The sequence below is a fragment of the Macrobrachium nipponense genome, chromosome 46 (genome assembly GCF_015104395.2).
Source record: "Macrobrachium nipponense isolate FS-2020 chromosome 46, ASM1510439v2, whole genome shotgun sequence".
In the NCBI taxonomy this organism is placed as follows: Eukaryota; Metazoa; Arthropoda; class Malacostraca; order Decapoda; family Palaemonidae; genus Macrobrachium; species Macrobrachium nipponense.
In genome coordinates, this window is record NC_061106.1 from 17,054,360 (window position 1) to 17,126,448 (window position 72,089).

Genomic DNA, 72,089 nt, shown 5'->3' on the forward strand with positions numbered 1-72,089 from the left:
CATGAATATGCATGGAACGCCCAGAAATGAAAATGTCAGCCCCATTTCAAAGTTGCTTAAGGTTAGCCAGATATTTTTATCGGCCCCTTATGCAATCTTGGCATTTACACCGCGGACGAACGAGATCTCCGTACGCAACCGGCGACGAAGGGAGAAATGAAATAACATCGTCCTTACATGCTATACCTCAACGCCTTAGTTGAATGGTATGCAAATAGCCGTCAATGAATGATTTTTCCCCTTCCCCCACTGGTGGTGTTTTTGCGTCACGGTTTTCATTTCATTTGCGAAGCATCTCAATCCGGCGCGTGAATCTTGCAGTCAGTCGAGGCTCATTTGCAGAAGATGTGGTCATTACACCATTGTCGTCCGTCATGAATTGAAAAACAAGCTTGAGGTGATCTTGTCAATGCACAGTCGTATTATGTGATTTGATTGGGTGGCGCCATAAGCCTGAAGAGGAGGTTTTCATTCGACACTCCAGTCTATGGATCGTTCCTCCACCTCCGTTAAAAACCAGGTGTTGAACCACTTCCATTGCGCTTTGTCCCCTGATGTCTCCTTTATTGATTACCCAAAGTACCTGATGTGTAGAGACTTCATCGAAAATTCATTCCCGAGTCAGTCCCAGAGGCTGGGACTTCACAGTCAAAACACTTTACGAATGTTATCTATAAATGCAAGCGGCATATTCGAACCATTTGACGATTCTGTCCCTCGACTGTCAGGTACTACCCCCCCAACCCCCTCCCTTGTTTCTAAGTTGCCTTTGTGCAACTCTGGATAAGATATCTCTCAAGTGCTCCAGTTGCAGAGAAATCGTCTTTTCTTCATCTTGATCCCTTGCTCCGCGGATTGTTAATTTCTTTTATATGTCAGATACTTCAGTATTGGTTTTTGTTTTACTTTTAAAATCCTTTTATCCGTACTTTCTTTTTTTTAATTTTAAATTAATTTTTACCCGCACTTTCTCTTTGAGCAATTTTGCTTTCTAGTTACTTTCAGCAGAAACTGGTTGGTTACGTCAACAGAATGCCTCGTAAGATTTTTGCCACACTGTGAGCCGTAATTTTATTATTACTGTTCAGTGTTATCAAATAAATATCTAAATGCTCATGAAAACTCTTAATGTTCCGGGCTTCTAAGATATTGTTATCCCTCTTCTCGAAGATTCATTAATTATTCCTAAGGAAAGTCCTTCTTCATGAACGAAAAAAAAATTCAACTACATGGTAGGTGACCAGTTGTGAAGGAAGATGGATTCGGTCATTCATTTTCGCAAACGTAAGCGAATTCTATGTAAATAAAATAACTATAAGTAATGATGCAATATGGAAGGGCCATGATTTGCATTGTGAGAAAGGCTTTCTGACGAACCACAAGCAATGTTTAGCAAAATCTGTAAAAGGAAAGCGGTATTCAATCCATTAGACAAAATTCAAAGAAACAACTAAACAGCAGGATTGCATCAAACTTCCAGGAGGAGCAAAAGAATTACTAATAAAAAATATTCTTATTTGTTTTCCTTTTTACTTCTCTTTCCCACAAGCGTTCCATCTTGACGTGCACTCCACGACTTGATGACAGCCAAAGGCATATCATCAGTTTCCCGAAGACTTCTTTAACGACGTAACAAGAAGCCAATACAAGGTCGAAATTACCCTCTTAATGGATTGTAATTCTGAGTGGATTAAAGTTCCGCTTTTAATGGCAGGAAGTCATAACGTCATTAGTTTGATAAAGCTGGTTTAAGCAGATCATAACTCCTTTTAATACGGCGAAGTTGGAGTCCTTTTCTTAGATTTAGAATAATATAAATTTAAAGAGATGTGTCGCGCGCGCTGCCATAGAATGGAATGGAATTTAAAGTCAAAGCCAAAGGCCAAGCACTGGGACCTATGAGGTCACTCAGCGCTGGAAACGAAATTGGGAGTGAAAGGGTTTAAAAGGTGTAACAGGAGGAAAACCTCAAAGCAGATGCACTACGAAGTAATAGTTGGGAGAGGGTGGATAGCAAGATGGAAGAAAGACGATAATATGAATAAAGGTACAGTAAAATGAATGAAAGGGGCTGCAGCTAGGGGCCGAAAGGACGCTGCAAAGAACCTTTAGTAATGTCTACAGTGCACCCCATGATGTGCACCGACGGCACTAACCCCTGCCCCCCACCCAAACAAAAACAAAAAAAAATTCCTCCCACTAACTAGTCAATATTGGTGTACAAGTTTCATTGTTTGGGAATGAACATTATCCTGATGCTTTTAAAAGACTGACAGTATTTTGCGGAAATTTACGACTTTCAGAATGGGCGAGTAGCTTATAATTTTCAAGCCTGCACTGCGTGTTTGAACGCCATTCCAAGGGGCGCGTTCCACCCGAACGCGATACGTTTTTAAAAACACGTTATAATTTTCTTCTCCAGCGTTCAAATCTACTTCACGTCTGTTAAGTTATATTTCGTTGTTTCGTTATTAATTTCCGTGAAATGTTTATGAAACTGCTTTAAACGATCGTGAAACAAATCTCATACATCGATACTGAACGCAGAATGTTGTTTATGAATTATTTACGCGCGTCCTTTTTTATTTAATTGTTTGTTTATATATTTATCAATTTATATTAGCGAGTGAATTTTTATCAAGTACACTTCTTTCGACGTGTATGACTTGCAGCGTTGTCCAGCTATTTCAAGAAAATACTAAATCAACAATAACAGCTTCATATACTTTTAGAGAAAAGTTCATTTGGGGAAAAAAATGGGGACTTTCTTATTCATGGAAATTTGACAACATTTTTAACCGATTTAATGTTAGCATTTTTTTTCTCTATTTGTACCTTTTGTTCCTAATAACCATTTGTATTTGCTTGAAGGGCTTTATCACATGACTCCTAAGTTTATGTGCAGTTTTAATATATACATAACAATAACAATAATAATAACAAGGCGTGATACTACCTCCAACTTACTCGGTACGAGTGCAATATTTTTTCCCCTCACACAGTTGTAAACATTATATTCCTAGCTCTTAACGTAAATCAAAACTTGCTTAAATCAAGAGTCAAATAGAGCCTTGTTTCACCGACTAAAATTAAAATAAATGCGCCATATTTTATTAGAAATAATTTTTCTGCACCTTTTAACACGCGCATTATTCATTTTTTACATTTACATCCTAATAAATGAACCATAAATATTCTATATCTTTAACTCAACGCAAAGCACCGTTTTCAGATCTTTTTAGGCTCTTCCATAGACCTTTCCTACCCTCAAACAACAACAACAACAACAACAGACAGTAGTTTGAAGGCTTACTCCCCGAGAAAGAGAAAATAAATAACTCATCTTTCATCTGGCTCCATAGATACAATTCCCTATCTTGTTATTGTTATAATTAAGATTAAGAAATCTTCGAAAAAAATTAACAACCTGGCAACACATTCTAGTCTGAAATAGACTTACAATTTTCTCCCACATTCCTGAGTTTAATTCCCAATCGAAAATGAACATTATTATTATTTCATATGATATTTTTACAACTTTTCATCTCTGTAAAATTCCTGACATTTCGTGGTCACTCTGTACCTAACATATATTTTTTATTCGTTTTCATTCTATTCTCGTCAGGAAGATTATTCAGTTTCTCATCTAAGGTCTGATTTATTCTTTTTAGCCTTTCGTCCGCCTCCACCCTGAACGTAGTATATTGTGCTCTGTGTCACTATGTTAGTTATCTAAAAAATATATGTTTGTGTGTTACTATCTTTTTATTTAAAAACGTGCTGTGTGTGTCACTGTTACTTATATAAAAATATGTGCCTTAGTTCATTATCTTTGTGATTTAAAAATATGTACTTTGTGTCACTAACTTTGTGATTTAAAAACATGTGCTTAGTGCGTCAATATCTCTGTGAATTAAAATATGCGCTTCGTGTCACTATCTTTGTGATGTAAAAATATGTGCTTTGTGTCACTATCTTTGTGATTCAAAGACATGTGCTTTGTGTGTCACTATCTTTGTGATTTAAAAACGTGCTTTGTGTGTCACTATCTCTGCATAAAAAATCGTGTGCCCCGTGTCACTATCTTTGTGATGTAAAAATATGTGCTTTATGTCACTATCTTTGTGATTTGAAAAACATGTACTTTGTGTGTCATAAACAGGTATACTACTGTGGATATAATTCCCCATTTCATTGACTCATGTGATTGTGAGGTTTCTTTAAACTAATTTTTGTGATGTAAAATATGTGCTTTGTGTACCACTAACTTTGTGATTTAAAAATATGCGCTTTGCAAGTCACTATTTTTTTTTAAATGTAGAAATAAGTGCATTGTGTGTCACTATCTTCGTGATTTACTAACGTGCTTTCTGTCACTATTTTTGTGATGTAAAAATATGTGCTTTGGGTCAGTATCTTTGTGATGTAAAAATGTGCTTTGTGTGTCACTATTTTTGTTATGCAAAAATATGTGCTTTGGGTCAGTATCGGTATGATTTAGAAATATGTGTTTTGTGTCACTATTTTTGTGATGTAAGAATGTGCTTTGCGTGTCTATTTTTGTGATGTAAAAATGTGATTTGCGTGTCACTATTTTTGTGATGAAGTATTTTTGTTTATTAACAAAATATACCTAAAAGTTAATGGGAATGGAGCGAAAAGCTTCTTTTCCAATCTAATTTTATGTCTATCTTCAAAGTTGCATTCCTAACCATATCTAATGTACAGTTTTGTTTTATAGTGACATCGGGAGTTTCTCTTTGCATTTCCATCAATTTTTACAGTGAATTACGCCTCAATCCGAATCCAGTTTTTTCATGGCTTACTGTTCGTGAAATGCTTTCCCAAGTTTTAACAATTCCCTTTCCAAAGTAGGTGACCTTAAACCCCTATTGACAACTGAAAAACTAAAAAGTTAATAAAAGCATTTAATTTTAAAAGTTTTATTATTCATTAATCAACAGAAAAACGGCTATATATACTTCCTTCATTCGGTTTTGCATAAATCAATTTACATTAGCAGTCTGTTCTTTTTTTTTATCAAGGAAAATGATAAATTTTCCACAATGCGTAATTATGGGAAATTACTAGATACTCCAGTCCACTGGCTTTATATTAAAAGCGCAAATGATTGACACAACACCCTTACATAAAAAGGAAAACGCAAAATAATCTTAAAATCGCAATCTCGTTATCAGAACCTGCCAATTTTCAAAATTCACAGCCGTAATGGCGAAGAATTCCGTAATTCCCGAGTCATGCAATCTTTTCTTTAAAAGTACAGGAGTGGTGGGACAAAACCCGTCACACGGCCTATGTCGTTGGTGAAGATATATTTCGCGGAATAAAGCACTTTGGAAAATATCGATTCTCCGATCAATTAGTATATAGTCGATTTTCATCTGTTTCTTCGTCTATTTTCCAGCGAATTTCATCTCACACGATTCCAGGGAACCTGGAGTGACTATGTTTTACATTTTCTGTCTTTATTTTTAATTCTGTACGATAGTCTCGTCAGTATTTTCTATCAATTTCCTCTCTTCATTCAGTTGTTGTTTTTGTCCTATCTTATTTCTTCTTGTTCTTCCCTTTGTATTTTCTTTTCCTGACAGCTGATAATCGACAAGTAACTGTCTTCGATTTTTTATACATTCTTTTCTATCTCCTCTACGACGCAGATGATTCTCGCCTCGCACTCTTTCGCGCCCTCCTCTTTCCTTTCCCCGTTTCTTTTCATTTCCCTTCGTTCCTCCTATCGGTATCTCCTCTTCCCTTCTTCCTCTTCCTTCACCCCGCCCCTCTTCCTTCGGCACCGCCATGAGTGACAGGTAGTTTTTTTGGGAGCCACGCGACTCTGTCATTACGAGCCCGGTTATCAAACATGCATGAGACACCCCTCGGAAATGTGGGGCGTGGGGGTGTGGGGGGAGAGGAGGGCGGGGGGATGGTGGGGGGGGGGGGGGGGGGGGAAGGTGAAGGAAGGGGTAGGGTAGACCCCCCCACACTGTTTGACTATTCTTAATATTAAAATATTCTTTTCACTCATTTTAATTATGGCCACCTAGACCTACACTGAATAATTCTGTTTGTTTTGTCCCTTCATCTTGATGCATGATGGTTCAATCTCTCCTCTTCTCTCTCTCTCTCTCTCTCTCTCTCTCTCTCTCTCTCTACTATATATATATATATATATATATATATATATATATATATATATATATATATATATATATATCACATACATACATATATATATGTATGTATATATATATATATATATATATATATATACTATATATATATATATGTATATATATATATATATATATATATATATATATATATATATATATATATATATGTCAATTGCATTTCACAATCCCTCCTTGGCCTCCTCTCGTCTCTTCCCCTCTCTCTTCCTCTCTCTCTCTCTTCTCTCTCTCTCGTCTCTAATAATAATTATATAATATATTTAATAATATAATATATATTATATATATAAAATATATAATAATATTATATTATATATATTCACTACATACATAATATTATTTATTATTATTAATATATATAATATATATATATAATATATATATATATAATATAATATTTTATATAATATAAGAAATATATAATATATATATAATTATATAATATATAATATATATATATATATAATTATATTAATATCAATTTGCATTTCACAATCCCCTCCGGCCCCTCTCTCCTTCTCTCCTCTCTCTCTCTCTCACTCTCTCTCTCTCTTCTTCTTCTTCTTCCTCTTCTCCTTCCATTCTGTTTAGGTGAAGCCCAGCCCTAATTCTTTTATTCCCATTTTCTTCTTTTTTACAGGTTGCAGTAAATATGTAAATGTTCCCGTTCTCATTTACATGTCAGGTGAGCTGAAACGTGTATGATTAATTGCCGTACCTAGAATACGTAATTACAGTTCTTTACTTATTGCTTTCTTTGTTCTCTCTCTCTCTCTCTCTCTCTCTCTCTCTCTCTCATACAATAGAATACACACACATCTAGAGGCTATCTATCTAACAATGTATCTATCTTTCATTCAATGAATAAGTTTATCATTATATCTACGTATCCAATCATCTACAAGGTTCTTTATCGGTCTCTCCAGCCATCTGTCATTCAGTGTACCAGTTTGCTTATCTAAATAATATCCGCATATCCTTCTGTGAGATAAAATAGTGTTCCGTCACACCCCGAACTTGAAAGTTTTAAAGTTTCGGACTATTTATGCTTAGTGTTAAAAGCGGATTTTCTGACTTCAACGTGAACAACTGAACAACGAATATCGTTCAGCACCTTGGACCGGCGTAAAAGCGAAGCAAGTTTAATATGAGAAAGATTCCTCCCATTTGCACGAAAATCACGAAAAGAAATGTTATTGAATCGATAATTCCATCGGGATGGAATTATATTTGAAGTAACTCCACTGCTTTGTGTTGGCGTTGAAATCAGTATTCGTTTGCTATATATATATTCTGTCTGGTTTTGATCTTCCTAACAGTACCGATCAAGGATAACTTTTCTCCTCTCTTCTTCTTCTCTTCTCTCTCGTCTCTCTCTCTCCTCCTTCCCCTTCCTCTCCCTTCTCCTCTCTCTCTCTCTCTCTCTATCTTTACTGTTTATGATTAGGTCTGGTTCGCTTAAATTGTATATATATATATATATATATATATATATATAATATATATATATATATATATATATATATATATATATATTATATATCATACATACATACTACATACATCATACATACATACATACATACATACATACATAAAAATATAACATATATATACATATTATATATATATATATATATATATATATATATATAATCATATATGTGTTTGTGTGTATGTATGTCTGTGTTATATGTATATGTGTGTGCTTGTGTGTGTACGCGTTTGCTGCCTAGGACCAATCCGCCTAACAAATAAACGAGGATTCCAGTCATAAACCTGTTCATTTCCATTTTATATATTTGTCTGCCACTGTGCTGTAAAAATGTAGCATATATTCCATAATTCTTACTACAATACCTGATTATCGTTCGCAGGATTTTCACATTAATCCTTCCAGCAGATTAGCAATGGGACTCGTCATTATCAAGAATCGAGTTTTGGGTATCATCCCGAGCAACAGGTCAAAATCCTACCCGACCACGATCGAGAAATGCTGCCAGTTTGTAAAGGTCATCAAGAGATGTAGGAAAGAGAAGAATAAGCCACATCTAACATGTAAACTCATCAAGAAATATAAGGGAAAGAGAGTAAGATACATCTAATATGCAACATAATAAAACACCTAAAAAAAAAAAAACTGACTTTACATGACTTGATCGTATGATTTTAACTTTTTTCTGACGTCACATTTCACGACTGGATACGGACGATTTACAATCTGTACCATACATCTCGTGAATCCACGTCTTAAGAACGATTTAAGAGGAGATAAATCCTTCGAACGTAATTTAATGAAACGTGAAATTAGCAAGAGTTCCTCTCATTCCTAAACGAGATATGCATTTTCATATCAGTAACCGAGTATTTCGAGTAAAAATTTCCTTAATCCGTTCAAGTATAAAGATGAACAATATTTGACTATCGTACTGTATAAACAATTTTCGGAAATTTAGAGGTAGCTTTTAATGAAAGCACTGGTTCGCGATCATCTTTATACACACACACACACATTATATATAATATATATATATATTATATATATATATATATATATATAATATATATATAATATATATAGATTATGATATTATATATATATATATATATATATATATATATATGATCTATATATTATATAATAAGTATGTATATGTGTGTATATATTATATAAACGTATAAATATATTGTCATTGAAAAATTGTGCACAATTACATGATCACAAACTTTCTGGTCAGCTGTATATAGATATATATATATATACTATATATATTTAATATATATATATATATATATATATATATATATATATATAAATCTCTAATCGAAGATTCATTTGTTATGGATTCAGAGCTGAATGTCATGTTTCACTGACATTTTTTTTACAATATATTCCTTTATGTGGCTTCAACGAGATCGCCTAGCCTGAAAGTCCTCCTTTATATATCCCTCGTTTTCTGATCTCGGTTAACTTAAAAAAGAAGGATCAGTTCCTTGTTTACGATTTTACCTAGTCTGGAGGCAAGAGTCCGTGCTTAGCTTAATCCTAAATGACACTTCGCCTAGAAACTTAACAGAAAAACGAAAATGGCGTGAGGATTCTCTTTTCAATTTTCTTTTCTTTTTTAAATCGTACATTAAAAAAAGGAAAAAAAGAGAGAGGCGAGGAAGTAGGAAATTGATTGCTTTCCTTCCTTTTCTCTAATTCTAAAGATTTCACATAGAATATTTCCCCTTTTGCTCCCCTTTTACTTTTTCATAAAAGTACGAGATTTCCATAAATGCACAAGACTTAATGGGGAAAACTATGGACCCGTCTTCCCGGTGTAATTAAAAAAAAAAAAAAAAAAAAAGAAGAAGAAGAAGAAGAAGAGAGAGAAAGAAAGCATGGCAGGGCGCTTCCTTCCTTAACTTCAAATGACTTAGACTGCACACACACAAAAAAAAAAGCGATGAAAGTGCCTTCAAATTACGATAAAAAGCACTAACAGGGAAGGCTTGAAAAAAAAAGGTTATGGGAAGTATTTTATTCTTCATGGTTTTAAAGCGTTGGAAGAGTTTACTAAAGAGGAAAATAAAAAAAGTGTCATTAATTAACCTTCTTCTTCCGTCTATAGTTTTTTTTTTTTTTTTTTACAACATGAGGCTCTCCCTTAAAAATCGCTCCCGAATACCGGAAACTAAAAAAGGAAAAGAAAACAGTGCGTTTCTTATCCTTTCCTCACATTTTCTTTCATCTTACAACCTCTGGGCCCTTTAAAAAAGGAGTAGGACCCTTTTTACCTCATTTTTCCCCTCTCCTAACTCACAAAAAAGTAAAAAAAACTGAATAAAAATGCAATAAAAACAACGGCAAAGGACGAGCCGCGTTTCTCCGCATCACATGTAAACGTCCAGTCCAAATTAAAAGCGACTTGTAATTGGACGGGCGTTGATTATGGACAATTATGAGTGATTATCGCCTTCGTAAAAACTGTATTTGGAAGTTGTATCACTCACGTGATATGAAGTGTCCGCCACTGCCACCGCCGCCGCCGCGCAGGGGAAGTGTGTTGCGGGAGAGGCCTTTCCACTGGAAAATCACTTCTCTGCGGATGGCGGCTTAAGCCGCGGCGCCGTTCTTCGCATATCAACGAATTGCCAGGGAAAGGAGCGGCGATTTGCCGCCCTGGTATTATGCTCGCGCTAAAAGGCCGCAGCGGATTTGCAGGGGGCGATTATGGAATGACACGGACTAGAGAACTTGCCGCGGGTTTAATGATGATTAGCAGAGCGGAGGTTTTGCGTATGATAATGGAAATAAACCCTCCAGTACAAATAATTAAATGGTGGTTATTCGTGCCGTGTTTATTTGGCTACAAGGTAAGAAGATAATTATGTACCTGAACTGCTTCAGGAAATCATTGCCGAAAGGACAGAAAAAAATAACAACAAATAAATCGTTGCTCATAGGGTTAACCTTTTCCTACCTTTTTGGATGGGTCCTACAGACACGACTGTGTTGATTCATTGTTTTAAAAGATTGGTGAATTGAAATGAAAGGAATACCGAATGCTACTTAAAACTAATCATATGCAATAAACAAGTTCTAAAAGAAAAAAAAATCTGTTATTACAGAAAAATCAATCTCTTTCTCTCTATCTCTCTCTCTCCAAGATTCAACACAACTGTTTCCACATTTGAACAGAAAGGAGATATACCCTTAGTGACACTTGTATGAGCAACTGAGGTCAAAGATGACGCACTTGAGGTCAAAAAAACAAGTTTGCGTGTAAGGCGATGATGTCACTGACAATATGAGTCATCAGCCTGTTGATGACGATCACATTCTTATCAACGGCAAAGTTTTAAGAGTAATTGTTTTTTTTATGTACAGACCTATACAACAAAATCAGTGAGCAAGCATACTTTTACTTATAGTACAGACCTAAACAAACAATTCTAAATTTTATAGTATAGGCTTATCCAACATAATCAGTAGGCAAATTTCTATTTGTAGCACAGTCCTACACAAATTAAAAATTTTATGGTACAGGCCCGTACAAGAAAATCAGTAAGTAAATTTCTGCTGTCATTTAATTAAGGAAACAAGGGAAGATTACATTATTCTGTTTTGCTGGCCAAAGGGAAAACGTGACGACCTTGAAAACGAGTCTATCGATCGCTGCCGAGTTAGGAACACCGCGAGAGAGCGACTTTTTGAACCCTAAAACCACCCCACGATTCCTGGCCCATTTTCATGTTGGATGTTCTTCCAAGGAAGATCCAAAGTGCCCATAGATTTATAAGGCTTTCTATCAATTCTGTGAACTGGACAGCATTACAATCTGATTAGAATAAGCTGAAATGTTTTTCAGTTTCATTTGACTTATAAGTTACTTTCATCGCAAAATTGCCCAGTTCAGAAACATACTCACGACAATTAAAATTGAGCATACTTGGTGAAAATGATTAGACATGAAAATCCTGAAAGTTATCCTCATCCTTTTTACTTTTGCCTTAATTTCCAATGTTGTGCCACATGCTTTAATGCTGTTTAGGCAGAGTCGTAAGACTTTTTTATATTTTTCCTTGTGACTTGCACACTGGCATTTGTATTTATCGTTTTACCTTCCTTTGGGTCTTTCCATTTTCCCGTTTCTTTTTTCCCTTGTGCTTATCATATTTATTCCTTTTACATTCTGATTTTGCCCTCTGTATATATGTATATCCTTTGCCCTAAACCTAACGACGTCTAAAGCTGATATCTGGTTTAATTACCTTAGTAAAAAGACTTATAAATCATATTCAAATTTCTTTCCGAAATTGCTATAATGTCCAAAGTTTGCCTTTTGCTTTTTGCTCTGGACATTACAGTTACTAGTCTACTTGATATTTTTTCGCCAATATCTTAGGACTTTTAAAATTTGCCTTTTGCTTTTACCGTAAACTGTTAGACTTGATGTAATTTACCTTTGATAACTGAGCTCTGCTTTTATATATGTTGTTTGACTAAACACTTATTCCGTTATCGTTGCGTTTTGATTTTCATTTATAACTTAAGATTTTTACTTTGTTCTCTCATTTTTTTTTTTTTTGAAGCATGTTCCCTGATCCTCACTCTTTAATTTATCCTACCTAGGGATATTCCTAAACGCCACCCAACCCACTCAATTCAAATCCCCCACCCCCCACCCCCCAAAAAGGAAGCCCCAACGCAGTATTACCAATCGATAATTATAATTTACATCCTGTAACGCAGAATCTGTAATACGTCAACGTAGCTACCATTTATTTTACACGCTTGATATGGTATGATATTAATCGCAAATAACTGTAAGAAAAATACTTAGCATAAAAGATGAAAGGAGGTTTTATGAATACTATTTATGTCTTTGGTATGAGTTGTGGTTGTAATAATTGTCACTGACCCTCCGTAATAAGTGTTTCTGTCGTTGTCGTAAATAGGCATGTGAAGGATATTTGTGAAAGGTACATTTAGTAACAACTATTGTAAATGTAGGTACATTTGGTAACAGTTATTGTAAATGAAGATACATTTAGTAACAACTAACGTTCATGAAGATACATTTAGTAACAACTATTGTAAAGGAAGGTATATTTGGTAACAGCTATTGTAATGAAGATACATTTAGTATCAACTAACGTAAATGAAGATACATTTAGTAACGACTAATGTAAATGAAGGTATATTTAGTAGCAACTGAAGTAAATGTAGGTACATTTAGTAACAACTACTGTAAATGTACTGGGTACAATTAGTAACAACTACTGTAAATGTAGGGACATTTGGTAACAGCTATTTAAATGAGGGTACATTCAGTAACAACTAATGTAAATGTAAGTACATTAAGTAATAACTATTGTAAATGCACTAGGTACAATAGTAAAAACTATTGTAAATGAAGGTACATCTGGTTACAGCTATTGTAAATATACTGAATGTACATGAAAGGTATACCTGGCTAATGGAGCAAATATTGAATAACTTAAGATTTTTATTTTGTTCTCTTTGTCTTCTGTAAAACCCACTTTGTCTTCAAGTAAAACCCACTGAAAACATTAGCAGAATATCACGAGCCACAGAAACACGACAGTCTACGAGCCACTGAAATATGACAGTCTACGAACCACAGAGATATGACAGCCTACGAGCCACTGAAATATGAGTATGAGCCACTGAATTATGACAGTCTACGAGCCACAGAAATAGACGGTCTGTGAGCCACTGAATTATGACAGTCTACGAGCTACAGGAAAATAGACTGGTCTCGAGCCACAGAAATATGACCACTCTACGGAACCTACAGAAAAAGTGACTGTCTACGATCCACGAATATGATATGAGCCACTGAAAATATGACGTTATGGAGCAAGAATTATGATAGTCTACGGAGCCACAGAAATATGACAGTCTACGAGCCACTGAAACTTGACAAACTAGAAGCCACTGAAATATGACAGTCTACGAACCCCAGAGATATAACAGTCTACGAGCCGCTGAAATATGACAGTCTACGAGGCACAAAAATATGACTGTCTACGAGCCACTGAAATATGACAGTATGATCCACTGAAATATGACAGTCTACGAGCCACTAAAATATGACAGTCTACGAGCCACTGAAATATGACAGTCTATGATCCACTAAAATATGAGTCTACGAGGCACTGAAATACAGTAGCGGTGGTTACTGACGTATCATGCAGACAAAGGGGACTGTAAATTACGTAATGATATGAATAACAATCTCCAAATTAAAACTTCTTTAATTCGGTAAAAGGATTAGCGCCACGAAAAGACAGTAATTTGAAAAGAGAGAGATAGGAAAAAAAAATAGGGAAATAAGAAGGAATAAGGGCGAAGGAGTATAATCGGAAAAGTAAAGAGCCTGACGGCGCTCATGCACTCTTGACATCCATCATCGTTAGCGAAGCTAGTTATGGAATAATTCGGTGTTTTGGTCATTATTCCGAATTTCACGTGAAACTCTAAAAGGAAATTGAAAGAGAGAGAGAGAGAGAGAGAGAGAGAGAGAGAGAGAGAGAGAGAGAGAGAGAGAAATGAAATGAAATTATAAATTTTGAGAGGGGAGAATTCATACCGAAACTTCTAAGGGGAGCGTGAAAGTGAAAATGATTCTTATCACGTGAAACCTCTGATTAAGGGAACCCTGTCAGTTATATATCAACCTCCTGTGTAATACAAATTACATGTGTCTTATTTACGGTATAATAATCTCCATCATAGGTATAACGTGTGTATTTTGCGTATGCGTGTATATTTACCTGGATGGCAATCAATATGGGTGCATATAGTTGCTATACAAAATACAGTGTAAAACGTACACCCACATAAAGTCATATAAATGAAAATGCATATATACACATATATGTATATATATATATTTATAGATATGTATATATATATAGATATATATATATATATATATATATATATATATATATATATATATATATATATATATATATATATATATATATGCAGAGGCCAGGTACTTAAGTCGTAACCTCTAAGTAAACTGGGGTATACAATCCACAATGAAGTAAATTCCTCTTGTAGTTTAAAATATATATTTCTTGTATAGGATTAAAGCTTTCGACCATCAACTGTGGTCTTGTTCACTAAAGTGAACAAGACCACAGTTGATGGTCGAAAGCTTTAATCCTATACAAGAAATATATATTTTAAACTACAAGAGGAATTTACTTCATTGTGGATTGTATCCCCATATATATATATTATATATATTTATAGATATGTTATATATATATAATATATATATATATATATATATATACATAATCTATAATATATATATTTATATACATATATATGTGTATATATATGCATTTTCATATGACTTTATGTGGGTGTACGTTCTACACTGTATTTTGTATAGCAACTATATGCACCCATATTGATTGCCATGCAGGTAAATATACACGCATACGCAAAATACACACGTTATACCTATGATGGAGATTATTATACCGTAAATAAGACACATGTAATTTGTATTACACAGGAGGTTGATATATAACTGACAGGGTTCCCTTAATCAGAGGTTTCACGTGATAAGAATCATTTTCACTTTCACGCTCCCCTTAGTATAGATATATATATATATATATATATATATATATATATATATATATATATATATATATATATATATTAAGCGAGAGACATCGTTCAATATGCTGTATGCTGTAATTTACCAGGAGAGAGTAACTTATGCCCAAAGGGAATTACGATTTATAAGTGGTTCTGCGAATCCTGAGTCCTGGCCGGAGATGAGGCACTTACAATTGGGAGTACTAATTCCCTTTGGGAGTAATTAACTCCCAAAGTATACTGAATAAGATACCAAATGATATTTGCGGCTTAATATTTGTGAAAATAAGAAAGGCGCTCATATATATATATATATATATATATATATATATATATATATATATATATATATATATATATATATATATATATATATATATATATATATATATATATATATATATATGTGTGTGTGTGTGTGTGTGCGTGTCTGTGTGTGTAAATAAAAGGGCGTTCATATAATATGTATGCATGTATATATGTATGTATATATATATACATATATATATAATATATATATATATATATATATGTGTGTGTGCACGTGTGCATTCTGATGTAGGTGTTGTGTGCGAGTGTTTACGAGTACGTATGTCGCATATACACGAGCGATACATATAATCATAAATACATACACACACAGATATATATATATATATATATATATATATACATATAGATATATATATATGTGTGTGTGTGTGTGTGTGTGTGTGTATATATATAAACAAAAAAAAAATATTAGAATAATATAATATATACACACACACACACATATATATATATATATATATATATATATATATATATATATATATATATGTGTGTGTGTGTGTGTGTGTGTGTGTGAATGTATATATACATACATATGTATAAACAAATCATTTAATCTATACAATCGTGTAAACAGTGTTACACTCAACTCTTTACTGGGGATTCCTAGAGTTAATAGATGTGAAGATTTATTGCCTGCAGATGCTAATACTGAATCATGATTCAGAATCCAATTAATCAATAAACCATCTTCTGTGGCAAGTTCGCTCGCAACGTTTATCATTAATTGCCACATGAAACATATTTACTAAATTCACACAAGGAACTTTTTTTATTGTAGACCCCACTAGAAGTATTTATTCAAATTCCATCATTAAACGTTTTTAATAAATTCCCACAAGAAATGTATTTGATAAATTCCACAAGAAGCAATTATTATATATTCCCTCAAGAAACGTTTTTAATAATTTCTCACAACAAGCATATATTATAATTCCCAAAAGAAACGTTTTTAATACATTTCCTCAAGAATCACTTTTACCAAATTCCCACATTTATAAACTGCACCAAGAAACGTTTTGTTTTTAATAAATTTCCAAAAGAGGCATTCACTATAAATCCCCTCAAGAAATGTTTTTAATAAATTCCAACGAGAATCATTTATTACAAATTCTCCTGTTTTTAATCAATTCCCAAAAGTAGCATATAATGTAAATTCCAACATGCAAGTTTTTTTTATAAATTCCCACAAAAACACGTTTTAATTAATTCCCACAAGAAGCATTTATTATAAGTTCCCTCAAGAAGCGTTTTTAATAAATTCCACAAGATATGTTTTTAATGAAATCCAACAAGAAACGTTTTTAATAAATTCATACAAGAGGCATTTATTATAAATTCCCTTAAGAAATGTTTTGAATCAATTCCTACAAGAAGCATTTATTGTAAATTCCATCAAGACACGTTTTAAAAATTCCTAAAAAACAAGTTTTAACAAAATCCCACAAGAAGCATTTATTATAGATTCCCTCATGAAACGTTTTTAATAAATTCTTACAAGAAGCATTTATTATAAATTCCCATAAAAACGTCTTTGACAAATTCCATCAAAAAACGATTCCCACAAGGAGCACTTATTATAAATACCCAAGACACGTTTATAATAAATTCCCACAACTAGCATTTTTTATTAATTCCCTCAAGAAACGTTTTCTAATAAATTTCTACGAGAAGCATTTATTATAACTTCCACCAAGAAAACATTTTTAATCAATTCCCACAAGAAGCATTTATTACAAGTTCCCTCCAGAAACGTTTCTAATAAATTCCCACAAGAAGCATTTATTATAAATTCCCTCATGAAACGTTTTTAATACATTTCCACGAGAAGCATTTATTATAAATTCCCATAAGAAACGTTTTTACAAATTCCATCAAAAAACGTTTTTAATAAATTCCACATGAAGCATTGTTATAAATACCCAAGTAACTTTTTAATAAATTCCCACAAAAAGCATTAATTATAAATTCCCTAAAGAAACGTTTTCTAATAAATTCCCACGAGAAAAATTTATTATCCACCAATAAAACGTTTTTAATCAATCCCCACAAGGAGCATTTACTATAAATGCCCTCAAGAAACGTTTTCAGTATATTCCCACAAGAAACATTTATTATAATTTCTATCAAGAAAACATTTATTATAACTTCTATCAAGAAAACATGATTAATCAATTCCCACAAGAAGCATTATTATAAATTCCCTCGAAGAAAAGTTTTTAATAAATTCCATCAAGAAACGTATTTCATAAATTCACACAAGAAGCATTTATTATAAATTCCCTCAAGAAACCTTTTTAATAAATTCCCACGAGAAGCATTTATTACAAATCCCCTTCGTGAAGACGTGGACTTACGATAATTACTACGAATGTTCATATATCTTCTGAGGTGATTAATGGACACGCATACAACAGAATTTATGATTAATCAAAAATTGGCCTTGTATTCGAGTCCACAATATCAAGCAGTTGCATGCGTTTAACTAGTAGTTACTAAAATCACAGAGTGATTTGCTCTATCATAATTATAATCAGTGACGCATCGGCAGACGACGATATTGCGGTGCTGTTGTTAAAGGAAATACTATACGGTAAAGGCAGATCAAATGTGCTCATAATGAAATAGGTAATTGGTGTACTTTGAAATGGGTTAGTGGTCTAATGTGGGTTATAATGAAACTGGTTTGTGGTCTAATAAGGTTATTCTGAAATAAGTTAGTGGTTTAATGTGGTCAATATGCAATAGGTTAGTGGTCTAATATAGTATAATTATGAAATAGGCTAGTGGCTTAATGTGGTTATTATGAAAAAATAGGTTAGTGGTCTAATGTGGTTATTATGAAATAGGTTAGAGATCCAAATTGGTTATCTTGAAATAGGTTAATGGTCTCATGTGGTTATTATTAGACAGGTTAATGGTCTAATTTGCTATTATGAAATAGGTTAGTAGTCTTGTAAGTCTCAATGGTAAACAAAAAAAACGGTAATTAGATCATACATTTTTTTATTACTTTCCTCATTGATGACTGATGTTTTCAGTGGCATTTGCCTCTTCCACACAATAAACGGATGAAAGATCTTCCACTGACGTTATAAATACTACAAGACTATACAAAACCTTCATAAGTGTTCTAAACCTCAATCCCAGGTTTCCAGGACCTTATTTCACGTTAGTGTGAAATAAGGGCCTGGAAACCTCTCAAGAGAGCCCAAAGCCGCTTTGAACACTTCCCCAAAAGGTGGGGAAGGACGAGACGTGGCAAACGGTAGGCGGCTTTCGTACCTGAGCCGTGACTGCGAACAATCCCCCGTTGCGTGCGGGGAAGGAACAATTAAATCTGTCGTGACGATAGATCAGAAAAGGCGGAAAATATTACTCGTGGTGTACTTGTAACACAAAGGGGCTGAGCGCCATTAAATGCGAATGGCTCCGGCACACTGCAATTCTGCATACGCGCCTCTCTGCAATTAATGGAATCAGCCGCACCGTAAGTAATAGCCCTGCTCTCACACCGGCCCTTACAAATGGCATTGCTGTCATATGAGGAGCATGACCGCTTTACGCTCCTCTAATTCATGTTTTGAACGCGTTTTGGCTCCGAAGATTCGCCGGGTTTAGTAGGTACGGCTTGGCAGAGGCGATGAAAACCAAATTCAGAATAACAACGAATGAGCAAAAATACGACCATTACTATAAATTACTATAAAAAACAAAAGAATGGATAGAAATACTGCGTTGCTCTTATAAATCGGATCCCATTATTATTTAGGTAAATATACAAGAAAAAGATTATAGAAGACATGCCATTTGATTTGCATGCGCGGAACGTGTCAAGCTTTTTGTACAGCTATTTAGATTGTTGTTGTAAAAAGATGAATCATGACATGTCTGAAGTGTATTTAGGATATTGACTAAATTCCTTTTATTTTTCTTCTTCCACTGTAATCAACAAGTATACTTTTATACTTCGGCAAGATTATTTTGTACCTCCCGATTTTGAAACATTTAAAATCTGAGGAGAATTTTGAGAGTAATATTATACAGATTTTAAAATGCCAGTCACTTTTAAAAATGTCTTCCCTTTCATAACATTATTATTATTATTATTATTATTATTATTATTATTATTATTATTATTATTATTATTATTATTATTATTATTATTTTGAAAATGAACCCCATTCATTTGGAACCAGGCCACAGGGGTCACTGACTTGAAATTCAAGCCTCCAAAGAATATGGTGTTCATTTACAAGCATGAAAGCAATTACATCAAATTTAAAATCCACAATTCCACGGATCAATTAACTAAAAAATAAAGATATTAACGTTATAAATTATCGTTAGCCACATTGCATAAGTGTTAGCGGTTTTTAGCCTTAATATGTAAACATTTAAATTCAAAGAGAAAATTCTGCGCAAGTATTTTCCTATTTGATATAAAGTTCATTGTACAGATCCCTCTGTTAGCTTTTATAATTATTATTATTATTATTTCAGTATATGAAACTTATTCACTCGGAACAAGCACTCAAAAGGGGCTACTGGCTTGAAATTCAAGCTTCCTAAGAATGTGGGTTTCAACCTCCCACCGCAGACCCCACCTGCAGCAGTAACTGATCGTGATACAGAGCCCGTGATTCGTCATCGCCCTGGGGGAGACACGAACCTGCAACATCTGAGTGGCATGCCACAACACTAACCACTATGCCAACAGACCAGCTATTAATAACTGTTGTCTTTATAGGAATTCTGATCAATATAAAGTTTGTAGTTTGTAGTTTTCGTGGTGCTAAATTGGGTTTCTACTGACAATCAAACAAACAGAAAAATAATAAACGAAAATAACACTGGTTTCAAATCGTTGCCTGAAAACTGGGTTTGGTAAATCTACAGTAATCTTAGCAATCATCTGCAGTCAACTATTCAAAAAGTTGAAATAGCTATACATAAGCTAATAAAAAAAAAGAACAGTACATTGTCTTCTCAACTGGGTCGACATATTTCTCGAAAACCACTAATTCTATCAGATTAATTTATCTATTTAAGGACCAGAAAAGAAGGACAACAGTCTCATTCAGACTAGACAGAGATGCGCTAAAAGCATTCGAGAGAGAAAATGAACCTTAAACCGAATATTGGTTGAGTAATTGTAATTCTTGAAACCCCATACACACACTCAGAACAAAACAAAGTGAACGTAAACTAACCAATTACAAACCCACTCATTAAGAATGTATGGGAAGCAGCGTTGCCAACGGTTTGATTTCACTCGCCGAATAGAAATCTACCGACTGCAAGAAGCATTTCATGAAAAGAAGCTCCGCTGTTCTTCGAAGTGAAGGATAGTTAGAAAGAGAGCGGCATATTAGAGAATGAAAGGTATGAAGTCGGATGGTTTGACGAAAGAGGCGAGACTTTTATCGGATCGGAGGTGGCAACACTGTCGGTATGTCAAGCCCGGGATTTGAGCCCACCGACGAAGTCCAGATCACCGCGACGAATCGAGAGAAGCAGCGGACGAGTTCCGTCGTCGCCGTTATTGACAAGAGCACCTCGTATTACAGTCTTTTCATCGATGTGGATGGAAGTCTTTAGAGGGCTGCAATCGTTAAATCTCCTTGTCAACTGCATAACACCCGGGAGGAACTCCCTGACACGAGTCTCTCTTCCTCTTCTTTGACAAGAGACTAGAGAAGGGTGAACTTCAACCTCTCTGCCGAAGAATACCTCGGCGAGGGGACCCCCGAAAGATACTAGCTTTCATCTGCCCATTCTCTCTCCGTCATTTCCATCTTCCACTGACAATTATCATCATGTTTAAACTTCTCTCACCTGTAATTATCGTCTCTGTAAAAGTTTCCTCCCTAGGGCCCGCCTTTGAGTGTGTGCGTGAGTGTGTGTGTGACTGTGTGCTTTGCCTTTTGTGTGGGTCTATGGGATGTTTGATGTTTGTGGTGGTGATGGTTTTGGAAGTGGAATTTCATTTGCTTGTTTTTCTTTTAGTTCTCGAATTGTAAGTCGGTTGATATCTACAGATAACTTTCTTCACCTTCTTCAGTTTGGTATTAACGGCTGGGGCCGTGGGCGGTGGGGGTGGGGGTAGGGGTGGAGGAGAGGTGGCGACGGACGTGTACTATAGAATTTGATAACTTTTGATTCTTCTAATTTAAGTCGCACTTTGCAAGTGTATCTGTACGCTATATGCATTCAGAAATAGAAAATTAAGGGGGCATTGTGGCTAAAAAAAAAAATCAAGTAAGAGTGACCAGTGGATTCTCTTTCTCTCTCTCTCTCTCTCTCTCTCTCTCTATAACACACACACACACACACACACACACACACACACACACACACACACACATATATATATATATAATATATATATACTATAATATATATATATTATATATATATAATATATCCACACAGACACAACCTCTTTCAACAGAATGTTTACATAAATTCTATCTCGCAATTTATGGTCACTTCTAAACGCAGCCGTTAAGTCATTTTCTTAATTTTTACCGTTACATGCCTAAAACATTTTAGCTTTGATGGACAGGTTCCTAGACTTCCTCTGTTTATGCAAACCTCCCCCGATTTTCAGAATGCATCCAAGAACGTGAGGTTTATTAACGAAGTTAATTTCCTTGTCAATCATAACCGGTCATTCTGCGTTTCATTTGGTTGAATTTGTTTCTGTCTTATAAAACAACAAATTCATGGAATGAAAATTTGTACTCCAATCTGAATAATACCTCTTACCTTCCAAAATTACCTCTTGTTAATGGTGAGAGTCTCTTCGCTCCTTGGGTATCTTTTTTCCCGTTGACATAAGTCCTCAGAGCACCTCTTGGTAATTATGCTGCTTTTTACGACATCTCCTTCAAACGCTTTTCATTGGCCATTAACTCTCGTCTGAGGACTTATAATGATTATGATTTATTTTTTCATGATTTGTGTCTCTGGGAGAGAGAGAGACTTCCGTGATGTGCTCGTCTTTTACAAACTCTCTCGTGTCCCTTAATGTGGAGGTATTTTCCAAAATCTGTGGAGTTTGTTACATATATGTGAGCAAATAGCTGGAATGGGCCCTTCATACGCTGCGGTTATTCCGAGCAAACTGAAGAGAAAAAGATAAACAAAGTCAGTTTCATTTGACATAAAAATCCGGAAAATAAATTTCCACTCAAAAGAGTTCACTCACTCAGACATGAAGCATGACCTTGAAGTTTCGATAGATTTACCCTTTCTGATGTAATTGTTAAATAAACTCTTTGTAAAAGTTCCCTGAAGTTGAACTTGACAATGATACATTTACCTAAACACATTTTTCTCCAATTTATAAGTCACAAGAAATACATTCCCCGACATTCCCGCAAAAATAAATAAAAGACGGCCACTAACTACCTCCGCTGCTATTAAGGAAACCAGAAGCTTCAATCTGAGATCACAAATTTCAAAGGGGGGAGAATTGAAATTGCCATATTCAATAACTCAAAGGGAAAACAACTGTCACGCAAGAAAGGCAGCAGATACACTTCACCAACAAGTCATATTTCACATCGGCTCAATTAAAGGATACCGTGCAATTATGACACAGGACCTTCTCTTATTTACGGTGTTCCTTTCCCCGCCTCCCATCGAAAGAAACCTCTAGCGAAGGAGGAGGTCCGGACGTACCTTATATATTTTCCGCCAGAAATTCCTGAAATCGTCAGTCCGCAACAGAAGTCATAAACTAGTTCTATATGTACACGTCCAGGGTGAGGCCGTTTGTCGTCAGTCTCTCCGATAGCATTTCCTTCGGTGCATATCCGCCGGAAGGGATCGGAAAACCATTTATAATCTGCTGGGTTTCATTAAATTCCAGAATTCTGCCTTCTCATTCCATAAATCCTGGAAGGAACAGCAGCTTCTGGAGGGACGATATGATGCCTTAAACCGGAAGAAATTATACATCTTTACGAGAATTCTGTCGGGCAGCCAGTTGGGTTCAAAGAGGTTGAGGTTCCAGAGGGAGGTTCACTAAAGAGGTTGAGGTTCCAGAGGGAGGTTAACTAAAGAGGTTGAGGTTCCAGAGGGAGGTTCACTAAAGATGTTGAGGTTCCAGAGGGAGGTTCACTAAAGTGGTTGAGGTTCCAGAGGGAGGTTCACTAAGGTAGAACTGGAAACGGCGAGATACGTTAATAAGAAATTAAACTTTACTGACAAAAACAAAAAAATTAATTTTCGAGAGATGTCGTCGTTGAATGGAAATGAATAAAGAATTTAGCACGCACTGGGACCCATGAGGTCATTCAGCGCTGAAACGAATATTGGCAGTAAAAGGTTTGAAAGGTGTGCTAGGATGAAAACCTCGCGGTTGTTAGGAGAGGGGGGAAAGTCATGTGGAGGAAAGAGAATATGAAAGGAGGTACAGTAAAATTAAAATAAGGGGTTGTAGCTAGGGGCCAAAGGCTCGCTGCAAAGAGCCTTAGGTAATACCTACAGTGAACCGCATGAGGTTCACTGACGGCATTAGCCCCCTACGGGAAAGTCATTGTTAAGCTTTGCACCGTTGTGGAAGATATTTGACACAAGAGACAGAACTGAGTGATGTGAAAGTTCAATGGCTACGCATGAATGAGTAAAAGTTCAGGAGACGGACTGTTGAATTAACAAAAGTCTGGATCTACATTAATGAGCAGGGGGTAGGATAGTATAAAAGGGCGGTAGGCCTTTGCGAAGTTTTGTGGCAATGTGAGCGTAAGAATGGAATGTCACAGACAGGTCAAGTTCCTAAAGAAAGGATTGAGGAACGCATAATAACTCCAGTGGAAATTCGAAGAAGTGACGAATAAAATAGTGCGAATTATGGATAGCACACCCCTTCAAGAATAGTGAATCGTCTCGATGGAAAATTAGGACAAATGAAAGAAACATTTGAATGCAAAGACTGACAACAAAAGGAAAAAAAACTATGCTCTGGATATATGGACATTCAAACCACTTAGATAGATAGACAGAGACTGGTAGATAAAAAAAAAAAAAGTTGCACTAGCTACACTTCACCGCCACTGAAGCAACGCGCGGGGGGGGGGGGGGGCGGGAAGGGGGGGGGGGGGGGGAGGGAGAGGGGGGGATTAAAAGAAACTGAGGACCTGTGCTTTATGGAGAAACAGTCCGTAAAATAATTTCAAGTTCTTTAACTTTAAAAACCTGATATAAAATAGGAAGACAAAAGAGACAACTCTGATATCTATGAATTAAGGAAACATTTGTTTCATTACATTTTCTCTTCGTAATTCATAACAATTATCTGCCATTATAACCTGAAAATAAAAATGGGTGAAAAAGTGCACCATTATATTAACATTCGTACTCCTGGAATTCCTAGTTAAATTTTTCCTATTTTTTTACCATTAAAATGTTATTAGATGAGTTTTCGTTCTTTACCATGAGCAAAGAGAATGACCTCTGTAAAATAAAGATTAAATAATGTTCCAAAAATTTTTAAGCAATTATTTGACGTCAGGTAATACTGGCTGAACTTGTTAATCTGCACTTTTATCTTGATGTAATATCTCGGAAAAACTTATATATATATTTGTTTAAAGGAATCTAAAAATTAATATATAAAAGACAGTATTTAGATAATAAAAATAACATGGATCTTGACATTTAGAAATTGAAAGGTAGTGTTCGTACAAGGATAAAATGGATGGCTGGTTCTCCAGACACTTCTCTGCGGAAAGAAAAAAAAATTAATGTTGCAAAAAAAAAAAATGTTATACTGCAGGAAAAAAGTCGAACATCATAAGAAATACTGTCCATAGAATGAAGTAAATGATCTCATTCCGCGGTCTATACTTTACCGCTTGGACTGGCCAATTTACAGGACGGCAACTTGTGCCGGGGGCGACGCCATTTTATGAATTACGATAATCTCCGAAACCCGAAATAACTACGAAGCTTATAATATTCGCATTAAGTTTATCGTAATCCCTTACTGTAATACGGGAGAAATTATCTACGAATTTTAAGTGGACTCCAGTCTCGCGAATCTATCCTGTTGGGGGTGGGGGGGTTGGCCGTCGTCGTCCACCTGACGCTTACCTGTGATGTGGTCGCATAAACATTTAATGTCCGAGGAACTGCCAATCTTGGCGTCCCATGTCGCTCTTTTTTCACAAACGTGTCCATTCCTCAGTCTTCTATATTTACTGTGGATCCACACTGGATCAAGAGGTGGCAGAGACAGATGCAGTAAACGAAATAAAAAGATTAATGTTAAAAAAAATTATTTTTTCGATCTGATTATTAGGAATTCAACCCTTGTTATGACCTGTCATGAGAAGCATAAAAAGCGCCTTTTTAAATATTATTTCGTGCAGATTTTCTTTCTTAATATCCGTTTACGTGCCGACCCGGAGCGAATCCAGGAGCTATTTCTTGGGTTCTGTAATGAACTTGAGATTTCAGTCTTTTCAGCGTTGTAATAAATTGCCTCCAGAGTAACATGCAATTCTTGTACATAAAGTTTTCCTAAAAAAATACAATTTACTAATTTATTCGCTGATCGTTTCACAAACTATTTTTCGTCTCCGATTACATTCATTCATTTATTGATATCTTGGCGTTTCATTATTTCGTGCATACCTTGAACGCTGTCTACCCTGACCATCAATAACACGCTGGTATCCTTTGATGGCCTATTCGGGCTTGCAATAACAAAAAAAAAAATAATAATCCGCTAGCTTGGGAATATGTTTATGGCTGCAAAAATGCTCAGGAAACGAGGGGATAATTTACCCGGAGTTCAATTCTATCTCATTTTCGTTCCTTCTGTTTTAATCAAGTGAGTTTCGTGGTGCCTCTGTCCCTGATGAATCGCTTCCTCAGTGACTAGACAGAGGCGACTTGTATTGGCTTCATTTCCTCTCTCTCTCTCTCTCTCTCTCTCTCTCTCTCTCTAACACATGCGCGCACACACCGTCTCGCTCTCTCTGTCATACATATTACATATTTCCTTTCTGTCTGTCTCTTACTATCTCTCTCTCTCTCTTACACACACACATGGAGTCTCTTTCTCTCTCGCACACACACAGTCTCTCTTTCTCTCTCTCTCTCTTCTTCACCCTTACATATTACATATTTCCTTTCTGCCTGTCTCTTTCTCTCTCTCTCTCTCTTACACAAAAACTGAGTCTCTTTCTCTCCCCCTTACTCTCTCTCTCTCTCTCTCATACATATTACAGTGTCTTTCTCTCTCACACACGCACACGGCACACATTGGATCTCTGTCTGTCTGTCAAATACACACACATTGAGTCTCTTTTTTCTCTGTCTCACCACATACACCGAGTCTCTCTCTCTCTCTCTCTCTCTCTCACACGATGTGTCATGGGGACGAATCATCTGCTTGTTTTTGCTTTGTCGTGACGAAATTACAGGTGATTATTACAACGTCATCCCCTATCATCTTGGGCTGTGCAAGTATTACCGTAACTCTGTCGATGATTATGTGGTCGCATGATCCCTTTTCACTTTTTATTTTTGGCCGCCCATCCTTCCATTTTTATTTCTATCATTTATCCTCGTGCTCTGTAATTTGGGGAATGAATTTGAGGAAAATCCTCGTTTGTAGTGGGTGTTAGCATTTAATTATTTTTTTTGTTTTTTTTGCTCTTTTTTTCAGTTTCTCGTATAATTGAAATCTTGGATGATTATTCGAATTTTGTATTTATACCGAGGGAAAAGACACTTTCTGATTAAGGTGGGACAAATTGAAGTGATGCCTGAAATGAGCTAACGGAGGGAATGAAGTTCTCAGTTCTTTTATTATTGTTTTATGTGTTGAAATGTATAAAAGAATCATCACATCAATTCATGAACTCGACAGGAGAACGGAGATACATACCTAAATACATATATACATTTAATATATATATATATATATATATATATATATATATATATATATATATATATATATAGTAGTACGTCTTAGAGTTCATGTATTTCCATTAGTAGACAGAAGTTCATGCTGTCAAAATTGAGAAACCAATACAGAATCCCAGCTAGGTTTGTTCTTTCTATCGCATACAAAGGCTTTACAAATGCCATATTTACCCTATGTAAAACTTTCCTTTAGCTTATTTCTACATACTGTTTTAACTCACTCTCTCATTCTCATCTCAGCTCTCTCTCTCTCTCTCTCTCTCTCGTCTCTCTCTCTCTCTATCATATACATATATATATAATATATATATATATATATATAGTATAAAGTATATATATATATATATATATATATTAGATATATATATATATATGGGAGAGAGAGAGAGAGAGAGAGAGAAAGAGAGAGAGAGAGAGGAGAGAGGAGAGAGAGAGAGAGAGAGCACGAGGAACTCGCCAAAAGAAGATTATATCTAACTAGGCCTGTATCTTCACATATGTAAAATCCGAAAGTCTGATCATAGTCTTTACGGCGAATGTGACTTCGAGGAAGACTTGCAAGACTGCCGTTCTTGAATTAGCATTCAGACCTTTGGACCGGCTTGATTATTAAGTGGAATTATTGTATTGTTATTCGCAGACCTTCGGCGAGATCAGGCGGTCCCTAATAGGAGAAATAATTTGGTTATATTTGAAGTGCTAAATTTACGACTCATGACAGACTTATTGCGGAGATGCTATCGGCTGTTTTTATTTTCCTTTATCTCGGAGGGTAATAACTTGTTGTTCCTCCCACTTTGAATTTTAAATTCCCAATTTCAGTTTATGGTTTCTTGATGCAACTGAAGGGTATTGTACGCATTAGAAAAGGGGGCAGATAACTTTATCAAAATAATTTATTATTATTATTATTATTATTATTATTATTATTATTAGTATTATTATTATTATTATTATTGTTATTATTATTATTATTATTGGAAACGTATATCCACTGATGTAAAATCAACCAAAAATAGCAATACCTTTATTGAACCAAACAAAAACTTCTTTCTGTTTTCTTCTGAAGATGGAAAAAGAACCCCACAAAATTACTGGGTATAACTTATTTACTTGTAAGTAAAATACTATGCAAATACTTATAAGTAAACAAGTTATACTCAGTAATTTTAAGAGTTTCTTTTTCCAATATCTTCATTAGGAAGCGTTCCTAAAAAAAAAGAAAAATTCTACTAAATATAGAAAAATAAGTTTAGATTAAAGAGGAAATATGATGTTACATTTAATCTTACTGTAGCTCATCAAACGTCTACTTTAACACTTATAAAACAAAGAGAAATTACAAATACGAATCAAACTAAACCTTGGATTTAAAAAATAAAAATCTTTGTCGTCTGTCTCTTTCGCCTGTAAATGGAGAACCCCTGAAAGGCAAGAAATGAATATTCAATGAACTAATTCCAAGAGAAATTACAAACCGAAACCTTCAGAGACAACGCCAATTAAATCAATATGTCAGGATTCGAAAAACAAAAAATGATTTTTGTCTGTCTCTTTCGCCTCCAAATGGAGAGAACCTGAAAGGCAGGAGATGAATATTCAGTGAACTAATTCCCGCGATACTCGGTGCGTTCCATCAATACCCGAAGACCAAAATTTACATGCTTGTGGGTGGAATAGAATTAGCATAGTCATTATTCCTGAAAGAATTCCCACGCTCCTCAGTCGTCTCCTCTCGGAGGAACCTCCCTCTCGCACCCCCTCCACCCAGGGGGCATCTGAGAGAGAGAGAGAGAGAGAGAGAGAGAGAGAGAGAGAGAGAGAGTTTAGAAAGGTTGGACGCTATAAAAATTTGTTACGGTATGTGGGACTGGTATTTCGACTTCAATTCAATTTTTCGTTTAAATGAACATTTATTATTATTATTATCGTTATTATTAGTGGTAGTAGTAGTAGTAGTAGTAGTAGTAGTAGTAACAAATTAGGATCTATGGTTAACTTTAACAAAAATGATAATAATAATATGTTCCCCACAGGGGACATACCCTAGCGACCTACTGATACGCACTTCTGATTAATTTGCTTGTATTCCTGACATTCTGAGATAATAGTTTTGACCTTGTATGAAAGGCAATTCAGTTTTAACATGGTTTCCGTTTAAGGATAAAAGTGAATTTTACAAGTATAGCAAAAAGAAAAACAAAATCTGAGAACATTTTTTTTTTTTTTTTTTTTTATAAATTCCTATGCACTGAAGGATTTTTGTTAAATCGTTTTTTCCTTTGGATTTTTATTCGGAATAGACAGAAAAAATAATTAAATAATAATTCCTTCGCTGTAAAAAATTCTTCAGATCCATGTGCATTGGAATTTTGTATAAAAAAAATTAACTTTTTTTTGCGATACTTGTAAAATTGATTCTTGTTTCATGAACGGAAAGCGTTTTAAACCTAAATTGCCTGTAATGTATCAGTAAAGACATGAAACAGTCCAACCTTATTCCATGAATAGTAAGTTCAACGGCAATTATAAAGACACCTGTGCTAAAAAGTTTAGCTCACATAAATCAATGAACAAAAGAGAGACAGATGGAGGTATCGTAACCTTCGTAATTTTTGTGGTTGACTATCCATGAGATAGTATTATTCAACATTAGGCAATAGCTTAATAGATTATCAATCATTAATCTAATCCTGTTTTGTAACTGTTTCACCTGTTAATCTAATCCTGTTTTGTAACTGTTCCACCTGTTAAACTAATCCTGTTTTGTAACTGTTTCACCTGTTAATCTAATCCTGTTATGTAACTGTTTATACATTTGATGACCTGGAAAATGGATTACTACACAGATATCATGGTTGAAGTCACCTAGAGTACATAGATTCACTGATAAAAATCCGAATTACTAATATTCTCTTCAAGTGTAGTTTCTGAAAAATTGCTCATTTGTTTCAGTATGGAAATATTATTGCCACGCTAAAGGTGGATTACAAGTTCCTAAACGGAAACCAGATAACAATATTGATCAATATTCATCAGAGTCCTCTGATCCACGATACATTACAAACCTGTAAAAAACAAATGATACCGAAGAAGTCTGAGATGGAGAAAGAAAAGAAAAGAAAACTCTTGATAACAGTCCCCAAAAAATGTTGTATGCAGAAGTATCTATAGATACGAAGGGACATCTGCGTATAATATATATATATATATATATATATATATATATATGTATATATATGTATGTATATATATGTACTATACATATATATATACATATATATATATATATAATATATATATATATATATATATATCTATGTATATATATATATATATATATATATATATATATATATATGTATAGATATATATATATATATATATATATATATATATTATACATGTGTATATATATATATATATATATATATATATATATATATATATATATATATATATATATATATATATATATATATGGTGTGTGGTGTGTGTGTGGAAATAAAAACAAAAAAAACGGATAGAGAAGAGATACTCTACTAACATTCATAACTGAGGAGTAATATATCAGAAGTAAAGGCAGAACTTATGAAATCGTTGTATTATGGAAAAAAAAAATCAGTAAGGTAAAGGGGGGGGTTTCTGGATGTCATAAGATCATATTTATTATTACTTATTATTATTATTATTATTATTATTATTATTATTTATGTTATTATTATTATTATTATTATTAGTTATAGAATTCACCAGGACAAACCCATCCATAAGCAACAGGCCTACGGGGGCCATTAGCTTAAAATTCAGCCTCCTACAGAATATACTGTTCATTTGAAAGAAGTTACAGAAGACAATAGGAAAAACAGAAAAAAAGATATCATTAGTTTTTTAAAAAATGTAAGAAACTTTTCATTCATTTCGTCATTTTTTCTCCAGCTGTTAGAGCTCCATTTTATTTAATAACACATTTTCTACACTAAAACACACACACAGTTCACTTCCTTAGATTTGACATATGTTACTAATTATACTTGATTCACACAAAAGTACCTCAGGTACTGTTATTTTTATCGCTGAAAGTGCTAATATTTTCCATAATGGTGCCATGCATTAGATAGGATTTTATGTCGCCTACTTTATATGTGTACACCCACACACCACCGCTTACAACACAAACAAACACAACCTCCAGTTTATATAGATATAATTAATATATATATATATATATATATATATATATAATATATTTCATAGTATAATATATATGTGTGTGTGTGTTTGTGTCTCTACATAATATGAATATGAGATGTGATATCTTATCTCCAGTGCACGGCAGTAGCACACAAAATCAGAGCACGCGTTCAATATATATATATATATATATATATATATATATATATATATATATATATATATATATATATATATATTTATATATATATATATATATATATATATATATATATATATATATATATATACGTATAGCCAACATATATATCATATAGTATCTGTGCACGGAAATACAGCTGTTTGTCGCAAACAATGTAACAACAAGACAAAAGGTCATGAAGAGGAAAAAAGTACCCGAGAGGGCTCAGAAAAAGAGAGAATCATTCCAGCGTAGGGATCTGGAAGGAGCAGTGTAAAGAAGAGATATGAGAAGCCGGTGGACTAGAGAGAGATGAAGGTAGATGTCTTCGGAGACCTGGAAGTCATCAAAGGTGACAGGGGGCGTGGCTTCACTGATGTCCTCTTTGGGAGGTTATCCGAAGGGAGGAGGTTCGAGGGAGGGGTAGCCATGGGAGGGGAGAGGGAAGCAGGGAAAAAAACCTAGAGGCCCATTTGGAAATTCCTCAAGGGATATAAATAAGTAGGAGAAGCTGTAAGAAGAATATTTTTTTAGTACCTCTGGGTCTCCCTGAGCTCTGCTTTTAGCCTTTTTATTTGATTACTTTATGAATGGTGAACGGTACCTCAAGAAATTCAACAGTCAGCTAGCAAACCAACTTCCTATATAGAGTCTAACCATATTTTTGCTTTTTCCGCCAATAACTTCAATTCCTTACTAACCGTTATTATAAAATGGAATTGAAAATCGGTAATCAATCAGCAGGCATTTTCCTATATATAAAGTAGCTAATCATATCCTTTCCTCTTTCACGCAAATAATATTACTCCTCACCAATAGTTATTATAAAATGAAAACTTAAATTTACTAATAGTTATTATAAAATCAAATTCAAAATCAATAATCACACCGCCACTTAATCTCACAGATATGTACAGGTGTTTGTATTTAGTTTTAACTTTGAATCTTGACAGAAGATGATAGTAACCGCGATACCTCACTTATAGTTGCTATATACTGGAATCCAGTTCATGTTATTTTACCACTGGATTTTCACATAACCTCTGTTGAACTGAGTAAAGCACAAAAATCTTACTGTAGATTTTCTGCACGACGGTGTCGCGTGGGAACCAGTCATTAATTGGCCTGGCTGTAGCAATAATTCATTGTTGAGTAAATTCTAGAAACTTTTATGAAAATCTCTCTCTCTCTCTCTCTCTCGAAACTCCACTTCTTACGTCTCAATCTCTCTCTCCTCCTCATCCTCTTTTCTTCATTCTCCTCCAACCTCCTTCCCTCTCTCTGTTTCTCATCTTCCTCCAACTCTCTCTCTCTCTCTCTTTCTCTCTCTCTCTCTTCTCCTCCTCCTCCTCCTCCTACCCCTCCACATCTTCCTCCATCTCTTTCCTCCTCCTCCACATCTTATCATAATCCAACTCTCTCTCTCTCTCTCTCTCTCTCTCTCTCTCTCTCTCTCTCTCTCCTCCACATCTTCCTCCAACTCTCTCTCTCTCTCTCTCCTTCTCATCTTTCTCCAGCTCTCTCTCTCTCTCTCTCTCTCTTCCACATCCTCCTCCAACTCTCTCTCTCACTCTCACTCTCTTTTATCCCCTCCTCTCTCTCTCTCTCTCTCTCTCTCTCTCTCTCTCTCTCTCTCTCTCTCTCTCTCCTCCTGCACATCATCCTCCAACTCTCTCTCTCTCTCTCCTCCTCCTCTTCCCCCTCCATATCTTCCTCCATCTCTCTCTCCTCCTCCTCCTCCTCCTCCTCCTCCACATCTTATCATAATCCAACTCTCTCTCTTTCTCTCTTCCCCTTCACATCTCCCTCCATCTCTCTCCTCCTCCTCCTCCACATCTTATCATAATCCAACTCTCTATCTTTCTCTCTCTCTCTCTCTCTCCGTCCCCTCCACATCTCCCTCCAACTCTCTCTCTCTCTCTCTCATCCTCTGTGCGTGCGTGTGTGTGTGCGCGTGTGTCCCACAGTCGTGCCTGGGAGGGAGAGAGGGAGAGGACGACAACGCGAGGACAGGAAGTGAGCTGGACAGTGGGAGGCATAAACAATGAGTCCCGACCTCTCCCCTCTCATCAACCTCTCTTAAATATGGAATAAATTTACTTTAATTATTTTTTTCTTTGTTTTTCCTTTCCGCCGGTGGCCTCCGTCTTTCATTCCTTCAAGTTCGGTGGCTCTCTGTTCCAATTACAAGGAAAATCCTTCTGCTTTTTTAATTTTTTTTTTTTTTATTCAGCGTATTTACAAATGACTCCAACAAACAAACAGAATCGAAATGCATTGCCATATTCATTCCTTCGACTCCATCCAGGTATTGCTCCCTTAGGGGGAGTAGTGCTGTCAGTGCACCTCACGCGGTGCACTGTAGGCCCCTAGCTGCAACCTGTTTCATTCCTTTTTCTGTACCTCCATTCATATTCTCTTTCTTCCATCTGACTTTCCACCCTCTCTACCAATTGATTTAAATTGCAACTACGAGGATTTCCTCCTGTTACGCCTTTCAGATGTTCTTACTGTCCATTTCCTTTTCAGCGCTGAATGACCGCGTAGGTCCCAGTGCTTGGCCTTTGGCCTAAATTCTATAGTCTATAAATCCATCTATCCTGGTATTTTGCCTTGTGTCGTAAAGCAATTAAAACTTCTAACATTTGTCCAGCCGTCTTCAGAAATGTTAAAACAGTTACTATTCTTAAAGTAAATGGCTGAAGGCCAAGCACTGGGACCTATGAGATTAAAAGGCTTTGAAAGTGTAACACAAGGAACAAGTCTCAATTACACTATGAAATAATTGTCAGGAGAGGGCAAATAGCAAGGCGGAAGAAAGAGAATATGAATGTAGGTACAGTAAAAGAAACGAAAGAGATTGCAGCTAGAGGCCGAGGGAACGCTGCAAATAACCGTAAGTAATACTTACAGTGCACCCCATAGGTGGTTGGTGTTATTAATGTAACATATTACCGGTTCGTTAGTGGCTTTTCGTTTCATGTAATTGTGAGGGAACTAGAATATTACGATGTTACAAAAATACACCATTGTAATATAAATGATGAAAAATTGATACCTTTCTTAAAGGGAGTCATGAAAATTACTAGGTTTTTTAATTTTTTTAAATTTTTTTTTAAAAAATTTTTTTTTTCCATAGGTTTGGGAGATTATCAAGTTCAATGAATTACTCTCTCTCTCTCTCTCTCTCTCTCTCTCTCTCTCTCTCGTTAAGAGTATTTGATGAGGATTCATTCACAATAAACTGCCACTGAGCTGCTATGAGAGTGGTTTAGTAACCTGTATGTCAAAATAGTTTTCTATGTGCAATACATATTTTCACCTATATAGCTGTCTTCCTGTCTATCAATATTTAATTGCATATATATATATATATATATATATATATATATATATATATATATATATATATATATGAACACACACATACATACTATATATATATATATATATATATATATATATAGATATTTATATATATACAAATAATAATAATAATAATACTAATTGCGTTGTATAGTCCGGCAATTGTCATGAGAAATGTAATGAATACCCAACCCACAAAATGAAGGCAACGATAAGGCTATAGCATTAATTCTATAGTAGTAAAATGAAAATAGAAATAGACGGACTTAAGGTAAATATATATATATATATATATATATATATATATATATATATATATATATATATATAATGCGTAATCCTGCGTCTGATTTCTAGCTAGCATCACATAAATGTGAGCAAACACATGTACTGTATACAGCTAAATAACTAACAAGACTTCATTTCGGCCTATCACTGCAAATGGTATATGCTAATTTGTTGCATTTGCATTATGTCACTATTATCTTAATTATTCCTCTTTTGTACTTGCTGATGCGCTTCATCATCCATTAGAACCATCAACGCTAAGAAGAAAGAAAGAAAAAAGGTGACAGCACAAATCAGAATTAAAATCAGAATTGCAAAAGGGAAACAGAGGAGGTCACTGCAATCTGCTCATCTCATCACCTTAAGTATGTACGACGTCCTCCTTTTAGGAGGCTGAAGTCCAAAGTCCAAAGTCCTCTCGATCTGGACCTTCTATCTCGCCTCTTGCATACCAATTCGCCCCAGAAGAACAAATCAAAACCAACATTGCCTTTGTCTTAATTGTCAGCTCCTTTGCTCTACTACTGCCTCTTACATCCCCCCACACCTCCTACCCTCCTTAATCACAGGCCCATGGTCCCAGACCATGATGTATGTATACCACTTGCCACTACCACCACCAGGCAGGCAGGGTCTCCTGGTAGGCCTGGTCATCCTCACCATGGGTCCACCACCACCATCACCACCAAGCAGGCAAGCGGGGGGGTCTCCTGGTAGGCCTGGTCATCCTCACCCAAGGGGGGAGGGGGGAGAGGACGATCTCCTGATGGGTCCTAAGGGTCCTACCGGCCCTTAACGTCTTTCTTCAATCACCTCTCCCCACGGGAGATACCATCTACACTCTCTTAAGACCATTAGGAGTCGATAGTTTTCCTCGGCGGATCAGGCGATCAGTGTCACAATCTTCGCGTCTCGAGCGTCTCCCCGCCTTTGTTGGTGCCTTTTGGGCGTCTGACGGGGCTTTGTTGATCCTTTGGCTGCTTCTGAAGTGGAAGTCGTCTAAAGGGGATGGACGCGTGATGGGCTAAGAGAGAGAGAGAGTGAGAGGGAGAAAAAGAAAGAGGGATAGAGAGAGAGACAGAAACACACTAAAAAGGTCTTGAAGGAGGGGGATTATCGTACAAGTAGAAACAGAAAAAAAATGTGCAGGGAAAGGGGGGAGGGGGGATGATCAAGGTAAGATTAGGATGATGGCTTAAAAAAAAAAAAAAAAAACAGAATAGGCATCTGAAGAATTTCTTAGTATAAATAGCCGAACAAGAATATTTTCAGATAGAGAAAGAACCTTGGACCTTAAATAAAAACACATTATCATCGTTTTTTTTTACTTAGTTCTGTATGGTTACCCAATGAACTGGTGCATCCTTTGACCTATGGCTATCTACGTATTCAGTTCTAAACAAAGTATGGGCTTCATCTTCTTATATATTTATACCAATGAACACTTGGCCAGAGAAAATGACTTCAATTGATAAGTTTCTTAATTACTTAATCCTTTCTCCTGTTTTCCTTTCATGGAATTAAACAGTTCTTACAAACCAACGGCAAAAAAATAAAGATAAAAAAAGACTCGGTACCTGAAATCATTTGGGGCTGCTGTTCCAACCTTATGTCAGGTTTGACTTGATCCCGTTACGTTGCGGCATAATTAAGAATTGAAGCAGGTAAAGCAAACACACGCAGACAAATAAGTACGCTTCAGGTGTGTTTTATGAGCTAAATACTATAATGTACTATTGTAATGAATCATACACTTTGGTTAGTAGTTATTCTTCCGAAGTTAAGAGATCCCGAATGCAATCATTTCGTCCCTGGATCAGCTGTTCTGTTGGCTATTCAATAAATCAAATAATTTCTAAAATTCTTTTAAAATAATTGTCGTAAATAAACTCACGCGGGTGCAACAAACGCTTACTCAATAATCACTCTCATTTATAGACCCTCCCTCAGTTATTTTTCAAGAGGGTCTATCATCTAGTATTAATATCTATGTATGTTGGTCTTCAATCATAGAGTACCTCATCTTTATTTTCGTCGAATTACTTATTTGTTCGGTTTGTAGCAGAATTAAGTTGGAACTCGCCGATTTCTTTCCATCAAACTACAAGAGGGTTAACAACGTAAAAGAAAAAAAAAAACGAAAACTTAGATCTAGTGGTTGTTCAGACTTTGACCACGATTTCAGTAAACCTCAAATCATATGCTATGAAAGTTAATGTCTATCACAGAGACGTAAGAGACATCCGGTTAAGAGAATCTTTGCTTCATTTGGCCAAGCCAAAGTCATCCATCAAAGTATTTGAAAACGGAAAATACGACGATTTCATCGATTTACAAAATATGTGAAGGCATAAAAAATAAAGGCAAATCCGACCCATAAAAAAAATACGTGCTTGGTTTGGTTACGACTCACAAGAGCTCTGAATTGGCACTGACCACAAAAAAATATTCTTTTTATCAGGTTTAAAACTATTGCACCACTTCCTTGCGACTTGAAGAACGGGAATATCCAAATGCAATGCAGTCCTATAAATCCGAAATGAGTTGATGGATTCAGATTACTTTCAAGACAACTACTAGTTCAGAATTTAAGTTATTCTTATGCAAATTCTACTTACACTGACTTACTCTATCCACTTGAAAGATTTTACTCGAAATATAAATAGATTAATTTCCATTTCCGTAACCTTACACATCGTGCAGTTATTTTAATTCATGCTAAAGCGATTATGTTAATAAGAAAAAAAGACTGGTCTGAATAGTTATCTCTCCACTGGCAAACTTCAGAGCTTGCCAACAGCGATACTCTAAATTTGTGAAGCATAATTTAAAAATAATGTATAAACTACATACTTTTATATTGAGTTAAAAGCCACAATAATGTATATGAGACTGCATTTTTCAAAATACAAGATAATTTAAAAAAACAGGGAGCTTTTGACCGTTTGCTCAACGGTCTTCTTCAAAGGTCGAAAGCTCTCTTGATTTTGAAACTATTTTGATTTAGGAAAAAAACTATTTTGATTTAGGAAAAAAACGTCTCCTATACAATATTGTGGCTATTAACTCATTATTTCCGATCACGGTGTAGTGATACACCATAGATACTTCAAAATATTCAACCAAAAATGCTTCTTTTAATAAGCAGTAAAACGATGATATGCTTTAAATTGAAGCAATCATACCCAATAAAAAACGATTAATGGAAGCATTATATTTACGCTGCCAATACTCCCCCATTCAATGTATATCTCCTAAAAGGATTTCCCGAACGTTAACCTTTTCTGATCCGAAAAATAGTAACAAAGCACAGGTTAACGACTATAGTAGATTCACATCAACCCTGCATTTGATGTCTAGGCCATTCCCTTTACGACGCTCCTGATTGGCTGTTGATAAGCCAGTCGCAGGGCTGGAAATTCTCAGTATCTCCCGAAAGTTCACACAGGCAGGATGTATGTTCCATCTCTCCTGAGGGACACTTTTGAAAGACGTATCCCTCAGAAGAGGTGGAACATAGATCCTACACATGTGAACTCTCGAGAGAGACTGAGAATTTCCAGCCCTGCGACTAGCTTATCATCAGCCAATCAGGAGCGTCGTAGGGGACTGGCCTAGACATCAAATGCACGGTTGATGTGAATCTACTATAGTATTTGGATCTTCCATATACTACAACGATATTTTAGTAAAAGATATTAAATACTCAACTCGTATGTGTATAACCACACAGGTCTTTCAACTATGTGTGGATTGTTAACATAATTATATATTATATTTACACATATATACAAAAGTAGTAAAAATAGTTTTAAAAAAGGCCTGGAACTCATTTCTCTCACACACGAAAGGGAGGACCCCGAGGAGTCCAACTGTACGACTGTATGATCGGATTATCGCGTCACATACGTTTCTGTAGAAACTCTTATTCACAAACGCGTGCATTCACTCTGGGAGGCGCGCACGCATGCATACAAATGGACGAGAGAGAGAGAGGGAGCTGGGAACTTTGTCGAGCGCATACTTAATGAAGAAGTTAAAGAGGCAGTTGGATTTAAGCTTTTGCAGTTACTCGGAGCGAAGTCTTTTATCATTCACTGTACGTTCGGTTTAAGGTTGCTTGTTCGATATTTAGTGGATATTTAACAGACATGATTAAGGTTGCTCGTTCGATATTTAGTGGATATTCAACAGACATGATTAAGGTTGCTCGTTCGATATTTAGTGGATATTTAACAGACATGATTAAGGTTGCTTGTTCGATATTTAGTGGATATTTAACAGACATGATTAAGGTTGCTTGTTCGATATTTAGTGGATATTTAACAGACATGATTAAGGTTGCTCGTTCGATATTTTAGTGGATATTTAACAGACATGATTAAGGTTGCTCGTTCGATATTTAGTGGATATTTAACAGACATGATTAAGGTTGCTCGTTCGATATTTAGTGGATATTTAACAGACATGATTAAGGTTGCTTGTTCGATATTTAGTGGATATTTAACAGACATGATTAAGGTTGCTCGTTCGATATTTAGTGGATATTTAACAGACATGATTAAGGTTGCTCGTTCGATATTTAGTGGATATTTAACATGCGTGCTTAAGTTCCTCGTTCGATATTTAGTGGATATTTAACATGCGTGCTTAAGTTGCTCGTTCGATATTTAGTGGATATTTAACACACACAAGAATGATCTTTTATGAGGAAATTTAACAGATATAAAAAATATACCTACCTCTCATCACACACACATTTATGTATATATATATATATATATATATATATATATATATATATATATATATATATATATATATGTGTGTGTGTGTGTGTGTGTGTGTGTAGAGAGAGAGAGAGAGAGAGAGAGAGAGAGAGAGAGAGAGAGAGAGAGAGAGAGAGATGTATTTATGTATATATATTTACATAAATGTGTAAAATCCAGTTGCTGCACCACGGTGATATATATATATTTACGCACATGATATATTCATAAGATAAATTTCAAAAAGCCGTAGTACAAAGTAAACTTGGAGAGAAAACCACTTTAATGAATAATTTAAAAACTAAGGAACTGCCAGTCACATTACTATACCGTCTTCAAGAATTCAAAAAACACCTTACACTCCTTGTCAGTTACAAAAAAATGTCAATACCTTTTTATTCATTAATGGTGTCAATTTCATTGTTTTAACTTCAAAAGAAAGAAAATAAGAAAATAAATTCCACATTATATCAATAGCAGTCGAACTGAAAAAAGAGCGCGGAATGTAAAACAAAATTTACATTTCATCGAGGAAAAACTGAAAAACGAAATGTTTTCGCTTTTAGTGAAACAATTAATGGAAACACTAAGTGGTCCTTTTCTGCGCTCTCAAGTACTCATGCACTTAGCTCAGTCGCTTCATCTCTCTCTCTCTCTCTCTCTATTAAACATATCGGCAATCTTCATGGTTAGGTCCAGCCATATATATTCCCTACTTCATTTCAACGTGACGTTTTGGGACAATCACAGTAAAATCTATTTTGACATAGGCCTAAATAAAGATTCAGGAATAGGCCTATCGATTTCCCTCGGGTTTAAGACGTGAAATACTAAGCTACCATGATGAGGATGCGTTTACGCCAGTTGTAGCAAAATGCCTATGAAATCGACAGGTATAAAATACTCTTGTCCTGGGCTGAGGTTAACATCACCCAAACCTATAGTGATTTAAAGTTTCTTCATTTGTTTAATTTAGGTTTAAGGCTTGTAATAATAAACGTACATAAAGTTAAGAGAAAATCGTGTTTATATATATATATATATATATTATATTATATATATATATATACATATAATATATATATATATATATACTATATATATATATATATATATATATATATATCCCTCCATAACACAGGATGTGGGCTCAGTGGAGCGTTCTCTGAAGACACGGACGAATTTACTTTCCCCCCTGATTATAAGAACCCTTGGCAACCTGAATAGCGTACAATTATATATTTTTCTTACAATTATGCCATATATAATATATATATATATATATATATATATATATATATATATATATATGTTCATCACTTCTGTTCTGCTCTATGTTGTTTTTCTTTTACCTTTACGTACGAATTGTAGTCTGGGGAGGTTCACGCGTCCAAATGATGGTGATTAAATCTGAGCACTTAAAATGAATTAAAAAAAGTCAATAATGAAAAACTCATTTCCCTTCTAAGTGTCATTCATGGTTAGGATATATAGAATTTAGGCCAAAGACCAAGAACTGGGACCTATGAGGTAATTCAGCAATGAAAGGATGATTTTAGTAAGAAGTAATGAAAGGTGAATCACGAGGTAAACCTCGCAGCTGCACTAAGAAAGAACTGTTAGAGAGGGTGGATAGTCAGATGGAAGAGAGAGAATATGAACGGAGGTATACTAAAAGGAATGAAAGAGGTTGCAGCTAGGGGTCGAAGGGACGCTACAAAGACCCTTGCGTAATGCCTACAGTGCACTACCTGAGGTGCACTGACGGCACTATCACCTCTAAGGGGAAGTTTCGTTTATAAAATTCCCAAAATCGGACGACTTGCTCCCAGTCACTGAATGACCTCGGAAACATTTTTTATTGAAAAAAAAAATAACTAATACTTCAAACAGACAAACATGGAAACAGCCAAAAACATAATCTCATTTCAGGAAATAATAATCTATGAACCTAAATAGACCCTTGATGTCACATTTCCGATATATGAATTTCGCGTCGAAAACTACATCCGTTATTATGTAAGTGTATGTTAGCGAGTGGAAAATTTCTTTTTACATTAAAAATTAACTATGACAATGTAGGCATCAAGAAAACTTCATTTTAACATTCCCGAGATGCTGAGCAGTGGTTGAGTTTACCTCAATATCGGTTAATTTCTATTTCAAATCGCAATTAACCGCGCAAATAATTCGCGTGTCATAAATAAGGGTATTATGCGGGCATGACTTGCAATAAGCATAATTAGCCCTGTGTGTCTCCTCTGTATGATGCGTAAATCAAGGGGGGGAGAGAGGGAGAGAGAGAGAGAGAGAGAGAGAGAGAGAGAGAGAGAGAGAGAGAGAGATTCACATCTCAGAGGAGTTACAAAAGATCAACCAGAACTTCTCTTAAACGTTTATCTATAAAAGTAATGATTTCATGAAAAGATAAGCTATTGTAAAATTAGGTTTTGTGGTATTCCTTGCTTTAAGCTGAGTAATCCAGTATATTTTATGTAGTGTTATGATAATTATATACCTTTTCTTTTATTGGTTTCTTTAAAAGCAATATGCTGACTGGTAAACTGTATGTCACATAAGTAAGTTTTTAATAACTAAATTGAAACCTAATATATGTGAAATTAAGATATAGAGAATATACATTGATTTTATGCTAAACTTTATTTTTAAAAAATGCATATATATGTGCCTTCAATAGATGTGTCTATATTCAGCTTGCAAGATTTATTTCTTGGTCACTAATTTGAAAACTGTTTCAGATATTCTCTCTGACACTCTTGATTTCTCTCTTTCATTTCCGGAAGACTTTCAGTGACTTTCATTTGGGAAGTGAATTTTTCTTTCTTGTTTAGAAAAATATTTGCCCCATGATGTACGTAATCATCATTCCTATAAAGAGGAGACGTTCTGTTGGCAAATAATTTTTGCTCCAGGCCTACATCAGATATATATATATATATATATATATATATATATATATATATATATATATATATATATATATATATATACTATATATATTATATATACATATACACACACACACACACACACACACACACACACACATATATATATATATATATATATATATATATATATATATATATATATAAGTACTGGCATTTGCTCAACTCGATGGATAAATATTCTACATCCCAGCTCCTAACAATCAGTTAAAGGGTCGGTTGCCTTGATGTGTCTTCTATAATGCATAGGGATCGATTTAAAGCACTGGTTCAAGTTTTTACAGCCGCATCGCCCTTGGAGTTGTCAACCACAGTTATCGTAGGCAGACTTACGAAACTTGGACTAAAGATGCCTGTTCCTTTTGCAAATCAGCAGTTGTCCTTTTCGAAGCCTGTAACGACACGGAAGACTACGGTGGTGATTTTTTTTACACTACCCACCGCGGGGTGCATACACATACATACACACACACAAACACATATATATGTATATATATATATATATATATATATATATATATATATATATAATATGTATGTATGTGTATACACACACACATATTAATATATATATATATATATATATATATATATATATATAGTATGTATATAAAATTATTCATCACATTCACATACGTTGTGAAATTCCCTATCACAAATATTATGACACAAATATTGCTTATTATCCATCGCTATACCACGGGAATAACTTACTACCCCCAAGGGGAATTATAGTTGTCAAGTGGTTTTAAACTTTTTATAAACAGCAATGTACAGTGACTTTTAACCGCTGAGCCGTCCTGAAATCTGTATTATTTGACTACAAACGGACTCAAAGACAAATTCCAAGAATTTCCAGGACCAACTAGAATCTCCCTCCGAGTTCGCGGCTGCCGCCGAGTGGGTCCTAAACTTTCCATTTCCATCTTAAACAGACAAAAAAAAAAAAGCTTTGATTGGCGCTTCTTGCAGGAGGCAAACAGCAAACAGGAAGTCTAATAATTCTTATCTGTGAACGATATATAACAATGATGATCGTGAGATTAGGACGATGCTCGGCGGCTATGACGAACATCCTGGTATTTTTCCACGTAATAAATCTGCCTCGAGACGATCGTCCTGGAACTCGTGACGCGTGGTGGAGATTATGGTAAAATTCGCATAGAAGGAATAGCTCTGGACGATCGTAAATTCTCCGCAATGTCCTGGCATTTTTCGGGCGGGCGTCTTTATTAGGAGGTGCTAAAAGTCTGCTGGGTTAAGGAAAAGAAGGAGAGAGAGAGAGAGAGAGAGAGAGAGAGAGAGAGAGAGAGAGAGAGAGAGAGAGAGAGAGAGAGTCTAATACCAAGGGAGAAAGAGAAATGAGAAAGTGAAAAATCAAATAGAGGAGAATGAAATATTCCTGTTCGCTTCTTGTTACCTTTTCAGGTAACTAAGTCTGCCTAATCAAAGATTAGTTAGCAGCGACAAGTCTAAGTCATTAAGCGTTGCCTTCTCTTACTATGCGATCAAGATATATAAAGTAAGACGGGGTCAAGGTGCTCATTAAATACACAAACGAAGGTAGGTATAAGCATTATGTTGCTACGATAGTAAATAAGTAATTGGAGATACAAATCCACAGTTATGCATATGCACATATAGTTTACAGATAAATCTTTACAGAAAGCTTTCGGGAAACTATTGGAAAAGGGGAGTCGAACAGTTACCTGAATGTTTTCTGTTCAGATGGATCTTTAAATTTATGGTAAGATAGAATGCAGATTTGTTAAATTTATAGTAAGATAAAATGCAGATTTGTTAAATTTATGGTAAGATAAAATGCAGATTTGTTTCTCCATTTCAAGACTCATGCTACTATGAGTGTTTCTCAAATAAGTAATTGTTAATTGGATTCTAGTTGATGACTGTACTGTACTTCTCTCAATTCTTGTGACAACTTTTTGTGCTAGAGTAATATCTTTTTGAACCGATGCAAAATATAATCTCAGCACTTTGCCACCAAGTTGCATTTGATTACAATTTGATACCGTCTATTGTTACAAACTCGAATAACATTATGATAATAAGGATTACAGAAACCCATGAACATAGATTCTGAATATTCTATGTATAAGCTAGGCTCTTTCTTATTTAATATTAGATGGTTCAGTTCAGGGAATTTTTTTATGCGTTGCACAAACTAGCCCGGTAAATATACTAATTTTAGGAGAGAGAGAGAGAGAGAGAGAGAGAGAGAGAGAGAGAGAGAGAGAGAGAGAGAGAGAGTTACACATTCAAGCAAAATCTGACCGAAATCAGATATCGAGTAAAACTGAAGCTAAAACCACATTTGTCAATGATTGTTAAAATAAAAACTAGGGAAAAAAAATCCCTGGTGAATGTACATCATCGAGAATATTATATGCCATGCCTGTCGAAATGAAGACATTGAAACTTCAGACACTTTCCTGCATGATAATGCAGTTCTAATTCGCCTACCTTTTGAGTTGTGCGCTTAAACTAATATCAGACATGTACACAAATATGTGTCCTCTCTATCTGTCTCTCTCTCTCTCTCTCTCAATAACCTACATATAGTAGCGCCAGCTTTAGTAAGCGTAAACCAATCAATCAATGAATCTCCCTCTCCTGTTATTTGTTGATGTCTTCTGTATGGGTCCGTTTATATATATATATATATATATATATATATATATATTATATATATATATATATATATATATATATATATATATATATATATATATATAAATATATAAATATATATATAATATATATATATGTGTGTGTGTGTGTGTGTTTAAAATAAAATTTAAAATTTCAAAAACTGAGTAAACTTTAATCCAAAAATTATCTACCGCTGCCCAAACAACGACGTCTCCAAACGAGTAGAAAAGCAAGAAAACGGCTCAGCGCCACTTTTTCCTCTTTTCCCCACGGCGAATTTACGCTCAAACCGCTGCTGCCGGTAATGCACGTAGCGGTTTCAAACACTCCATCCTTGTTTACACTGACAAGCGGTACAATAAATGCCACATAAACAGCAATTGCAGTGTAAACCCGGTCTCGTGTCAGCAGGCATCCCTCTCCTTCAAGACTTCTTTTTTTTGAGGGGGTGGTGGGGGGGGGGGTTAATAAGTGTTTACTTTCCCCCCCCCCCAAAAAAAAAGATAAATGAGGACCAGCTTTGTCTTCTCGTTTAGGCAGCCGGAAGAGGATTCTTGGCAGCAGAAGCGGGACTTGATGTTAATGGGAAATATTGTTATATTACCGACGATTAGTTCATGGACGCCACATTTTCAACAACGAGCTACACTTTTTTTTTTAATACACAAAGGTTTTGCTCCTCTCTTGGATCTCAATGTATCTCATCATTTGTAAAGATGGCCAGTTTGTTTTTCTTTGTCAATAACTATATTAAGGTCATTAACTTGATTGTCCATTGTTAGTGCGAATGTCTGCACAAATTACTATATACATTTTGCCTTTCTCAGTAGCATAGAATTTCTTTGCTTGTATCACAATGTCTCCTCATTTGTGCATATGGTGTGCAAATGGCTATATTTGCATGTATGATATATAACCATATGCCAAAGGGGTTATTTGCATTTTTTTTTTATGGCTCATGTTCTATATCGTTACATGACGCATTCGTTTTGCTCTCGGTATATATACATACGTACGTACGTACATATGAGAATATACACACGCAGACCTTGTTAACATAACATCATATATATATATATATATATATATATATATATATATATATATATATATATATATCATGTGTGTATGTGTTGGAAAAAAATTCCCTTATATATAGAATCAATGGAAAACAGTAAAACGAATATATCACAGGATTGTCTGCACTCGAGGAACGGAACCAACCCGTAATACAGGGAGGTTGTTGCGCTCAAATATTCCTGCCTTGAAAATAACTGTGATTTAGAATTACAGGTAAATTTCGAATTTACGAAAACGAAATTCTTATACTTCCAATTTTCCTTCAAAAACAGTGATATATAGAAACCGTCAAGTTACTTTTGTTTAGGAAGCTGGAATCTTCGTATCATTGTAGATAGAAGATATAATATGGGATTTATGCCAAAGGCCAAGCGCTGGGACCTATGAGGTCATTCAGCCCTCAAGGGGAAATTGACAGTAAGAAGGTTTGAAAGGACAGGACAACCTCACCAGTCATATGGAAGAAAGAGAATATGAATGGAGGTACAGTTAAAGGAATGAAAGGAGTTGCTGCTAGGGGCCGAGGGAATGCTGCAGACCGTAAAGTTATGCCTACAGGACACCTCTTGAGGTGCACTGACGGCAACCACAACCCCTCCCCCCCCTATCCTTGCAATGAAGTTCTGACCTCACTTTCCCGAAGAGTGTGTGCGGTTGAGTCTACCCCTCTCCCCCTCCCCCTCCCCCCCCCCACCCGAAACAACCCCCCTGTCCCTTCCCTCCAACCCCATCGCCCTCCCACCGGCAACCACACTCCACCCTTCCCGGGGAATATTGTTCCTTCATTTATTTCCCATTTCGTTCAAGGCCTTCAGTCGAAAATGTAAAAATAGAAACTAGGAATCGAGAAGTTAACAAGGTCATTGCGACTATGAAAAATAAATGGTTATGGTTGATATGAGCAATGCAGCCGGAGAAACTTTTGCGAGTATGATTACAGAAACAACATGTCATTAAGCCAAAAAATATGTCTACAATCATAATACTAAATTTCCTTTGGATAACTTTAATGATCATGCCAATAAACTGGGCAAGAGTAAGTCAGCATAACATTTGGCTCTGTCACTATGTAAATAGAACTTTGAAACTTGATACAGTTTTTCAAGGATGCTTGGATACGGGATAAGTACCCAGCATCCTAAGGTCACCCCAGTGAGATACCTACACAAGGAAAGTACTCTACTGGAGACACTAGGATGATGGTTCCCATAGTTTGTTTTACATCGATGATGCAATTCTTCATGAAAAAAATTACCTCCATATACAAAACCTAATTGAACTCCAAGCTACAAAATTCTACGTTGGACGAGTCGGTTACATGCTCGACTACCGATCTCAGTGTCCGGGTTCTTTTCCCCGCTCTGCCACCACTGAGTCAGAGGAATATTAAATTCTGGTGATAGTAATTCATTTCTCCTTGTGGTTCGGATCCCACAATAAGTAACAAATTGGTTCCTAGCCACGTAAAAATATCTAATCCCTCGGGCCAGCCCTAGGAGAGCTCACTGGTCTGGTTAAGACAAAGATATACTTCACTGAACTCCAAGCTGCAATCATATGACTTTTCATCGGCCTGCATAAATATATGAGTACTTACGGTGACCGGCTTTCACGATCTGTCAAGTACTGGATTAACTTGAGAACTGGATCTCAATCAGGAGCCTCGTTCCTAAGTAAAATTCACAAAAACAGTATATTTCAAGTCAATCTCGGCGCATGTGACTGAGGAAATATTAGAGATTTGTTTGAGGAAGAGCAATGCAAATACTTCTGCATTTAGTGTATATAATATCAACTCATAAACAGCTGATGTAGTTTTCCATTTAGGATAAATAGCATCACTGTTGACAGACATGGATCTCTCAATAGTGGAAATGTATTCAAAATGAGCATAAATTCCTCTCTGATGGATAATTAACGGCCCAGTATAGTCTTTCGTTTTGTAAGTGACGTTGAACGTCTACAGCACCTACTCGAAGATTTGCGGTATCTCTTGGATGCTCACCACCCACCAGAGATTACAATTCAATTGCTTCAACCAATCAGAAGCAAGATTGAGCTTTAATAAGTTTGACTGTCGTTGCTGTCATGGCAGCCCCGAGAAGAGGGTAAATAGGCATTGAAAATTAACCGCCTTAAAAAAGTGTTTACTGTAAGTTACATCTTACAATTTTAGCCGAATTCCTTATGCGCTTTTCCTTTTAATATTCTAAACCTTTTCTTTTAATATTCTAAACCTTTCCTTTTAATATTCTAAACCTTTTCTTTTAATATTCTAAACCTTTCCTTTTAATATTCTAAACCTTTCCTTTTAATATTCTAAACCTTTTCTTTTAATATTCTAAACCTTTCCTTTTAATATTCTAAACTTTTTCTTTTAATATTCTAAACTTTTCCTTTTAATATTCTAAACCTTTCCTTTTAATATTCTAAACCTTTTTTTTTCCGTTTTCCTTTTATATTCCCTTTAAACCTTTTTCTTTTGAATATTCTAAACCTTTTCTTTTAATATTCTAACTTTCCCTTTTAATAATTTTCTAAACTTCTTTTATATTTCCTAAACTTTTCCTTTTAATATTCTAAACCTTTCCTTTTAATATTCTAAACCTTTTACTCCGCTTAAAGAGGGGAAGACATTCGACACTTCCATCAGCCTTGTACAGTAAGTAACGGGGGATACAAAGTGAAAAAAATGTTTTACCTACAAGTGGATAAGAACTCACGTCACGTATCGATTACGTTAACGTTAGTGTCTTGCAACACTGGCATTAGTGCTGAACGTGATATTTGTAAACTGAAGATAAGCGCTTATAAAAACTCTTTCTTTTAGATAGGCATTTAAATCATCATTGTCAATAACTATAGCAATGAAGAAAAACAAAGGGAAACGCTGACAATCTTTCTTAAATCGGACTAAAGTCTTGCTTTCCCATGGACCCAAGGTTGGCAACCAATTATATACAATCTCTGGAATGCTATGCCCATTAATCGCAGCGGGACAACACTGGAAGATGGATGTTTCCTGTAAGGAATATAAAACTTTTATAAGTAGGCAACGAGGCGGACTAGGGATAATTAAGCCAAGAATTGTGTAGTACTGTACCGCAAATAATTATATGACTGTTGAAAGTTTTTTTTTTTTTTTTTTTTTTTTTTGACGGTAAATTTCAGTAGCCGTGATCACTGTAGCCAAATGTATATTTACCGTCAGCCCCAGAAAAAAAAAAGATTATAGGATCCCATAAAGAATTCAGTTATTCATTCATGATTCTGACGAAAAATGGAATACTTTGCAACGCACAAATGAATAACGGTGATGCAGCTATATTTCAATACGAATGGCTGTGTTTATTGCAAAATGAGAAAAAGCAAAATCTGAATTCGCCTGACTAACAGCCGAGATTCCTTTATTGTGAACGTAAGTTGCTATATATGAACAAATTTGAAAGAAATTACTCACAAATTATTATCAGTTATGATTCTTCTAAAGTATTTCTTCCCAGGTAGAACGAATTGGATTATTAAACATTTCTGGCGTAATATTTGTGAGTATGTAATGTCTCATTAATGCGATACAATTTTACACACACACACACACACACACACACACACACACACACACACACACACACACACACACACATATATATATATAATATATATATATATATATACTACATACAGGTTCATCTATGTATACATATATACGTATGCAAGTATGCATGTACATTCCTGTGTTTGTGCGAAATTCACAGTGGCTGAGACGAAGTTAATCCCAGCGAATTCAATTTTCACCCGACATCTTCCCCCGCCAAGAACGTCGCGTCGAAGCGAAAAATATTATAGCCTTGAATCATTAGAGAGTACGAATGACGGGTTCTTCTTGTGTTGCATAAAACAAACAGTTCAAGAACAAAATTGCGTGCCAAATCTTGCTTCACCGTCTCCCAGCCGTTTACGGACGATGTGACTGATATAATGACACGGGAATTAGCAAGCCATTTGAAACACCAGACTGAGCACAGACTCTTCTTTCTGGATGTGATAAAAAAAAAACCCTCCGTTAATAAGATACCGAACGACGCGAAGTACGAATGTGAGGACAGTGACTTAGTCATGCAGATGGGGGGGGGGGGGATGAGATGGGGGAGGGTAGCGGGGACAACCGGCAATCCCTTTAAACTGGAAAGCAATAATTTAAGCTGAAAATTTCGAAGCAGTGAAAGGTCTTTCAAAGGCTAATGTTTGCGATAATGAAGACATCCTCATTTTTATTTTCAGTTGAGTATATTTTTCTTATAAAAAAACAAAGGAGGCATATTCCAGCTCAGTGCAATTTTATTTAAATTGGTGAGGAAAGCATTGAAGATTCTTTTTCCATTCATTCTTCTTTCGTGTCCCTCCTACTTTCCGGCAGTTCGGTCATCTTCTTTTAATGAAGTTTATACAGGCACACTATCATCTTTACTAATCTGTTTCATCTTTTCATGTCTGTATATAATAAATGTATTTGGATATATATGTGTTAAGAATTTTCCCGATAATTTTCAATTGAAGAATAATTTTGATGTAAAAAATTTGAAGACATCATACTTTCTAATTTTTTGTGTGCGCTTACTGCAAAATGGAACATTTCTTTATTATAGGTTCACTTATTTAGTGATCTCATTTGTAAAAAAAGTCCCGTAATACGAATTCACGAAGGTTATGGAAATGGCGATACATCCAGTCAACTGTTCTCAGTCTCGAAATTAACCAAAATTCTTAATTGATCTCAGCATCAAAATTAACCAAAATTCTTAGCCGATCTCAGCTTCAAAAATTAACCAAAATTCTTAGCTGATCTCAGCTTCAAAATTAACCAAAATTCTTAGTTGATCTCAGCTTCAAAAATTAACCAAAATTCGTAACTGATCTCAATATCACAATTAACCAAAATTCTGAACTGCCTCAGACTCAAAATTAACCAAAATTTTTAACTGATCTCAGCCTCAAAATTAACCAAAATTCTGAACTGCCTCAGACTCAAAATTAACCAAAATTTTTAACTGATCTCAGCCTCAAAATTAACCAAAATTCTTGAGTGACCTCAGCCCCAAAATTATCCAAAATTCTTATTTAACCTTCTTACCTGATCTCATCTTCAAAAGTAACCAGAATTCTTAACTGATCTCAGCTTCAAAAATTAACTAGAATTCTTAACTGATCTCACCTTCAAAGTTAACCTAAATTCTTAACTGATCTCATCCTCAAAATTAACCGGAATTCGTAAATGATCTCAATATCAAAATTAACCAAAATTCTTAACTGACCCCAGCCACAAAATGAACCAAAATTCCTAACTGATCTCAGCCTTCAAAATTAACCAAAACTTTGTACAATGAGGAGGCGTTCCGCCACCTCGAGGCCTCTAAAAATCTTTCAAAATCAAGACCCCATTTTCTGAAGCCTATAGGTCATCCTGCTGAGTACTTTGTTTACAGGAGGGAGTCACCAGGGGAGGGGGCTGCCACCTCACCTTATTGGCTTCCTTTTTTATTGAATAGCATTCCCGTCATCGTGTTTTATCATCTGTATAGTCTTAATCGCTGCGAATATAAAGATACGTTTTCAGGCATTCAGAGGTGAAGACAGTGAAAAGAGGGAGTTAGAAGAGTTGGACAGCAAACTGAAAGAAAGGAAGTGGGAACAGAGGTAGAGTTAAAGACTCAAAAGAGGACCCAACTATTGGCCGAAGGGATGTAGAAAGCAACCTTTAAGCGATGCCTACATTGCACCATGTGTGGTGTACTGACGGTACTAACTCCCTAGGGAGATAGTCTCCATAAGACATGTGATAATGAAAAATGTATTAACGGATACCTAGTTCCCCTCACCCTGTTCCATATGGGGGAAGGACCTCCATCACCTACAAACCTGTTCCGTTTGCGTGGTCTCGGGCATCTACCCCTCCCCATTTCATCCCTGCCAACCGGCCACCCGTCCCTCCCTCCCCCCCTCTCTCTCTTTCTCTCTCTCTCTCTATAAAAAAAAAAGCACACCTGCCATCATATTCCAGCACTCGTGCTAAAGCACTCTACAGAAACACTGGGATGCAGCCGTAGCATCGAGGAGACCCTTCTCCAGCTCGCTCTGCATATGTTACTCGTTTTTCGCGCATGAGTGATATGTGGGCTCGACTTCCTTTGCCATGCTTTGGTGGGTGTGTCTGTTTGTCTGTCTGTCTGTCTGACTGACTGTCTTTCCGTCTGTCCGTCCGAGCGCGCGCATGCACGCACTCAAATGACATTTACCGTATTCATTTTGCAACCATTCTTGTGAAAGTTTTTTTATTTTTTTATTCTTTTTCGGCAAAGAAAAGTTTCTCTCGTGACGTGCACTCGCTCGATCGCATGATAATGATTTGCACTTTATGACAGTCTCGCTCGTAATTGTTTGTGGAAGGCGAGCAATTTTTATGGAAAATGGCTCCTAGATTGAAGTCATTGAAACAGTTTAAAGTTACATGTAAGTATATATAAATATGTAGACACTCGGTGAATGGACGCACACTACACGCATACTCGTAAGCACGAACACGCATATATATATAGCCACTGTATGGGTTTCTCTCCTCAGAAGGGCAAACTCCAGCGGGGTTTAAACCTCGGCTTCCCAGCAAGAAATTTCATAATAAGGATGCTACGTCCATGCCTATCGCAAAGTTACAACCCTTTGCAGTCAACTAACCACAAAGTACATAATTCAAGGAGGTTGCAATGGATAAGTTAATGGACTAGTTCAATATAAGTTTCCTTTACACGTAATTACTTACATGTAACTTCATTCTTCTGAGCATCATGATAAACGTCATTTTTTTATTTAACAAAAATAATTACTGGCGGTTTCCTCGTCAAAGATGGCCGTTAAACAGGATGTGCCACGCATAGAAAAATCTTCTTTTGCTTACTTTGATATGGGAGATTAACTGTATCACATATTTGTATTACGTATAAATAAACTAATTTTTACCTCGAGGGAATTATATAACACAACAATGCGAAAAACTCTTTACTTGTATCCGATATCAACTAGATAATTACTTGTCATACCTTACTGTCTATATACCTGCTGGATTTGTGCAAGATACAACAGTCATGAGAATACGGACCTAAGTATGAAAAACATATTTATATTTGCTTGGTGGGAATACTTCTAAAATGTACAGATAGACAGACATACGAACAGACAGATAGATATAAGGTCTATCACTTGTTCTTATCGAAATATTAAGTTAGAATAGATTTTTAGAACAAAACATGGCAGATAATTATCCAAAAACAGAAACTGACAGGAAGTAAACGGGACCGAAAATTTAGCTAAGAAAAACAAAAATAAAGATCAGAGACGTAACCGAAGAGAGAGAGAGAGAGAGAGAGAGAGAGAGAGAGAGAGAGAGAGAGAGAGAGAGAGAGAATAAAATAAATACGTCGTTCAAAGCAGGGAAATTGCAGTGTCTGTCGCAAGCGGAAGTTCCCTCCAGTGGCAGACATGAATTAATATCATAGCTGCCTCTTATGAATCAAACAAAAGGTTTAAGTTTGACTTCTAAAATACAGAGTTCGTTAACCCCAAGCTTTTTCTTTCCTTTACTTACAGAATTCCTTTCTTTGCATACACACACACACACACACACACACATGCGTTCCAATATATATATATATATATATATATATATATATATATATATATATATATATATACATACACACACACACACATATATATATATATATATATATATATATATATAGATATATATATATATATAGTGTGTGTGTGTGTGTGGGTATGCATGCGCCCATACAAAAAAAAAATAGCGACTCGCGTTTATCTAAAATGGAGAATTGCTTGTAAGCCACGTTTATAGATATTATATTATATTATTATTATATATATATATATATATATAGATATTATATATATATATATTATATTTATTATTATTATATATAATTAATAATTGATTTATTAATTACAACATACATATACACAACACACATACATATACACACACACACACACACACACACACACACACACACACACACACATATATATATATATATATATATATATATATATATATTATTGTATATATACACATATATAAGTATGTATACACACTGCGTGAGTATATAAGAAAGCATGAGAGACTTTTTCATACAGAATCCTATCAGCAATTCCTCCCGATTACCCGTTAGAGAAATCCGGTCGACTGCAAGCAATCAATCAGCAAACATTTCTTTCAGCAACTGAGTCGAACTGATTCAGAGAATCAGCGGCCATTTCCGACACCGCAGTCGCCAAATCATTGAATTTATTTTTGCGATTGCACCAGGGGTCTCCTGTCATTTGGTGCCTTCTACATGAGTCTGATTACGTCCTCCTACTGTGTATTTCATGCGCGATGAAAGATTGCTTAGTAATACACGGGTAATGAAGGATTGAAGTATGTGTATTAGGGAGCGCCAGGTGATACTAAGGTGAATGATAGGCTTCAGTGGGATTATACACGCTCCTATTACAGGTTTGGCAATCTTATACACTGAGACGTAATTACAAAAACTTAAAAATAAAAAAAAAATATATTAAAAAGAAGGGGGTATTAGGATATATTCATTACGAGATGGTAGCTAATGATATTATTATATCAGACAGGACACTGCCCAGGGGAAAATAGAGCGTCAAATGGTATATATTAAAGACTAAATATTGGACACATCATTCTTACCCATTGTTTTCATTTCCTTTAATTGCATGTTGGTAATGGCTGTTGAAGAATCGTATTCCTTGCGCTATACACCAGGTGACTTTTGAGAGAGAGAGAGAGAGAGAGAGAGAGAGAGAGAGAGAGAGAGAGAGAGAGAGAGAGAGAGACTTTCGTACTTCATCATTTTTAAAGGAAAGAGATCACCCTTTTACTTCTTTGGCCTTTTTGTAATATTCGTTTAGTTTTTCATATTTAAGGGGAGAGAGAGAGAGAGAGAGAGAGAGAGAGAGAGAGAGTTTCCAATAGCTCTTCCCTTTTTAAAGTGAATAAAACTTTAAGATGGTCGAGCACTTCTTTCCATAACATGAGAGAGAGAGAGAGAGAGAGAGAGAGAGAGAGAGAGAGAGAGTTCGCGTTCGCAAACTAGTTCTGGAAGCGGAGGATCGGAGGGAAGGCGAGGAGACGCTGTTTACGACACGAAATCATAGTGGTTAGGCGGAGAGAATCCACCGATATGTCCTTTCGGGCTGAGAGTCTCCTTCGACAATTCTCAACTCGTTAACGGCTGGCAAACCGTAGTCCCATTAAGATTATTATATACTCTAAATCTAATATCAAACATGAAAGGTCCTTTAATACCGGGAGGAAATGACAGCAATTAAGTGTAATGGATGGGAATGCCGGCTGATTGTCAGGACGCAAACCCGCAATGTGAAGAGAGAATTAATCGAAAATATAAGTGACCAGGAACAAGAGCGCGTGAATGCGTGGTTGGCGAAAATAATGTTATGAGGAGACGACGATGAATGACGAGATGATAAAGGAATAGAGATAAACAGATAAGGTGTACCCGAGAAAAGGGTAGAATGAGGTGAAACAATATAAAGAAAAGTTCAATAACAATGGGAAATAAAAGGCGCAAGTTGGCGAAAATAACATGAGATGATTAAGGAAGGTAGATAAACAGATAACGTGAGGGGGACTTAACAAAATAACAAGAACGGAAAGAGGAAAAAGAAAGCGAAACAATAAGTGGTAATAAACGGTAAAGAATTCGTTTCTTCTCCAATATATTACTGAAGAATTCGTGAAGTTATTTTATACAGCCTTCAACATAAATTTCTATTTTCAATGTAATTTTTTTTTAAATACAATATATATACTAAGTACTATGGTATAAACGTATAAATTGTTCATTATAACAACGACCAGAATCTAGTGTAAATACTTAAAGGTGTATCTTGTGCATTGCCAACCAGAACAATGTAATTGAATAATAAAACAAATTATTTATGGCTTTCTTTTTGTCAACAAAGATTCCTACTCGCAGTGTTCTTTCACTACCGGGTGAGAGCTCTTCCCCAGAAACAATGACTGGAAGACTATATAAATGATTAACCGATGAGGAAAGAATTTTGCAGTATATATATGCAGAAGCTAGGTACTATGTCGTACCTCTAAGTAAATGGGGATACAATCCACAATGATGTAAAATCCTCCTGTAGTTTTATGAAATATATATTTCTTGTACAGGAACTTATAGATGATGGTCGAAAGCTATAAGTTCCTGTCCAAAAAATATGTACTTTATAACACTACAGAAGGATTTTACATCCATTGTAGATTGTATCCCCATATATATATATATATAATATATATATATATATATATATATATATATATATATATATATATATATATATATGGGGATACAATCTACAATGATGTAAAATCCTTCTGTAGTGTTATAAAGTACATATTTTTTGGACAGGAACTTATAGTTGTTTCGACCATCATCTATAAGTTCCTGTACAAGAAATATATATTTCATAAAACTACAGGAGGATTTTACATCATTGTGGATTGTATCCCCATTTACTTATATATATATATATATATATACTATATATATATATATATATATATATATATATATATATATATATGTGTGTGTGTGTGTGTGTGTGTGTGTGTGTGTGTGTGTGTGTGTGTGTGAGAGATTGTAGCACCATTGTATCCCGTATTCAGAAATATGGTCTGCCCTTTGAATGATTTTGGCACATTGAAAGTATGAAAATAAAAATTCTTTTGTCGTTAAATCCCTTGGGAGGATTCGTATGTATTCACTTTCAATTTTTCAACCTTTTCATAAATTCCTCATGGCGCTAAACTTGTAATACAATCGATGAACAATTGGAACTCATGACTGTCCAACAGGAGTCAGAGAAAATGATGCTGAAAGATGGGGTGATCTTCGAGCTGAATAATTGTTTCCCTCGTTCCATCGAACGACTTAGTAAACAAAGAGTAGGTACACCGTCCGTAGGAATTCAAAGCAAACCAGTATGTAGTCCTTCACACCCGTCATTAATCATCCTTACCGTGAACTTCTTTATTTCCTGACGTCTTCGCGCGGAAGAGAAAGAGGAGGAAAAGGAAAGAAGAAGACGAGGTTGCAATAATAACGACACAAGCGAAGAAGGAGTTTAACCGATGCACTTAGCTTTTCCACGGGTTCCTCCTCCGTCTGGAGTAATTGCCGGAAACGCCATTTTACAGACACTAGGCAATCGGACCTTTGCCTTCCGCTGGCTCGAGGAATTCTGCAATGACCAATTTCGTACGCAATGAAAAGGCCATAAAAAAACATAAACACAGACCGCAAGAAAAGCAGAGGTTTGATTCGCGCTCCGTCACTTCATGCGTGGAATTAATGCCGATATGAAGTAGCTTAAATGGCCTTTCGAGGTATGTGCTTGAAATCTATCTATGCATAAAACAACTATAAAATTATTTCGCAACTAACTTTCTAGCTAAGCGACAATTTTCTTTCATTTGATTCAGCGCCGTCCTGTGTTATTTTGACGCAATCAGACTTTATGGAGATAGCTGTTGAAATAGATTGGTTTATTTGTCATTTTACACTTATTAGATGTGACTTATTTTTCTTGGGTACAGTATAAACCCCTCTCGCAAATATCTATGAAGAAGAGGAATGATAATAACATTGTTGCGATTACTCCTGCAAACAAAGCCCATGATAAGTTTATCCTCTAGTTATCGGAAAAGGAATTTACACAAAGCTTTTTACTTTATATACAGCTTTTACTGCTACAAAAAGAGTGGAAAAGGATTCAAGTAAGGCGCCTCAATAATATAAGGGGGATGAATAAGCCTTCAAAAGCTTTCACTATTTTAGGGAAAGCTGAACAGGATTTCGAAAACACTTGGATATTTTAGGGAGAGCTGAACAAGATTTCGTAAACACTTCGAAAACTCTACTATTTTAGGGAGAGCTGAACGGGATTTCGAAAACTCTTCGAAAACTCTCACTATTTTAGGGAGAGTTGAACGGTATTTCGAAAACATTTCGAAAGCTCTCACTACTTTAGGGAGAGTTGAACAGGATTACGAAAGCACTTGGAAAGCTTTCTCTATTTTAGGAAGAGCTGAACAGGATTTCGAAAACTCATCGAAAACTCTCACTATTTTAGGGAGAGTTGAACGGTATTTCGAAAACACTTCGAAAGCTCTCACTACTTTAGGGAGAGTTGAACAGGATTACGAAAGCACTTGGAAAGCTTTCTCTATTTTAGGAAGAGCTGAACAGGATTTCGAAAACAAGTGTTGATTGCTCAGGTACTGCGGAATGTTTAGGTCTCCTAAACCTATTAATATTATTATTATTATTATTATTATTGATAGCGGCAGTAGTAATGGCAGCAGTAGTAAAAGCAGTAGTAGTTACCACACTCATTCATAAGACCTTTAGGATATTAGACATGAAGGTACTCGATGGTTCAGTGATTTTTCCACCAAAAAAACTATAACAAGGACTTATTTTCTAAGTCCATCAGATAAAAATTACAGTAGATCGCAAATCACAGACGAACTAGATATCCCTATCCAAACAACAAAACTTCAAACAAAAGTGCAATAAATATTTCACTTACTTGGCAGTTTTCTAAGCACATGCCTGAGACCTCGAGGCTTTTGGGATGTTCTCCCTAATTGGTGGATTACGTACCAAGTTTAAATTCCGATTTCCCAGGTTTTCGGAGAAACGGTGAAGCCGGAAGTAACGCCGTTCGCGTATTTTTTTTTTTTTTTTTTTTGGGGGGGGGGGGGGGGGGGGGGTGGGGGGGGGGGGGGGAGAGAGACAAGACGAAAGTCAAAACAGTATAAAGTGTTTAGTATATAAAGTAGCGAATGTACTGAAAGAAAAAAAATGCCTCAGATAACTAACAACGAATTTTGCGTAATTTAATGAGCATTTCCAATAATTGGTGACTTATTCACGAACGATGATAATTATTTTGTAGGCATTCGGAATAACATCCTACATGTTGGATCTAACCATTATTATTATTATTATTATTATTATTATTATTATTATTAATTGGGGAAAACTCTCTACCACCAGAGTTTATACAATATTCTAAGGGGTCCACAACGATAAAATGTTAAAAGTTCGTGTAAAATTTATAAACACTTTATAAAAGCTTTCGATCCCTTCCCTAAATCGGAATGAAGATGAACCCAGAGAAGGGTTCGAAAGCTTTTATTGTGTTTATAAATTATACACGAACTTTCAACATTTTTATTATTGTGGACCCCTTAGAATATCATCATTATTATTATTATTATACCTGTCTCATTTGTTTCACCGAGTATAATTAAGGTCACTCATTAAATACATCATTAAGTCATTTTCCACGCAAGTTATTTCCTAAAAGCCTTGGTTATTAAGATTAATTAGCCATGTGTTGTGTGTTTCGAGCAAGAAAGCTACCATTCTATTTGATATATAAATACTATGCAATTAAGACATGACATTGCATTTCTCTCTATAGTAAATTTAACTTTTTCTTTCATAGTCAGTTATTATTTTATCGTTAATCAACCTTGATTCTTACCGCGTAACAATAATTTTTTCCATTGGTTTCATAAATTTTCTTTATTAATTGTAGTACTAATACAGATATTTTATTTGCGGAGTGAGTTACTTAGGCAACTAACCATTTACCTAAAACAAGTGTAATAAAACAGGTACATGGTTTTTATATATATCTATATATTTTATATATATATATATATATATATATATATATATATATATATATATACTATATATATATATATATATATATATATATTATATATATATTAGGAATATTATTTCTGATTTCTTGCAGATACATCATCAGTGTGACCTTATTATCGACCGTAATGACCTTTATTCTTTTCAAAATGTTCAACCGGAAATAATATCATTATGTGTATTACGCTCTTTATCTATCTCCAATATGAATGATGACTCTCGAATCAATAATGAGATGAGAAAATTACGGAATACAATTATTATATCTTAATGAGCGATTAAACAAAAAGATTCATAAAAACAAAGGGGAAAATACATTATCAAAGAATTCTTAAGAACACGTTAGCAAACTATGCTTTACTCATCGGAGGTTGTGGTCGCGACCCAGAAGCACGAGGCAAAGATAACTACTTATAAAGCGTTGAAGTCTCTGACGCAAACTACTTTGCTGATGCGTTGAATTTTATATATATATATATATATATATATATATATATATATATATATATATATATATATATATATATATATATATATATATATATAATATTAGGGCTTTTTCGGCAAGACTGTATCTCATAACAGCAGGATGGACTAGATGTTGAAAGACAAGAGCAAACAATAGATTTAGCAATCGTGAGTTTAGCGCTGCACCATGAAGCCACCTTACGCTTACTGCATTACCAAGGTTATAATTTCACTAAAATCTTTTCTTTCGATAAGATTTAACCAGCAGCTGAAGCTCTTGAATTTGTTAATAAATCCTTCATTGGAGATCATTAATGCTTTAAGAGCCAGCAATAATATTCTTAAAAAATGTGTCAGTTATGAAAATAATATGTAGATTATCGTCCCTATTCCCAACGAAACAAAAGGAAATTCGATGTCATTCTAACCAAATTCTTGCAGTGGGTTACGCCTGGAAGACCCGTAATTGTTTGCAATTATAAATAAATTACCGACACTTTAATTTCTTCTGGGACACCTGCAAGTGTGTTAAGACCTATAGCTACGACGACTTCAACCTCTTTCATAAGCAATTGGCAGAATTTCTCTTGAACTTGGAAAAAAAAAGTCCATGAAAATGACTATTTTTTGATGACCAAAGCAAAAAAAAAAAAAAAAAAAAAAAAAAAAATTAGGAAGCATGGATTATTTTTTTAATAGAAAGGTTTTCAAGTATTTTTGTCTATATTTCATGTGAATCTATAAGAATCTATTTATATTTTCTTTAGGACTTCGCCAAAAAAAAAAAAAAAAAAAAAAACTTTGCATTTATCGTGAAAACAATGTAATTGTGGAGGTTAAAATAAAAAAGCAGTTCTTTTTTTTACAGTCTTTCAAGAATTGTCTTGGAAAATAATCAATTAACTTAAAACAAAGTCACAATCAAAATGAGAAGCGTGATGAAAAAGGAAAGCATTTTCCTTTAATGTTTAAATGCTTTCCGCAATGGAAAGACAACACCACAATGCATTTGAGTGGAGAGAATCACCTTCACTTTTGTAATCAATGGAGTTAAGACGTACTATATTTTTCTCTATGAAAATGTTAATTTATTGCTTTTTTAACACACGAGTTTCTCTGAAAATACATTCCAGATCAAGCACTTATATTTAAAGTTTGCTAGAAATGCTAAACACTGCCATAATCAATGATTTGCACAATTCCTAAAAATCTAATAGGAAATCAACAAATCGGTTAATATACCAACTCGCAGCATCCATGGATTCAAAATAAACTTAAAACATTTGCTGGTTACTCAGATGATTTTCAAATTTAGCGTCGATTTTTTACTTCGACTAGTTCTAAAGGTTCTGGGTATATGAAAATTACGGAACAAAAATAATATATAAGTGAAAATTATGAAGGTATTCTAAATATCACATTTCTTCTTCCAAGAATAGTGTTCTCTTGTTTAGAACTAATTCGGTGTTGCCTGTACAAGATTTTTTTTTACAGGAATAAATACTCCTTATCTGTCTTGGTTATTTATGAATGAATAAAAATAATTTACCGTCAGTATTTACGTATGCAATTAAATTTTCCAAAAACGCATGTTTTGGAATTACAGTAATTATATAATTAGAAGACAAAATATACCATGATATATGCAGGAAAGGGTTTAACCACTATACGAAATAACGGCGCATGTATGTACACAAACAACTGGAACTTTGAGAATGAAGATAATGAAGTACATACCAGGACGCAAATAACGAAGCAATTATCTGATCCAAAAGGGAAAGCTAAACTACTGACGATTCCCAAGCATGCATGCAATAATGCGAGCACAGGCACTTTAAACACATACATGATTGTATGTTCCAATTAGGTTTGGATTTCTCCTCGCAGTTGCAGTTGCGTTTTCAGCGTAATTGACTTGATAATAACATCCCGAGGACCGAATTCCGAATAGCAATGCGGGATTCCTGGTGAATTATGATTATTATGATGCTGAGCGACATTTACGTCTGTTTTATCGTAGTTATATCCTTCCTAAAGTCATGCTTGCTTTCTCTCTCCCCCCCTATTTTTTCTTGAGTGCATGTAAAATAACGTGAAATTAATAATTTGAAATTCCAAATAACTCCGCAAAAATCCATATGAGAAAATGTTGCAATGAAAACTGTTTATATCAATTTATAATTTAGTCCTAGAGACGCCGCAGACTATAAGAAGTACATTGAAGCAAAGATGAATAATCTTGCTTTATATTCCCGAGAAGCTTACCTGAAGAGAAAAAGAGCAAGACTGATTCGAAATCCAAGTGAAATGACAGTCTCTGCAATTAACGCCATTGATTTCAATTGAAGTTGTATACGAGAAAATATGTCCAAACAGCATATGTATTATATATATATATATATATATATATATATATATATATATCATACTATATATATATATACTATATATATATATATATGTGTGTGTGTGTGTGTGTGTGTGTGTGTGTGTGTGTGTTTGCGTGTGTATGAAAGTTGATACATATCGACAGCAGTACTAATTCTATGCAACCACTGTTTGAGAATTTGGAAGTTACATTATTATATTTCAGTCGTCACTTTTATTTCGCCCTCGTCTAGTGCACTGTTTAACAAACTAATTCGCCCCGTTTGCTTTCAAGGGTTCTGTATGACTCATTACCACTGCTATCAAACTCCATTCTCTCTCAGGTTCAGTTAATAGCCAAAGTAGCTTCTGTCCCGACGGCGCTAATATTCATGGCTACTCACTCATCCCAACACTGACCAGACCCGGCGTTCCTCAACTTCGTAACTCGGAGATCGGCAGTGAAGGGAACATGTTACTCCCACAGTTTCATTTGTGATCACCCGTCCATAAAATGACCAAAACCAACATTAACTTCGTTTACCAAAAGACTCGCTGTGTAGCGAATTAGTCAGTGTTGGCCTCTGACTCAACTGCGGCCAAATGACATTTTAGGCTACGCTACTATTATGACTGATTTAATACTTGCAAGGTAGTAATGTTAGTCCATAATCTTATTTTATCCAGGAATAAAACTTGCATGAGCATATGAACTCCCATGTGGAGATTCTGAAAAGTCGTGTCACAAGAATTCCCTATAACGTTGACGTAAAGTAGTCTCTTTTAGCCTCCAGTGCAAAATCTAATAATACTTGGACTTTTACCTTCGATACTCGTATCTCCATTTCCCGTACCCAGTTTCCGGGATGTCTGTTCTACATAAAATCTTACGCTTTCACTTATGCGCTAATGAGTATAGACTTAAGGTTGGTAAATCTCTCAACAGATATTAAGCTAAATTTGCAGCATGGTGCAAATCATGGCTGATGATGTTAAACCCTAACCCTCAAAGTTCCATTGCTAAGAGGTCCAAGGCTCTGAATCCTCCTTACCCAGATCTTGCAATCGATACTGATTCTATGGCTATATGCAAAAACTAAAGTTACTAAGTGTCATTACTGATTGCAAAGTCGTGTTTGGAGAAACGTCAGGTCTATCTCTTTTCAACTGCATCTGTTGCTCTGCCATTAAACATATTGTTCCCTGTTTTGTCTTCAATAGCTCTTCTGCATCTTAAATTGTTAGACATAAACTTAAGTTCTTAACGTTCTCATCCCTAATCCTAGTCATAACCATCTTACCCACTCAGATCTGCCTAGACTATGTCGTCTGCCACGTGGTCCTTTATATGTATTTAATTCTAGCAGTCTTCATTTTTAATTTAATACCAAACACTTTTCTATACAAATCAATCCTAGAATTCTATTCCTAGTGTGAATAATTAATGAATGAACTTCTTGGACCTGCAGCCGAGTCGTTGGAACTTTAGAAGCTCAATCTTATTGCAATTACTATTCAGTCGAACATGTTGAAACGAGTCTCACTTCATTAGTTGTTTGTCATGTGTCTTGTTTATTGTATTCTTTATTTATCTTTTGCTTATCTTTCATACTGTAATTTAAACTTCTCAGTTTTTTCTTCAGCCTAAGATGCTTTCCCTTTTAGATCTTGGACTCGCAGCATTTTGCTTTACTATCTACGTAGTTCTGCAGCGTGGTATTATAATTTCAACCATAAGTTTCCTATATGTACAACAAGAATTTTCAATAATTTTCAAGATGTAAAAGAGGAAGTGAAATTGTTTAAGCATACCACAAGAAAGGACTTACTTCCCAACTGTCTAACACTTCAGAAAAATCTACGGCACTAAATGAATTACCAAATGAAGCATATCTTACACTTCAATTCCTTTGGCAAGGACTGGCGGTGAGCAAAGAGAAACTGTATCTCTCAATGAAGTGTGGGCCTTGAAGCTCGATAAGTTCAGCCCTTTATAGTCACAAACAGTTAACTCAACAAATCATTCCAAACAAAACAACCGACAAAAAAAAAAAAAAAAACTTCATATATTAGGAGGGTAACAAAAAGCAAGCTAATAAAATGAGGGTTGTAATTGCCAGTTTATCATTGTTAAACGAGGGTGATGCGAGGAACGACGGCCGACGACTTTAAAAGTCGCTCTTCTGTTCCCAGCGACCACTGCGACTGCAACGGCGACGGCTGAACTCGAGTGAAATCGCTCTCGATACAGGAGGAAGAGCTAGAGGCCCATTTACATCACTGGCTCCAATTTACGAGTAATAATTGCTATTAACTACACAACGCCACTCGGGGCGATATAATTTATAGCCTCGCAACATCTGTTAATGGTGTCAACATTTTTCCGCCGGATATGGTACAGAGCTACCATGTTGCAGTTCGTGAGTCTTTGTGGTAGCTCTCCCAGATACGGATCTCGCTCAGAGTCACCATTGGACATTAGATCATGGAGAAGAAAAAAAAATTCCGAATATCCATTATGTTTTAAGGTTTCCCCTTGACTAATATTGCAGTATACTGATAGAAAATTTATATATATATATATATATATATATATATATATATATATATATATATATATATATATATATATATATATATATATATATATATAAACACATATACTATATACAAATAAGCATACATACGCACAAATATAAGCTATACATATAAGCATACATATCACATATATATAACCAATTGATCGCTATACCAATTCTCGAATTCTTCACACACTTTGAATACGTTTGACACTACGAAGCTATATATATATATATATATATATATATATATATATATATATATATATATATATATATATATATATATATATGTGTGTGTGTGTGTGTGTGTGTGTGTGTGTGTGTGTGTGTGTGTGTGTGTGTCACTCAGACTCTCTCTCTTACTAATTACATACTAACTACATATTCTTTATTCAAAATTCAACATTAAAAGCATTCAAATAATGAATTTACTATTCCGAAGGGTTAAAGGATCTTGGGCCATTAATATTATTATTATTATTATTCAACAATCTGAAGTATGCAAATGCAATTACAAGAATCACATAAATTCCGAGCGTTACCCAACGAGGGTTTCCACTCGCCTTCGGGCAATTCAAAATATCAAGCATTCCTAGCGCATTTGGCAGACTCTTATTAACCTCTGCTGGAACCGGAAGTAGGGCACAGACCTGCTGTGCAGTACCTGGGAGGCTGAAAATCGTAATCACGCGAGGACTGTCGTATTCAACAGCCAGGTGTGGGAGAAGCCCAGCTGATCTTGAAAGGGCGTCGAAAGGAAGTGGACTGACTTCTTGACGGGAAAAGGGAAAAGGAAAGAAGGAGAAACAGCGGGAGACTGAATGTTATGTGAGCGAGAAGGAAAAATAAAACTGGAAGAGTAAAAGCTGTAGGAGGATAAGTTCAAAATGACGTGAGAACTAGAAAAAAAGTGGGTAGAGTCAACTAAAAAAGAAGAAAGTGGGCAGAGTCAACTTAAAAAGTAAACTAAAAAAGAAAAAAGTAGGAAGTCAACTAGAAAAGAAGAAAGTGGGCAGAGTCAACTTAAAAAGTAAACTAAAAGAAAAAAGTAGGAAGTCAACTAGAAAAGAAGAAAGTGGGCAGAGTCAACTTAAAAAGTAAACTAAAAAAGAAGAAAGTAGGAAGTCAACTAGAAAAGAAGAAAGTGGGCAGAGTCAACTTAAAAAGTAAACTAAAAAGGAAGACAGTAGGCAGTCGAACTTGAAAAGGAAAAAAAGTGGCTAGAGTCAACTAGAAACGAAAAAAGTTGATGAGTCAATTAGAAAGGACAAAAAGAGGGTAGAGTCAACTAGAAAGGAAAAAAGGTGGGTAAAGTCAACTAGGAAAGAAGAAACAGGTTAGAATGAACTAGAAAAAAGTGGGTAAGACTCAAATAGAAACGAAAAAAGTGGGTGGAGTCAACTATAAAAGAAAATAAAAGTGGATAGGTGGGTAGAGTGAACTAAAAAAGAAAAAAGTGGATAGAATCAACTAGAAAAGAAAAAAGTAGATAGAGTCGACTAGAAAAGAAAAAAGTAGATAGAGTCAACTAGAAAAGGAAAAAAGTGGACAGAATCAACTAGAAGAGTAAGGAAGTGGATACAGTCAACTAGAAAAAAATGGATAGAGTCAGAGCTAAAAATTAAGGAAAACGAGTGTTGTCAGTTTTATGCGGCGTTATGAGTAAGAAAAACAATGAGAAATGAACACCATAAGAAACTGATTTACTGTGTACATGTGCTTGAAGGGAAATTAACAACGGAGGGTTTTATCAAGCTTTCAAAAGCAATCAGATAAATCAATAATAAAAAGGAATTCAGTTTTTTATTTCAGTCTTCAGAGTTTTTTTTCCAGTCTTCAGAAATAAATGATTCATCGGAGTCTTTCAAAATTAGTCCATAAACCAGATGTATGCAAGAGAACCATTGCGTTTAACATGTAACACGAATTATGAAATCGTCCGTTGAGCAACGAAATTAAGGATTATAGCAGAAAGGAAATAAAAGACACTTAAGCATACCACGATCCTAAGCGTGAATTTGCAAGGCCATAACCAAAAAATTGAGGAAAAGCTGCCATTAAATAGGAGAAACCGACGATATCACCGGTCTGCTCTACTGTATCTGTTAGAAGAACAAGCAAACATATGTATAGAAATTATGTATGATAAATTCGTAAAGTAACTAAGTCTACGGGCAGAACTAGCTCCAGTTTCAGGGAATCCCTTCTCACCTCCACCCCCTTCATAAGGAGGGAGGGGGCGAGGTAGGATGACGCCCCATTATAAACCATCTTAGGGGTCCCCACTATAACCCTGCCAAGTTTCATGCCCATCGGACCAGCCGTTTGGCCGTGATTGAATGACAGACAGACGGACAGACATGACGCCCATTATAGTAAGATACTACAATGCCACTGTAATCCATCTCCATAGAAAGAATAATTGTAATTTAATATTACCTTTAATTACACAGTCTCTCGGAAATGGAAAACGGTAGTTACGCTCATTTCGTTTTACAACATAATCGTTTGGAAATTAGTTATTATAGTAAATTGGCAATTGTCATAATGACCTGCTTGAATTTTTAGCTGCATTGTGATTGTCGTTAGCGAATGGTTGTTTTCTTTCTGTTGTTTGTTTTGTATTTGTTTACTTTTGACGTTCCCAGTGTTTATCCTACTCTGTTGAATGCTGTAACTCTCTGTGGCGGGAGTTTAGCTGAATAAAGGCTTGAAGATGCATTGAGGTTTTTATTAGTTATTTTAGCACGATTATGGATAAATTACGGTAATCAAGGTACCGCTAAAAAATGTAAGCATATACTTAAAAGTGGGAGGATCAGTCAAGTTACATAAATACATATACATGAGATGATGACCTAGCGTCATAGTAATTCCCTTATTATGTTTTCTTGTCATTTCCTAACCCCTTTATTATTCTTTCGTGTTGTTATCCTGGGGAATTTCTTCTCAAAACTGAAAATGGGCTTAACAAACTCAGAGACATAACTTTTTTTTTAAACTCTGCAGAGATAACTTTCGTTTGGGGTAATTCGATAACCACTTTCCTTTTTCTGTACTAAAAACAGGAGTGACATATGAAAAGCTTACACTCACCTCTTTTCCCTTCGCAGGTGATGGGAAATGGGCGACAATGAGACGCCATCCAAATACCCTGAGAGATGCAGATGAAACACTCCACCTAATTGACAGTTGACGTTAATGGAGGCAAGGCACCGGTGCCATTTCGTTAACAGTTGGGTCAGGCATGTGGCACCTACCTGACCTAGTTCTGGTAATCATGGAACACCTGGCATGACACGGTGTCTGGTTGAAGTACTGCATCTGTAATGACAATACCGCCACCCATAACTCCCCCCCCCCCCCCCACACACACACAAAAGGGGGGGGTTAGATACCTTCCATGGACCGAGGATAGTTACTTCAGGCCGTCGAGCCAAATTCCATTTAAGGAATTGACTAGTGTCAATTAATTACTGCAATGGGTACTGAAAATACCGAATCGTCATGTCGTTTCAAATTCTGTGTTGCAAATAAGGCGTGAAATAATCAGGGAAAAAAATATGACATTGAAGACAATGCATTCTGTGATACAATACTCCAGGTGAATTACGATCACAACTTTGTTTACCACCTACTAAAGTAAATACTATGCACTCACCTTTAGATATGTCTAAGATATCCTCAAAAGGGGATTTGGATAATACACTAAATACAAATGTTTAGGTTAAACAAAACATGACAAAATGTCAATAACAAAAAAGTCAACGACTGAGAACACAGTTTTCATGGAGCTACTGTGTTTGCTTCACATCTTTCCCTTTATTGGTCGTTGTAACGAGACCATTATTATGTTCTCAGTTCCCTGATGACTCCTTCCGTAATGAGGGAGTTCACCCTGATAATATACTACCAATAAGGTAATTAAGTAGTAAAAGGAGACACACCAGTTTATCACCTGAATAAGTTATCTGCTGATGTCACCATTATCCAAGGTGTTGAAGGCAGTGATTGGGAGTTATTTTGGTCATCCGCAAAGTACTCAATTATTCTACTAAAGGGCCAAGTTTGAGGTTTTAACGTTCCGAGGTCTTCTTTGTAACCTTTTTTTTTTTATTTTTTAGATCTGTCCGTTTATGGGCCCATAATTAAAAATTGTCTTCCTTTTTCGTGACTAAATCCTTATTAACTTTTTCTCTTTTCATTTTCTTGTTATTTGTTATATATATAGAAAAAACTTTTATATTCTTCGTAATTAAATTTTACATAACTTCTTTTTTATGGTTTTTATTTTTTTATTTTATTTTTGGGGGGGGGCATTTGTTTAATCTTCTTTTTTCTTTTTAGGAGAGGGAGAAGCGAAGGTCCAGCGATGGAAGGAACAGGGGAGGAGGGGGAGGGGGGGAGGGGAGGGGAGGGGAGGGAGAAGGTGCCTAAGCTCCAGACCTTCCCACTCCACGAAGTTTGTGGCCTTTATTCGAATTCGGCCCGAAATAAAGCGTGACTCCACGGAGCAGTCTGTCATCATTTTGCGGTCGAGGTCTGCAATTACAGACCCAGCATGATGATGCATTACCTTATGAAGTCTGCTCCTTTTTTTCTTTTTTTCCCTCTCTCATTCTTTTAATCTTCAAGTTCAACAAACATTGTTAGATGTTTTAGAAATCTCTCTCTCTCTCTCTCTCTCTCTCTCTCTCTCTCTCTCTCTCTCTCATTCTTTTAATCTTCAAGTTCAACAAACATTGTTAGATGTTTTAGAAATCTCTCTATCTCTCTCTCTCTCTCCTCTCTCTCTCTCTCTCTCTCTCTCTCTCTCTCTCTCTCACTTCTTTTACATACTTCAATTTCAACAAACATTGTTAGATGTTTTGGAAATCCTTCTCTCTCTCTCTCTCTCTCTCTCTCTCTCTCTCTCTCTCTCTCTCTCTCTCTCTCTCTCTTCCAGGGGATTAGAAGAGCTTGGGTCCCACGTCAGGAGATTTTGAAGTACGATTCACTGAAAGTAGGGCTACGCCACGATACATAAATCCATTGACTCCTAAAAGGGTAATTTTCTTCACTGGATAGAAAGGGAATGAGCAAAAATGCTGAGAAATATTAACAAGAAACCCTTACTCAAACATGTATTGAATTACTGAAATCAAGGCTTTACCGCGTTGCAAAACCCCTCATATTTCTAATTCTATAACAACGGTCTCGTATCTGATTAAAAAAATAAACATACTACTACGACTGGAGAAACGAATCTTACTTATTTAGCTTAATGGAAATATGAGATCTAAACGGTTATCACAGAGACAATGTTACCACTTATTCATATATATATAATATGCATTTAGCATTCATTACCCAAGTTACCTCCTTCCAACTCATTCCTGAAAAGGGAGGTTTTTATATTCTAAGTTTGCAGCAATTCCATTAGCACATTCCGATGCCTGAACATCATTAGCAACCAACTTTCGCATACAAGGAAAGAGAGAGAGAGAGAGAGAGAGAGAGAGAGAGAGAGAGAGAGAGAGAGAGATTATGCTGCTGCTGCTGCTGCTGCTGCGGCCCTTAAACCGCCATTTTTTTCCGGCGACCCCCTTCCCCCCCTTGTCATTTGGAATAAGTAAGCCGTGTAAAATACAAGTGCGGTGGCTGATCTAATGGCTCACGCAGTAACTCGG